This window comes from Anomaloglossus baeobatrachus, chromosome 5, assembly GCF_048569485.1.
Source record: "Anomaloglossus baeobatrachus isolate aAnoBae1 chromosome 5, aAnoBae1.hap1, whole genome shotgun sequence".
NCBI classification, from domain to species: domain Eukaryota; kingdom Metazoa; phylum Chordata; class Amphibia; order Anura; family Aromobatidae; genus Anomaloglossus; species Anomaloglossus baeobatrachus.
Window position 1 is genome coordinate 199,351,018 of NC_134357.1, and position 72,089 is coordinate 199,423,106.

General features: G+C 48.5%; 1 protein-coding gene across 1 annotated transcript; it reads left to right on the forward strand.

Moving 5' to 3' along the window:
* The first annotated feature begins 279 nt into the window (after positions 1 to 279).
* LOC142311051 (ATP-dependent DNA helicase PIF1-like) lies at positions 280 to 1,959 on the forward strand. The gene has a single exon (XM_075349092.1). It carries the CDS (start codon positions 280 to 282, stop codon positions 1,957 to 1,959), a length of 1,680 nt encoding a protein of 559 aa, XP_075205207.1.
* Positions 1,960 to 72,089: the final 70,130 nt, after the last annotated feature.

Consider the following 72,089-nt stretch of genomic DNA (forward strand, 5'->3'; position numbering starts at 1 on the left):
TACAATGTCGTTCCTCTTTCCAGCGGCATCACACATCGCTGTGTGTGAAGCCGCAGGAGCGAGGAACATCTACCTGTGTCCTGCGGCTCACGCCAGCTATGCGGAAGGAAGGAGGTGGGCGGGATGTTTACGTCCCGCTCATCTCCGCCCCTCCGCTTCTATTGGCCGCCTGCTGTGTGACGTCGCTATGATGCCGCACGACCCGCCCCCTTAATAAGGAGGCGGGTCGCCGGCCAGAGCGATGTCGCAGGGCAGGTGAGTGCATGTGAAGCTGGCGTAATGATAATGTTCGCTACGCCAGCTATCACCATGATATCGCAGCTGCGACGGGGGCGGGGACTATCGCGCTCGGCATCGCAAGCATCGGCTTGCGATGTTGTAGTGTGCAAAGTGCCCCTTAGTCTCAAAGATCAAGAAAGATATTGCCTTCGCCTCTTACTACTGCATGTCAGAGGAGCTACAAGTTATAACCATTTAAAAACTGTTAATGGAGTATTGCATGACACATTTAAAGCTGCAGCTTTGGCTTTGGGACTTCTATTTGATGATAATGTGTGGAAACTTACTTTACAAGACGCAGTCACCCTACATATGCCTAAGCAACTTCGTGAATTGTTTGCCTACATCTGCGTGTTTGGCCCCCCTACAAACCCTGATCAACTTTGGACACTTTTCAAGGAAAATCTAGTTGAAGATTACTGCTTACATCTTCACAACCAAACTGGTTATTGTTGCAAATGTGAAGGTTACGCCATGCAAGATGTCCAAAATATTTTACTACTACATGGAAAGACTTTTGCTGACTTTAATTTGCCACACCCTAAAATACAACTTCCACAAGCTCCACAGTATAACGAAGCTTCAGAATTATTGTTAGCAACAGAGCTGAGAATCTCCTTAAATGAACAGCAACAAATTGCATATGACACCATTGTAAGCGCCATTCAAAACCAAGCAAGTGCAAACCCAAAATTCTTCTTTATTGACGGTCCAGGAGGAAGCGGCAAAACATACCTTTATGATGTTTTAATGCATCACGTCAGAGGGTTGGGAAAACAAGTGTTGATGTCCGCTACAACAGGGATTGCAGCAAACCTTTTAAACGAAGGTCGTACTATGCATTCACTATCTGGCATCCCAGTTCCAGTCAATGAAATATCCGTTTCACGAATTAAACAAGACACAGTAGCAGGAAAACTTTTACACAATGCAAGTCTTTTAATACTTGATGAATGCACTATGACCCCCAAATATGCTTTGACCTTAATTGACAGACTTCTGCGTGAAGTAAAGACCACAAAGGTAGCAGAAAAAAATGTAATTCCCTTTGGTGGAAAAGTGTTTGTTATTGGGGGAGATTTTCGACAATGCCTTCCAGTTATACCAAGTGGCTCAAGAACAGATATTATTGAGTCCAGCTTAAAAATGTCAGAACTTTGGAAAAACCTTACCAAACTCCAACTAATTAACAACATTCTATCTACTGATCCAGATTACAGCCAATGGCTTCCGAAACTTGGTAACGGTGAACTTACCAATCAATATAACCTTGGAGAAGACCTTATTGAAATACCTGAAGACATGTTGTGTAAAGACTGCATTGTAACTGAGGTTTTTGGACAACGTTTTAACATTGATGTTAACGACAAAACCAATGTTAACAAAGCCTCTTCCTATGCAATTCTCTGTGCCAAAAACGAAGATGTTGCTCTGCTAAATTCCCGTGTATTGGATTGCATGCCAGGTGAATATAAGTTGTACAAAAGTGATGATTCAATAGATGTAGACAATGAAGATGAATGTGAACATTATCCCGTTGAATTTTTAAACAGTGTAACGCCATCAGGTATGCCATCCCACATACTTAAAATTGGAACCATCATGCTGTTGCTCCGGAATCTAAATACCAAACAAGGACTATGTAATGGAATGCGCCTTATTGTGACTGGAATGTATTAACACCTCATTCAAGCAAGAGTCATCACTGGATCAGCTAAAGACAAGGAAGTGTTAATTCCACGCATTGATATATGTCCTTCAGACACTCGCCTTCTGTTTAAGCTTCGCCGTCGTCAGTTTCCCCTAAAACCCGCATTTGCCATGACAATAAACAAGTCCCAAGGGCAAACTCTATACCGTGTTGGCATATATCTACCTGAACCAGTTTTTGGCCATGGACAACTGTATGCTGCGTTTTCAAGAGTGACAATGAGATCCAACGTCAAAGCGCAAGTTGTTGACTCCCCTTTACAAGGAAAGTTACTTACAGAGAGTGAAAAGGTCTTCACACAAAATGTGGTGTACAAAAATATTTTTACTTAACTTTACACTGTTCATAGCCTTCTTTCATTACAAGCCATGGTCATAATTAAACATTAGACTCATCTATTAAAACTGTTCCTTCTGGACACAATCAGCTTTTCCTGATTTAAAAGCAACCTTTCTCCAATGATATTTTAATCTAAGATTTGAATTTTAATTCCCCCCCTTCCCCTTGCTGATTTCCCTTTCTTTCCTTTTCTTTCCTTTTCTCTATTTTCTGTTTTCTCTTCCGTTCTTTTATAGACCCTATAGAGTTAAGAATTATATTATGTATTTTAAACAATTTGTTTGTTAATATTAATAAGCAATCATAACAATATTTTACATGAACTAAATAAGCAGGAATGTTTCCCCAACCTCTTTCCGTATTACCCACTTACCTCATTCTTCCCCTGGTTTCTCCCCTAATAAAATATTCTTACCCCTCTCATCCCTCCCATCCTTTTCTTTTCCCCTCATATAAAATAAAATTCTAAGCATTTATAGTATATGAAATATATGTATTGAAAGTTTGAAGCCAATTCATTATGTAATAAATTATTGAAAATAAAACTGTTCCTTCTGTTTTGTCATTTTTAAACCAATAAACAATTTATAAGAATACTAAATTAAACCTAACCCAGTCCATTTATTACATTATTATTCAATCTGTTAACCTACATACACATTCTAGACTACTCGATATGTTAGAATCGGGCCACCTTCTAGTATATATTGTGAAGGTGTGGGCCTCGAGTCTATGGGGCCACACGTCCGGTAGCGTCAGCAACACACATACAGTCTCTTTATAACAATTCCAGCAGTTTATTTAAAATACTCCCAACATAAACTGCTCTTGTACATAAACGATCCACGTACCATGGCTTCCAGTCCATTACAAGTCCATAGTGGAAGTTTAACCACTTTCCCCACTCTCTGGCACCTGCCAGCAGACCCCTCTAGCTGAGGTTCCTTCTCAGCCCCCAGGGCCCTCTGCAGACCACTGGGTCTGTGTTTCCTCCAGGAGAGGTTCGGCCCTACAGCCCTAGCCTGGCTGCACTCACCTCAGTCTCGACTCAGACTCAATTTCAGAGCCCTGTGCTCAGCCTCCACACAGGTTGCTCCATCCAGAGCTCTCTGCTCTGCTCTCACTCTCTAGAACACACACTGCCAGTCTCCTAAATCAAGCTGGACAAACCCACAGGTGGAGGTCTGTGATTCTCAGACCTGCACAGCACACTGGGATTATTAAAGGGAACCTGACCCTTATATGCAGCAAGAAGCCTTTGTGGACTACAAGTCCCATAGCAACCTCTTTCGTTTAAATATCGCAGGTACCTTCTCCACTGTGACATATAGCGACCATTTACCACATTGGTGGTCGCTACCTCACATATCCCCCCCCTCTGTTCAAACTTGTAGGGTTGAACACTCGATACCCTACAGGGGCCCCGAGACAGGGCATCAGGGCCACCTTGCCCTACCAGGCAAGAGGGCCCTTTAGGACAACCTTGAGCTTCCGTTCTCGCCAGACCGTCCGTCACCAAACCCTGCACAGGAAACCCACTTCTCAGACACAGTCCCCGGCCAGACCCATCCATCCAAGGCTGTCGCCCATGGTCTATGCAAGAGGGAGACTCTCCCTTAGTTGGCACCATCATCCTGTCAGTCCCTGAGCTAACCTGACCACTAGGGGCCTCACTATCGAGGGGCCTCTGCGGGGAGATGATAGAAGAGGCGCCATAACTAGGACCTCCGCATGATCCGTTCACAGATCTCTCGTGGGCTCTTCTTCCCGGGCATCTTCGTCTGTGTCTCGGATAGCGTACTCTCTTGTCAGTGTCTTTGGCTAACGATGCAGCACTCCTTTCATTCAGTCCTTCGGATTGTGTCTCTCAGGACGGAGACCCTTCAGAGTCTGTACTATAGCCTGACAAATACCCGGATCCTCTGTGACCCCGGCTCATTTTATCAACAGACTTTCTTTTGCCCTCTGAGGCAACCCGTTCATCGAGCGGGCTACCTTTCTCTTCTGGGCCATAGCCCCTATATGGTCGCCATCCCAAACCAACTTGGCGGAGTTGGTTCGCAATTCTCTGTCTTTCTAAATTCAACTGTTTTAAGTCTTCCAAGTATCCCAGGCGGTATTCTAGGAGGACTCCTATATCTGCAACACACTCCGTCATTCCCGCAATGGCACAGGGAACCATACCGACTTCACAGGGTATCCTGGCTTCATTATGAATATCAATACTTACTCTTGTCACGCCGGTCTTATCAACCATCTCCTGCATGGTTCTTCCATGTCGTCCAATAAGCCTCATAACCATCTCTTTGGGCACTTGAATGATCTCTTCAACAAACTCCAATAACCGTCGAGCTATCTTCACCGCTTCTGCAGTTTTCCCATAGATACGGAAGGTTCCGCTGTCTTTTTCTAAGTGTACAGCTGTAACCCCTGGAACCTTCCTGGCTTGCTTAATATTATTTCTTAGTGCTCTCAATGCCAGCCCGATCAATGTTGTCTTCACAACCACCACTGCTTGAAACCCTGTGGTCAGCTGCGCCAAGCGTCTGGCGTCTTCATCCTTCTTGGCAGTGATGAGCCACTTCGTACGAAGACACCGGAGGTGCATGTCACTTAGGATAGCCACTCGCTTCTTTGTGACGTCACTAAAAGAGCACACAACCAACCGATTAGTCTCTGCGGCAAAGTACACTTTACAGGCCCCTACTGCCTTCTGGAATCTCTCATGCACCTTCTCACTGGCACAGGCTTCTCTTAAGTCTTCCGGCACGTCTATCCGGCACTTGAAGACTGGTCTGATTCCTTCACTGTCAAGGACACTAGACTGTTCCTGAGGTCTCTTGTCTTCCTCCATATTCTCCATCAAAGGCTTCACCTGTTGAGTAACACACGCCTCGGGTTTCAGGCTCTTAGCTGAGCCAATCGCCTTGTCTGCGATCTTGGTCTTACCCACTGAGTCAGTCAGGTTCTCAGCTCCTGAAGAGACCTTACGTCCGATCTTCACCTCTTCCTCAGAGGCTCTTTCCACTTTTACAGCACCAGCCATGTCTTGGGACTTCACTGCATTCCCTCCAACTTCCTCTTGGGTCTCTGCAGTGCCACCCTCTGCCTTCTCTTGGGCATTTACAGCATCACCTTCTACCAGGGTGTCACGCCCTTCAGCACGGTACTCTGTTCTTCTTAGAACCTTGGCACCATTTTCAACATTCAGCACCTCAACACTGGGTAGCTTACCGGTCCGCTCACCAGGACCTTTGTGGATTTGTACTCCACCAACACTGTCTAGGATTACTTCTCCTATATTACTCTGTAGGATGTCATCTCCTACAGCGCTTTCATCCGACAGACCACCAGCTTCATGCTTGGAAATTATAGAAGACACCGCCATTACTTCTTTGGTCGGTTCTTTCCCTGCAATTTCACCTTGCTGAATTCTGTTGTTACAATGTGTCAGTTCCAGCACAGACACATCTTTCTTTTGCATGATTTTGCTGTCCGACTCTACATTAGCGGTTGCTATCGGCAATGTGCCTTTCTCAACCTTCTCTGCACACTCAGATTCTGGAAGGGAATCCGCACTGTGGGCAGAAATACACGACACTGTCTCTACCTGGTCCATATTTTCAGAGGCTGTAGCTTGCTCCGCCCCTCTGCGCCTGTTGCGCCTTTGGCGACAGGAGGAGGATTTCCCCTCTTTGCTCATCAGTATGTCACTGTACTCATTTGTCACTTTAGTAACGTCAGTGTCTATTCTGGAGTCATCGTCACTCCCCCTGGTGTTCTGGACTACCACGTCCCCACTTAACCAGGTGTCGGACCCCTTGTCTGGAGCTCTCCCAGTTTTAACTGTCACACTATCATTTGTTACTTTAACGGTCATGTCACTAAGTTGGGCATGTCCCCCATTATCTTTGGTCACCCCTAACTTAGGACTGTCCTTACGTGGAGGTACCTCCTCCTCAGTGTACCTCAATGTCCCACCGGAAACCTGTATAACCTCTTGCTGAAAAGAGGCTTCTGTAGGCGGGAGCCGACTTATTCCTGTGCAATCGGTCCTGGCCTCTGTCTTCCATAAGTCCCGAAAGAACTCAAAGTCCTGTCCTAGGATAACCGGATATAGCAGATCTGGAGCTACACCCACATCAGGGCGCCCCATACGTTTGGCCGTCTGAATCATCACCCTGGCCAGAGGATATTCTTTAGTGGTCCCATGCACACAACGTCCTTCTATTGTCCTACCCACCATAAAATGGAGATCGGACATGGGTCTCACTAAGGTCAACTGGCTACCCGGGTCTAACAGACCAGACACACTTAGCCCATTCAAGTCCACGGAGCACTTCTGTGGCCTCACATCGGATGGATAGCCTATACCGCAGGTAGGACATAGGTAAGGCAAATCCCATTGCCCCTTGCTATAGTCCCTCTGTTCGGATTTTGAATGCTCCACCCCCTTGTGGGTCACCACCGCTTTCTGGGGTCCCGCCCCCTGTTGGGTAACTACCCCGTTCCGGGCCTCCGCCCCCTTTTGGGCAACCACCCCTTTTTGGGACTCTGCCCCCTTTTGGGCAACCACCCCTTTTTGGGACTCCGCCCCCTTTTGGGGTTTCCATGCAATGTCCTTAGCCCCCAGTTCACACCGTTCGCCCTTATCTCCCTGGGCACCCAGTGTCCATACTGGCCCCCGAGGGAACTGGTTGATGGCTGCGACATCGCTACACTCTGACAGCTCCTGCTGTCCCTGGACCAGGAACTGGTACAGCTCCTCCACAATATCCGCAGGGACCATTCCCTCATTTTGGCTTTCAGCTCCCACTGCTGTCGCTTGACCTCCTGGCACATGCTGTTGGTGCTGCTGACTCTGCAGCAGCTGGTTCAGGAGCTCCTCCATGCTGCAACGAGAAGAGGAACAGGAGGGGCGCTCCAATGGGTAATACCCGGTGGTCAAAGGCGGGGGGGGTTAGACAACCACTAACCTTTCCAGGTTGTACCGCCCGTACAACCAGGATCTCCAGCCTGTGGTGTATCACTGCTCACCACACAGGGCCCCACAATTCCGGGTTGGCCTGGAACCTCCAGTCACTGGTCTCTCGCCACTGCAGCACGGAACCCTGCAGACCCGCTGATTCACCGCCTGCTTGAGTGCGCTGACACGATTTTCGTGGACCCGCCGATCCACCGCAAACCACTTGCATCCAGAGGAATACATCCTAGACCGTTACTCTCAGCAACCATGTCGCGTTGCCCCTAGCAACCAGGCCGCATGCCCGCATTCTCCACCATAATGTGACAGTGTGGGCCCCGAGTGTATGGGGCCACAAGTCAGGTAGCGTCAGCAACACACGTACAGTCTCTTTATAACAATTCCAGCAGTTTATTTAAAATACTCCCAACATAAACTGCTCTTGTACATAAACGATCCACGTACCATGGCTTCCAGTCCATTACAAGTTTATAGTGGAAGTTTAACCACTTTCCCCACTCTCTGGCACCTGCCAGCAGACACCTCTAGCTGAGGTTTCTTCTCAGCCCCCAGGGCCCTCTGCAGACCACTGGGTCTGTTTCTCCTCCAGGAGAGGTTCGGCCCTACAGCCCTGGCCTGGCTGCACTCACCTCAGTCTCGACTCAGACTCAATTTCAGAGCCCTGTGCTCAGCCTCCACACAGGTTGCTCCATCCAGAGCTCTCTGCTCTGCTCTCACTCTCTAGAACACACACTGCCAGTCTCCTAAATCAAGTTGGACACACGCACAAGTGGAGGTCTGTGATTCTCAGACCTGCACAGCACACTGGGATTATTAAAGGGAACCTGACCCTTATATACAGCAAGAAGCCTTTGTGGACTACAAGTCCCATAGCAACCTCTTCCGTTTAAATATCGCAGGTACCTTCTCCACTATATAAAAAAATACAAAAATCAGCATCCTAAAAAACAGACCACAGTAAGGCTTTTCAGGTACCAAAAAGAATAGACGATTCCAACCTACATCCCCCTAAAACCACGTGTCAAGAGCAATCAACCCAGGAAGGGCTTAAATGAAACTGCATCGTTTAGTCCTTTTGGCTTCACTGTATCAAGGACAGTGATCTACTTGACCTTCCTTTTTGCTAGTGGCTTCCATATTTTACCCCCTCTCGCACCAACACAGATCTTATTAATACCACGGAATCGCAAAAGTCGCCAATTTGAATTGTGCAATTCCCTAAAATGTTTTGGGATATTTTTTAAGGCCAAAATTTCATCAGGCTCCTTCACCTCAGCTGAGTGGCGAATGTCACGTATGTATTCGAGGGACGAACATGAAACTATCGCAATGTCAACCCTACATATGAGTTTCCATGGGCAGATAGCCCAAAAATTGATTCCTGTAGAACGACAATTTATATTATGGCGGATCTTGAATTTCTTTTTCCCGATGGAATCAAAAAAGGAATCCGCACGATCAATCTGAGAGCAAGCCCCACATGAACCACATGAAGAACTGCCCCATTTTGGACTACGAGAGCCGAACAAAAAAATAGAAGGTGGTGGTACATAGTGATTATGTGTTAAAAGATCTTTTAATGTTTTCGACTGCTTTCGGGTGACTGATGGAGAAGGAGGAATGATTTTATTCAGGTCAGTATCGGACAACAGAATCGGCCAATATCTTGATAGAATATCTCTCATTTCTCGCCATTGAGTGTCATATGGTGTGATAAGTCTCACCTGGGTATCCACTTTTCGATTTGCAGGTTGTAACCCCTGCTCAATTTCTATGGTTCTGTAATGACGAGATTGAAAACGTTGTTTCAACTCACATGATTGTTTCACAACTATTCAGTTCTTATCTATGTTACTGTGTGTTAATTGCATTGGACACCTGACCTTTTACACATATGAATTAGAATTGTGGTGTGCAGGTATTTTGTTTGGTAAAGAATAAAGATTTATATCAGCTTACCACATAGACATCTCCTTACAGTAGCCAACGGGAGTGTGTAGAAACAATGCACGGATCTTGTGGCTGGTATCCACATAGAAGCACAGGAAAAAAGAAGGTTTGAATCCAGCACTGCTAAAATGAACTTCTTGCTTTATTCCAAAACGTTAAAAACATAAAAGTGAAAAAAGATTAAAGTGGGCTTTACACGCTACGATATATCTAACGAGATGTCGGCGGGGTCACGTCATCAGTGACGCACATCCGGCATTGTTAGTGATATCGTAGCGTGGGACAGCTACGTGCGACGGTGAACGAGATGAAATACTTACCTTCTCGTTCATCGTTGACAAGTCGCTCATTTTCTAAAAATCGAACATCCGGTTGTTCATTGTTCCCGAGGCAGCACACATCGCTCCGTGTGACACCCCGGGAACGATGAACTGCAGCTAACCTGCGTCCCGCTGGCAATGCTGAAGGAAGGAGGTGGGCAGGATGTTTACGTCCCGCTCATCTTCGCCCCTCCGCCTCTATTGGCCGGGCGCTGTGTGACGTCACTATGACGCCGACCGTCCCTACCCCTTCAGGAAGTGGATGTTCGCCGCCCATAGCGAGGTCGTTTGGAAGGTAAGTACGTCTGACTGGGGGGTTACAGCATTGTGCGACACGGCAACAAATTGCCCGTGCCGCACAAACGATCGGGGCGGGTGCGATCGCAAATACGATCGCACGAGAAATCGACACATGTAAAGCAGCCTTAAGGCATCTCCAAATGAAAATGTGGCCAAATGATGCGTTTCGAACAACTATATGTTCTTGATCACATTGAACATTATGTTGAAGAAGAGATGTATCCAGGGTTATGGGGTACTCAGTCTCGGACAGTGAATATCTGGGGAATGTCACTTCCATGCCCTGGGCCCTTTTTGTAAAGAGGATATATTTACAATGGATTAGATCAGTGTTCACACATGACGCCACTTGCGGTGTTGCGGCTATGTGGATGGAGCCGCCGCTGCACAATGTCCTCTACTGGGGCTGGTGTTAATGGCAGCTTGGATGTTAGACCCTCCGCAAGCAGGGCCGGGCCCCAGAGGGTAGGTGTAATGACGGGTGTTTGTAAGAAGGTAGTCCACATAATGGTTCACTGCAACTGGGTTTTTACTCACTTTTGCTGGTGGTAATTGGTCACCCAAGGCCAGCTGGTTTCACCTTCAGGTCCCCTTTGTCCCAGTGCCAGTGCAGTAATCAGGTACCTTCTTTCCCTGCATCTGTCTCTGGTTAGTGGGTCCCCGTGGCGTAGAGCAACTGGGGGTCCTTGTCTGGTGGTGTTTCTTTCCACTGCGGTCTGTATGAGGGTAGCGTGAACCCTGTGGGGTTGGAGTCTCTGGTTCTGTCCCAGACTCTCTCCTACTGAGTCTCGGATTTTTAGGGTCAACGAGGTCCTTGATGGTTCCCTCGCTGTGCAGGTGTTAACAGGCCTGCTTGGAGCTTCTGCCTGTTCTAGAGTCCTGTACCCCATTGGTGCGTAGTTCCGGGAGTACTCCACCGGCAACTACCCTCCTGGGCACCAGGTTACTGTCAACTCCGTGTCAGTGCGTCTCCTCCTGTCCACCTTCACTTCTCGACTCCTCAGACTATCTGACTGTCTGTCCTCAGTCCGCTCCTCCCACCTGGGCAACTAGTGGACTGGTCTGGCTCCACCTCTAGGTGGCCATCCATTGGTCCGCCCCTAGCTTTGCACCATTGTATGGGGGATTGCTGGGGAAAACCGGGATTACCTGGCGTGTTTGTGTGTGACCGGCACTGGTCTTCCGGGGACCTAGAGGGTAGGTCCTGCATCCTGGTGGGGATACAGAACCTTGTAGCTTCCTGATGGATTCAGGAGTGCTACAGAGACAACTTAAGAAATCTTAAGAAAATTAGAGGAAACTCCATGAAGTTTGACAATCTCCCGTACAAACACATGGGCTAAAGTCTTGGCATTAAGTGAATACAGTAAAATGTGCCATGTTTGAAAATCTAGCCACCACCATCACAGTGACCATATTACAAGCAGAGGATCATAGGATCGTAAATCCATTATAAAATCCATAGAAATGTCTGTCTATGGTTGGCTAGGAAAACTCAAAAAGGCTGCAAACATCCTGAAGTACGAGAGGGAGATGCCTTCAAGAGCGCACAAGTGGCACGCGCAGACACATAGGTTACCACATCCCTCCGGATTCTGGGCCATCAAAATTGATGCAATATGAGATCAAGAGTATCTTTAACCTCAAGATGACCAGCCAGAAAAGAATCATGATGCTCTCCCAGAACCTTAAGATGTCGATTCAGAGAAACAAATAACTTGTTCAGTGGAACCCCAGATGGCTGATCACCTTGAACCTTAGCTATTTCATGATCAACATCAGTACTGGGTGCCGACACCACAACTCCTTTCTGAAGAATGGGGACAGGTTCCTCACAGGGTTTCCCTCTCTGGAAAACTCCTGGACAAAGCATTGGCTTTAATATTCTTAGACCCATGGCAATAAGTTACGAAAAATTAAACCTCTTGAAAAACAATGACCACCTAGCTTGTCGCATTGTAAGACACTTAGCAGACTCAAGGTAGAGAAGGTTTTTATGGTCAATAATTACTATAACAGGATTGATAGCTCACTCCAGAAAGTGTCGCTGTTGCCAATATCGTAATTACGTTCAGCTAGTTTCTTAGAAAAGAAGGTGCATGGACTTAGCTTACCAAGAGACGGTCCCTGAGACACTATAGCTTCCATCCCACTTTTGACATATCAACCTCTACCATAAAAGGTTGAGATACATCAGGCAGTACCAATACAGGTTCCGACGAGAAGCATTTTTAAGACAGTCAAATGAGTACAAAGCATCCTCAGTCCATCTTGAGAAGTCCGTACAATTTTTAGTCATGTCAGTGAGAGGTCTTGCTATGCCAGAGAAATTCTTAAGAAACTTCCTGTAGAAATTTGCAAAACCAAAGAAAAGTTGCAGAGCTTTAATGTGCTCAGGATGGTCCCAATTTAATATAGCTTATAATTCAGTGGAATCCATCCTAAAACCAGAAGTGGAAATTATGTAACCCAAAGACGGATGTTCCTGAGTGGTGAAAACACACGTTTCCAGCTCAGCGTACAACTTATTTCTCTTTCTGACAATTTGTAATACCTGTTTGACATGTTCCAAATGAGACTGATAATCCTGTGAATATATTAGAATGTCATCTAGGTAAATGATTACATATTTTTTTAAAGCAGGGGTGGGGAACCTTTTTTCACCCGGGGGCCATTTAGAAATTTCTACCAACCTTCGGGGGCTGCACAAAATTATCAATGTGAAAATGACCCTGCTATATTTGGTCAAACAATTAATTAACTTACCCCTACTGTGGCGGCTGGAGCAGCTTCTCTTTGATGCAGCTGTGAAGTTTGGTGATACTAATCATGTTGCTTCTCACAGCTGCTTTTTCATTTTTGTCTGGGTCTGGAGCGCAGTCAACTCTTTGTGATAACATTGGTAAATCATACACATCACATAACAGACGCTGTATATACATCACACAAGGGGCTGGGGACATGTATATGCCCCCAGCCCCTCCTGTGATGTATATGCCCCCAGTCCCTCCTGTGATGTATATACCTCCAGCCTTCCTGTGATGTATGTGCCCTCAGCTCCTCTTGTGATATGTATATGCCCCCAGCCCCTCTTGTGATGTATGTGCCCCCAACCCCTCTTGTGATGTGTATGCCCCCAGCCCCTCTTGTGATGTATATGCCCCCAGCCCCTCCTGTGATGTAAATGACCCCAGCCCCTCATGTGATGTATGTGCCCCCCAGCCCCTCCTGTGATGTATGTACCCCCAGCCCCTCCTGTGATGTATGTGCTCCCAGCACCTCTTGTGATGTATTTGCCCCCCGCCCCTTCTGTGATGTATAAGTCACAGGAGACGCTGAGGACATGCACATCACAAGAGGGGCTGGGGACATGCACATCACAAGAGGGGCTTGGGCGCAGACGCCACACAAGAGGGGCTTGGGCGCAGACGCCACACAAGAGGGGCTGGAATGCAGACACCACACAAGGGGGGTTGGGGCGCAGACACCACACAAGGGGGGCTGGGGCGCAGACACCACACAAGAGGGGCTGGGGCGCAGACACCACACAAGAGGGGCTGGGGCGCAGGTGCCACACAAGAGGGGCTGGGGCGCAGGTGCCACACAAGAGGGGCTGGGGCGCAGGCGCCACACAAGAGGGGCTGGGGCGTAGGCACCACACAAGAGGGGCTGGGGCGCAGGCACCACACAAGAGGGGCTGGGGCGCAGGCACCACACAAGAGGGGCTGGGGCGCAGGCACCACTGGGGGGGTTACAGATATCACTTGCGGAGCCCTGACATCAGTGGGGGGGAGGAGGGACACAAAAACCTGGGGTGATACACAGCATTGGGGGGCACACAGCACTGAGGGGAGGGGGGCCACAAAGCACTGAACAGGGCACACAGCAGCAGAGGGCTGGCGCTGGACACACAGCAGCGCCGGACTCACAGCACCGGAGAGCAGGCACCAGACACGCAGCTCCGATGGCTGGGGGGCAGACTCGCAGCTCCGAGGGCTGGGGGGCGGGAACGCAGCTCAGAGGGCCGGGGGCGGGAACGCAGCTCAGAAGGATGGGGGGCGGGAACGCAGCTCAGGGGGCCAGGGGGCGGGCAACACAGAGCACTAAACCCACCCACAAAGCAAGTCCTCTCTCGCTGGCACTGGCCAGCGGGAGAACGCATTGGTAAGCACAGCAGCACATGTGCGGATTTAAAGGGCCGGCGGCCCACAAGATGGCGGTGGCGGCTCGAGCACTGCCGCCCCCGGGAATCTGCCCAGGGGCCGGATAAAAGGGCATGGCGGGCCGTATACGGCCCATGGGCCGGAGGTTCCCCACCCCTGCTTTAAAGCATGAAAAACACACATTAACAAAATGTGGGAATATAGCAGGTAAGACCGAATGATATCACCAGATTTTCGAAGTGCCCCTCCAGCATATTAAAAGCAATTTTGCAACTTATTCCCCTGTTTGACCCAAATCAGATTATAGGCCCCCACTAAGTTCAAGTTTAGAGAACCATTTAGCACCCGCCAAACTGATTAAATAGATTCTGAATAAGTGGATACAGATCATACACCATTATTTGGTTGAGCTCTCTGACGTCCAGCTATGGCCGTATGCCCCCATCCTTCTTTTTAAAAAACCAGAATCCAGCAGCCACCAGAGACAAAGATGACTGTCACGTCTCCACCGGAATCGACTTTTGCTTCAATCACCAGACGCCGTCGCGTCACCACTGTGGGCGACACTAGGGACGGGGGAGCAGTCAGTGGCTCTGCTGGGCGCAGGCTCTGCTCATCTATTAGGATGGGTTTCACTAGGACCTGCAGTACCACTGGTTAACTGTGGTGGTGTGTGCCTTCCAGCTGAGTAGCTACCTTTCAGCTGGGGCCAATGGGAAGGCACCACACTCCTCTTATGCTTTCTCCCTTCTGCTGGCAGGTGCCAGATATAGTCCTGTAAATCCCTACTAGTCTCTGGTGCCTTGCTGTTTGTTTGTATTCCCGTATATTGACCTTAGCTTGACTAACTGACCACGCTTCTGCCTGCCGTTTCTATACTTCGCTGCTAGTTCCAGTTTTGACCCGTAGCTTGATTTCTGACCACTCTCCTGCCTGACGATTTTTGTTCCTGTTTTACCTTCTGGATTTTGACCCTGCCTGGTTCCTGCTCTTCTCAGGACTGCAATCGTCCGCGGGCAGTGATCACCTGGGATCTATCGTAATTCCAAATCCCTATATGGGGTTAAAGGGTTGTGGGGTTCAGGGTACTGCTTTGTGCGCAGTTGCCTCTATTCACCTGTTTCACCAATCCTGAGTCCGTGGCTCCAGGCAGGCATCACAATAACCTAATGTGCCCTTTACCTAAACTCTCCATAATGTACTCTTTCATCCCTCAGGACCCCACAAGTTGTAAGGTCTGCACTTGGGCAATTTTGCCCCTGGCATCAACCTTATAGTGCAGTCATAAGGCCTATTTGGCAGCAATTCCTGACATCCCTCCTCTGAGAACACATCACTAAAATTTGAGAAAGGACCAGGAAAACGAATGGTAAACATTGAAATACAGATTCCCTGACAGTGGTCAATATGTGCTCCACTTAATTATTTCTTGTGTTTTCCAGTCAACAGTGGGGTTATGTAATGCTAACCAGGGGAACTCCAATACAATTTGTGCAGGACTGCCCTTAAGCACATAACAAGATATGAGCTCCAAATAAGTACCCCTATAAAGAGTTCTAGCTCCATTACACACTCAACAAAACTGAGTAAGAGGTGACAAATTAATAGCAAAAATCTGCATTGGATTTGATAACATTGAGACAACATAGTGGAGGATATACATAGGTTGTTTGGGAGATTCCAACCTAGGTCAAAGTCTAAGAGTGGTCCCACTGCCGTTTTTTGTGGGACACGGAGGGGCGGGCACTGATAATGTGTCCTCTTTTACAACAGAAAAAAACAAATTCCTCCCCTTTTTGGAGAGGATGGAGGTTTTCCCCCCATGGAACATCCCTACGAGCTGCATGGGCGCAGGTGAAGCTTCCAGAGGTAATGCCGATACAGTAAAACCTTCCCAGAAACTTTTTGTTTCATGGGACCTATGCTGAAAATGGCAATCAATATACTTGCAGTTGTACCACCCCCTTTAATTCAACCACCTGAAAAGATATGGTCTACAAGTGTCTCGCTAGGGCAGCAGCTGGGTCTATGCTGGAATGTAAAAAGTAAGGCCAGCTATAATTTCACGATGTGACTGTTGCATAGGGGCCCCTAGGATGTCCCTCACACTAGGGGGCCTTGTTCATGCTATCCCTAACATCAGGGATACACCTAATGATGGAGACGCCTGAGTTCCTGGCCCAGCCCCTGACCAGACCTAATCTGATAACCCCCCTCCCACCAGGAAAGGATAGAGCAGGAGTGTGATGTTAACCACAGAAAAAGACAGACAAGGAAAACCAAAACTCTGACAAACTGCACACACAGGATTAGAGAATCAAGAGGAAAGTTGCAGAGCTTTAATATTCTCAGGATGGTCCCAATTCAATATATCCTATAATTTAGTGGAATCCATCCTAAAACCAGAAGCGGAAATTATGTAACTCAAAGTCGGATGTTCCTGAGCAGTGAAAACACACGTTTCCTGCTCAGTGTACAACCTATTCTCTTTGAGAATTTGTAATACCTGTTTGACATGTTCCAAATGAGACCAATAATCCTGTGAATATATTAGAATATCATCTAGGTACAGTCATATGATAAAGTTTGGGCACCCCTATTAATGTTAACCTTCTTTATAACATTTTGGGTTTTTGCAACAGCTATTTCAGTTTCATATATCTAATAACTGATGGACTCAGTAATATTTCTGGATTGAAATGAGGTTTATTGTACTAACAGAAAATGTACAATCTGCATTTAAACAAAATTTGACCGGTGCAAAAGTATGGGCACCCTCATCAATTTCTTGATTTGAACACTCCTAACTACTTTTTAATGACTTACTAAAGCACTGGTTGGTTTTGTAACCTCATTGAGCTTTGAACTTCATAGGTAGGTGTATCCAATCATGAGAAAAGGTTTTTAAGGTGGCCACTTGCAAGTTGTCCTCCTATTTGAATCTCCTATGAAGAGTGGCATCATGGGCTCTTCAAAACAACTCTCAAATGATCTGAAAACAAAGATTATTCAACATAGTTGTTCAGGGGAAGGATACAAAAAGTTGTCTCAGAGATTTAAACTGTCAGTTTCCACTGTGAGGAACATAGTAAGGAAATGGAAGAACACAGGTACATTTCTTGTTAAGCCCAGAAGTGGCAGGCCAAGAAAAATATCAGAAAGGCAGAGAAGAAGAATGGTGAGAACAGTCAAGGACAATCCACAGACCACCTCCAAAGACCTGCAGCATCATCTTGCTGCAGATGGTGTCAATGTGCATCGGTCAACAATACAGCACACTTTGCACAAGGAGAAGCTGTATGGGAGAGTGATGCGAACAAAGCCGTTTCTGCAAGCACGCCACAAACAGAGTCGCCTGAGGTATGCAAAAGCACATTTGGACAAGCCAGTTACATTTTGGAAGAAGATCCTGTGGACTGATGAAACAAAGATTGAGTTGTTTGGTTATACAAAAAGGCATTATGCATGGAGGCAAAAAAACACAGCATTCCAAGAAAAGCACTTGCTACTCACAGTAAAATTTGGTGGAGGTTCCATCATGCTTTGGGGCTGTGTGGCCAATGCCGGCACCGGGAATCTTGTTAAAGTTGAGGGTCGCATGGATTCAACTTAGTATCAGCAGATTCTTGACAATAATGTGCAAGAATCAGTGACGAAGTTGAAGTTACGCAGGGGACGGATATTTCAGCAAGACAATGATCCAAAACACCGCTCCAAATCTACTCAGGCATTCATGCAGAGGAACAATTACAATGTTCTGGAATGGCCATCCCAGTCCCCAGACCTGAATATCATTGAATATCTGGGGGATGATTTGAAGCGGGCAGTCCATGCTCGGCGACCATCAAACTTAACTGAACTGGAATTGTTTTGTAAACAGGAATGGTCAAATATACCTTCATCCAGGATCCAGGAACTCATTAAAAGCTACAGGAAGCGACTAGAGGCTGTTATTTTTGCAAAAGGAGGATCTACAAAATATTAATGTCACTTTTATGTTGAGGTGCCCATACTTTTGCACCGGTCAAATGCTAACCAGGGGAACCCCAATACAATTTGTGAAAAACAGCACTTAAGCACTGTAAGAGGCCTACGGGTCATATAGTCGATGGGAAGTATGTGTCGCAGAGGTGGTTATCCTCTGTAATGTAAGCCTGGGAGAAAGCTCCAGTACAAGTAGGGCTGGCAGAATAAAAGGGAATAATATGGGCCGGGTTTTGCGAGCAGCCGGAAAGATGGGTGGGTCTAGCTGCTCAAATATCTCCACTCCTGGATGTGGTTCTGGGTATGAAATGAGACCAGAGGTCTCATAGAGGCTCTGCGTGTGAGGAGGTTAGAACCTCCTGTGTAACCCTTTGCAGGCGAACTCTGCAGACTTTGGGAAAAGGACTTATTTTGTTATTGTTTTCTTTGGTGCCAAAAAAGGCTGTTTTATTTTAATTTTTCCCTGAAGGGTTTATGGAAACACAATAAACCCACTGGACTTAAATGAAACTGTTCCTGTTTTTGCTTCAAACTGCAGCCAAGTGGGTAGCATTGTTGCAGTTGGTGCTAGAGTGCGGGCAGCGTTTCCAGGGAACACGTGTGACAGCTGCAAGGATAATACATGACCTGGGTGAAGGCAGCTATAAGTGGCCAGGCTGATTCACACAAGATGGAGAAAGTGATTAAGCACCTGGTGCAGGCCCAGCAGCAGACCCAGCAGGAGACAAACAGGTTGTTGTTACAACAGTTACATCAGCAGCGGGAGCAACAGCAGCAGCAGGAGGAGCAACAGCAGCAGCAGATAAATCTTCTGGCAGAGGCGATACGTGTAACAGTGACAGATCCAACTCAGAGGCCAAGCGATGACTCGTATGTCCGGAAGGCGGTAAGGAGAGCCATGCAGAAAATGATCCCTGGGGATGACATAGAGGCCTTTCTAACCATGTTCAAGAGGGTCGCGGAGAGTGAGAAACTTCCGCAAGAACTGTGGGCGGAGCTGTTGACGCCATACATAACAGGAGAGCCGCAGAAGGCCTAGTATGACTTGGCCCGACAAGACGCGCAAGAATATGATAAATTAAAAACTGAGATTTTGGCACGCCTGGGGTTGACCATGATTATCATGGCGCAACTGGTTCATCGCGGGGCATATCACCATGACAAACCACCCCGCTCCTAGATGTTTGACTTGTTATACCTTGTGCAGAAATGGTTGCTGCTGGAATCTTCTACCCCAGCGCAGATGGTAGAGCGAGTTGTAATGGACCGGTTCGTGCACTCCCTCCCGAGGCCGGTACAGACATGGGTTGCCCTGGGTGATCCCCATAATGCCGTTGACCTGGTTGGATTGGTAGAGCGATACCAGGTGGTAGAAGGGTCCCTGTGGAGGCAACAGAACTTACTCTCTACATACTGGGGTTCCCAACAGTGGGCGGATACCCAAAAGGGGGTGGGACATCCCAGGTCGAAAGAGGCGGCAGAGCTAGTACCAGAGGTCTCGGCTGGGGACACAATTTGCTTTAGATGCCATAGCTTTGGTCATATTGCTGCTCGTTGTCCCCTGACGACAGAACAGATGGACTGTAGCTCGGGTCGGTGGTGTTCCTACTATGCATATCCGGCCTGCAGTGTGGACTGTCAATCCAGTGAAGGGCCACAAACGTGTCCTGTAAAATTAAACGGGGTGCCAATGACTGGTATATCAGACTCTGGGAGTTTGGTGACCCTGTTAAGGGCCACACTCCCACTGAACTTGATCCCCAGAAAGATGATTGGAGACCGTTGTATCCATGGGGATGCTAAAGACTGTCCTATGGCTAGGGTAGTCATTGAGATGACCCAAAGTTCTGATTCCCATGAGGTAGGCATGGTCCAGGACTTGTTGCACCCCATTATACTAGGCCGGGACTTTTCTTTGTTTTGGGATTTGTGGGGCAAGGGCGAGGCGACCGGTTGCTTGGATAAAAGCCGGATCACTCCGAAGGAAGCCCCACCACAGCCGGTTTCTGACTGTTTCCCTCTGTGTGTGCTTGTGGGCGATGAGGAGGAGTTAGCACCCCCTGAGCCAGACATTCCTTAGTTAGGGGTGACGGGTTAAATTTTAGGTCTGCTCAACATAGGGACCTAACTACTCTAAGGAAGGCATTCAATCAGTGGCGTAACTAGAGTTTGATGGGCCCCGGTGCAAAGTTCGGACCTGGGTCCCCCCCACGTACACCGACACTTGGGGTATGGGATAATGATGCTGACACTTGGCTCTTTCCCTCAGCACCCAGCTTCCCTATGTTCTGATATCCATCTTGTCATCGGCACCCAGCTTCCCCATGCTCTGCTATATGCACATCAGAGCACGGGAAAGCTGGGTGCTGAGAGATGTATAGCACAGCATAGGAAAGCTGGATGCTGAGGTAAAGAGCCCTTTTCCCTCAGCACAAAATGTTCCCATCCCATGCTTGTATCTTTGTCCCCTGTTGTATAAAGTTCTCCAAATACTATAATGGCCCCCACATAGCCTTCCATAGAGTATAAAGGGTTCCACATAACCCTTCATATATTAGAATGCAGCTCCATAGTCCTCCATGTATTATAATGCATTATATTATAATTATAATGCATTATAATTATAATTATATACAGCGCCGCAAAATCAGCTCTACCCTCACCTACTGTATCCTCACCTATCCCTTGTAGACTGTGAGCCCTCGCGGGCAGGGACCTCTCTCGTCCTGTACCTGTCTGTGTCTTGTACTGTTTATGATTATTGTACTTGTCCCTATTATGTATACCCCTTTCACATGTAAAGCGCCATGGAATTGATGGCGCTATAATAATAATAATAATAATGCATTTCCCATAGTTCTCCATATATTATACTGCACCACATAGTCCTCAATATATAATACTGCACCACAGTCCTCCATGTATTATAATGCACCACAGTCCTCCATGTATTATAATGCATTTCCCATAGTTCTCCATGTATTATAATTCACCCCATAGTCCTCCATATATTATACTGTGCCCCATAGTCCTCCATATATTATAATTCACCCCAGGCCTCCATGTATGATGCAGCCAGCCCCCCATGTATAATGCAGCCAGCTCCCATGTATAATGCAGCCAGCCCCCTCACGCTCCATGTATACGGCTGGCAGCCTCTCCATGCTCCCTGTATACTGCTGGCAGCTCCCCCATGCTCCCTATATACTGCTGGCAGCCTCCCCCATGCTCCCTAAATACTGCTGGCAGCCTCCCCCATGCTCCCTATATACTGCTGGCAGCCTCCCCCATGCTCCCTTTATACTGCTGGCAGCCTCCCTTATGCTCCCTATATACTGCTGGCAGCCTCCCACATGCTTCCTATATACTGCTGGCAGCCTCCCCCATGCTCAATATATACTGCTGGTGTCACGGGCGGAGGAGGGGACGCTGCGCTCTCCCACTGCTCGGGTCCGGCCGCTGCTGCGGCTGCGGCTGCTCGGTGGTGGCTCGAGCGGTGGGCCGGATCCCGGGGACTCGAGCGGCGCTCCTCGCCCGTGAGTGAAAAGGGGATTTTGATTGTGGGGATTTGATTATTGTCCGTGACGCCACCCACGGTTGTGGTGATATTGGTGACACCACCGTTGCTCTAGACTGGGATCCCGCGAGCGGTGACAGGGAGCAGCTTTGTTGTTCGTTCTCCCCTCTGTGGGTAGGGGGTTGGTTGTCCCGGGGCCCGGTGATGGGGGTAGGGATGGATGACAGGCGGGTTACAGGGCCTGGTGAGGTGCAGGGTCGCGGGGGCAGCGCTGTGCCGCACGGCACGGTGGTATTCACTCAGCCAATGATAAGAACACAGTTCTCGGTAAAACACACGGCTGGATGGACGGGTCCCACAGACGGCTGCGGTGTTGTTTCTCCCGGCAGGTTGATGGTGACTGCCTTTCCCTGCACCTATGTATGGTAGATGGTTCCAATGGGTTCCCACCGGTAACCCGCTCCCCAGCTTGGATATGGGCTGGAGGAGCCCCTTTTGCCCGCAGGCTCTGGCCCTGGGAAACGGTTGCCTTGGCGGTGGCGGTGTCTCCCTCTCTTGGTTGGACTGTTGCCTTCTGTCGGGACTTGGCTGCTGGGAAACCCAGGAGGTTCCCTTCACTAACGAATTCGGCAAATTCACGGCGACTCCTAGCCTTGCCGGGGTCCGTAAGCCCCTGCCAGATGGTGCTGGCTCTCTTTGCATACCGATCTGGTACCGCCGGGCCACCGCCCGTCCACGGTCCTTACGGTAGACTCCGATAGGCCACTCCTGCAGATGGTCACCGTCTGCCAATCTTGCTGTACCGACCGGGCCACACACCCGGACGCTGTCAGTTAGTTGCTCCACTACTACTTTCCTCCCTTCCACTTTCACCTCCAAAACTAAACTGTCTCCTTTTCCCGCCTCCAGGACTGTGAACTCCTCGGTAGGCGGGGCCAACCGCCTGGCCCACCCCCTGGTGTGGACATCAGCCCCTGGAGGAAGACAACAAGGGTTTTGTGTCTGACTTCGGTGTGCCTGACCGGGAGTGTGGGGTGTGTGGGTGTTGTTCTCTGTGGCCCCTGGCTTGTCCAGGGCGCCACATTCCCCCTTAGTTAAATGCAGACCGTCCGCGGGCTGCCCGTCCATCACCAGTTTTATTTTCACAAACTGAAAAATAGAAAAACGGTAACACATTACAATTATAATAACATCTTCCCACATCGGGAGGTACTCTTACTTAAACGTTACGGTTACGGCTTCCGCTCTCTCCCACACAAGCAACCTGGCCCTGATGCTGCCCCTAAGCAAATAGGCAGCACCCCTTGACCCCAGTCCTGCACAAGTTGCCCGAGCGGGTTCTGTCCTTTCCAGGGGACCCACGTCCATGGGGAACCCCTGAAATCCCCAAAGGATCGCCACTGGTTCCGGTGGTGGCTGGGCCCCAGCCTGCTCCACTGCGGGCCCTTCCTCCAATCTGCCTCTCTGGAGGCGGTAACAGTGAAAGCCACAACAACATTATTTACATGCCACAAGTTTGTGGTTGCCCTGCTAGTTCTCGGGCCTGTTCGTAGTAGTTTCTACGCATAAAGGGGGTCCCAACGGGGACCAGTTGCTGGCAACGACCGGTTCTAAGCAAGCTGACATCAGGTAGCAAATCAGATGACATCTCGGTTGATCCTTCACTTATCATTCATAAAACTTTTAAACGGTGCTTTGGTGGTCCCAACGGGGACAACTTTTAGGCGGAGGACCGCCGACTTCACTGCTCGCTTTCATCATCCTCCGCCGGCCCTGGGTGGAAAAACACAGGCACCAGCCCCTCCAGCGCATAACAGGCGCGATGAGGAAGGGCTGCCCGGTATCCGTTATTTCCGCTCCGGGGGATGTAAGTGGCCTCCATGCCATCCAGGGCGATGACTCCTTCATCCTTCACTGAAACAGGCTCTGTATCAGGTCCGGAGTTGCTATCATCTGACCCTACGCCAGGCGGGTTGCCGCCAGCTGCCCCAGTCTCCGGGCTCGCCACTCCTCCAGCTACTGTTACGAGGGGATGTACGCCAGACGGGCCAGCATCAGCGGGCTGCACGGGCGGGAAAGACGGGGGCAATATGGGGGCCAGGGGTAGACCGGGTTCCTCAGCCGCAGTGGCCGGTCCCTCGGGGACACAGGGGCGTGGGTCACTCACCAGCTCCTCCACCATTGTTTCCATTCCGTACACCCGGGCGACCCCAGCTACCTCCTCCACCTCCGCGGTCCACTGCTCCATCAGCCTACATATCTGCCTCCGGTAATGTCGGCAGATCCCCGCCGTTCGGGCCCTCAGCCATGCCGCTGTTCCGGGCACCGGCTCGGTAGCCTCCGCATAGCTGGGTGGAGCGGACATTCTTTGCAGGGGTTAGCGGCTCGTGGGGTCCCGGCGTCCCTGTTTGTATAGCCGCGAGCTACATGCGGCCAGACGCCATCAGTCCCCCTTAGTCTCTTTCCGGCTCCTCCTCTACAGGGGCGGGGTTTTGGCCTTCGCGCCTCCACTACTCGAGGAGACGCTCGAGCGGGAATTTTTCGCGCCCAAGATGGCGGCTTCACAAATTTTTCGGCCAGACACCTCCGGCGGTCACACAAGGCGCACTTCCACCAGTTGGTAGAACGGTAGGATCCTGTTCGTGACGCCAAGTTGTCGCGGGCGGAGGAGGGGACGCTGCGCTCTCCCACTGCTCGGGTCCGGCCGCTGCTGCTGCGGCGGCTGCCGCTGCTCGGTGGTGGCTCGAGTGGTGGGCCGGATCCCGGGGACTCAAGCGGCGCTCCTCGCCCGTGAGTGAAAAGGGGATTTTGATTGTGGGGATTTGATTATTGTCCGTGACGCCACCCACAGTTGTGGTGATATTGGTGACACCACCGCTGCTCTAGACGGGGATCCCGGGAGCGGTGACAGGGAGCAGCTTTGTTGTTAGTTCTCCCCTCCGTGGGTAGGGGGTTGGTTGTCCCGGGGTCCGGTGATGGGCGTAGGGATGGATGACAGGCGGGTTACAGGGCCTGGTGAGGTGCAGGGTCGCGGGGGCAGCGCTGTGCCGCACGGCACGGTGGTACTCACTCAGCCATTGATGAGAACACAGTTCTCGGTAAAACACACGGCTAGATGGACAGGTCCCACAGACGGCTGCGGTGTTGTTTCTCCCGGCAGGTTGATGGTGACTGCCTTTCCCTGCACCTATGTATGGTAGATGGTTCCAATGGGTTCCCACCGGTAACCCGCTCTCCAGCTTGGATATGGGCTGGAGGAGCCCCTTTTGCCCGCAGGCTCTGGCCCTGGGAAACGGTTGCCTTGGCGGTGGCGGTGTCTCCCTCTCTTGGTTGGACTGTTGCCTTCTGTCGGGACTTGGCTGCTGGGAAACCCAGGAGGTTCCCTTCACTAATGAATTCGACAAATTCACGGCGACTCCTAGCCTTGCCGGGGTCCGTAAGCCCCTGCCAGATGGTGCTGGCTTCTCTTTGCGTACCGGTCCGGTACTGCCGGGCCACCGCCCGTCCACGGTCCTTACGGTAGACTCCGATAGGCCACTCGTGCAGACGGTCACCACCGTCTGCCAACCTTGCTGTACCGACCGGGCCACACACCCGGACGCTGTCAGTTAGTTGCTCCACTACTACTTTCCTCCCTTCCACTTTCACCTCCAAAACTAAACTGTCTCCTTTTCCCGCCTCCAGGACTGTGAACTCCTCGGTGGGCGGGGCCAACCGCCTGGCCCACCCCCTGGTGTGGACATCAGCCCCTGGAGGAAGGCAACAAGGGTTTTGTGTCTGACTTCGGTGTGCCTGACCGGGAGTGTGGGGTGTGTGGGTGTTCTCTGTGGCCCCTGGCTTGTCCAGGGCGCCACATTGGCAGCCTCCCCCATGCTCCCTATATACTGCTGGCAGCCTCCCCCATGCTCCCTATTTACTGCTGGCAGCCTCCCCCATGCTCCCTATATACTGCTGGCAGCCTCCCCCATGCTCCCTATTTACTGCTGGCAGCCTCCCCCATGCTCCCTATATACTGCTGGCAGCCTCCCCCATGCTCCCTATATACTGCTGGCAGCCTCCCCCATGCTCCCTATATACTGCTGGCAGCTCCCTCATGCTCCCTATATACTGCTGGCAGCCTCCCCCATGCTCCCTATATACTGCTGGCAGCCTCCCCCATGCTCCCTATATACTGCTGGCAGCCTCCCCCATGCTCCCTGTATACTGCTGGCAGCTCCCCCATGCTACCTGTATACTGCTGTCAGCCTCTCTATGCTCCCTGTTTACTGCTGGCAGCTCCCCCATGCTCCATGTATACTGCTGGCAGCTCCCCTATGCTCCCTGTATACTGCTGGCAGCTCCCCCATGCTCCCTGTATACTGCTGGCAGCTCCCCCATGCTCCCTGTATACTGCTGGCAGCCTCCCCCATGCTCCCTGTATACTGCTGGCAGCCTCCCCTATGCTCCCTATATACTGCTGGCAGCCTCCCCCATGCTCCCTGTATACTGCTGGCAGCCTCCCCCATGCTCCCTGTATACTGCTGGCAGCCTCCCCCATGCTCCCTATATACTGCTGGCAGCCTCCCTTATGCTTCCTATATACTGCTGGCAGCCTCCCCCATGCTCCCTGTATACTGCTGGCAGCTCCCTCATGCTCCCTGTATACTGCTGGCAGCTCCCCCATGCTCCCTGTATACTGCTGGCAGCCTCCCCCATGCTTCCTATATACTGCTGGCAGCCTCCCCCATGCTCCCTATATACTGCTGGAAGCCTCCCCCATGCTCCCTATATACTGCTGGCAGCCTCCCCCATGCTCCCTGTATACTGCTGGCAGCCTCCCCCATGCTCCCTATATACTGCTGGCAGCCTCCCCCATGCTCCCTATATACTGCTGGCAGCCTCCCTTATGCTTCCTATATACTGCTGGCAGCCTCCCCCATGCTCCCTGTATACTGCTGGCAGCCTCCCCCATGCTCCCTATATACTGCTGGCAGCCTCCCTTATGCTTGCTATATACTGCTGGCAGCCTCCCCCATGCTCCCTATATACTGCTGGCAGCCTCCCCCTGCTCCCTATATACTGCTGGCAGCCTCCCCCATGCTCCCTATATACTGCTGGCAGCCTCCCCCATGCTCCCTATATACTGCTGGCAGCCTCCCCCATGCTCCCTATATACTGCTGGCAGCCTCCCCCATGCTCCCTATATACTGCTGGCAGCCTCCCCCATGCTTCCACGGCCATGCACTGATTTAAAAAAAAAAAAAAACAAACAACAAGCCAAACACGTTTTTACCTCTCTCCTCATTCCCCTGCTGCTGTCCTCACGTGTCCTCGTTCCCCGCTGCTCCATCCTCATCTCTCCGTTCCCCTGCAGCTGCGGTCGGCGTCCTCCCGCCCTGCGCTCTGTGCTCTGAGCACAGCGGACGCACAGGAGTGACGTCACCACGCAGGTGTGACGCCCTGGCACAGCCAGGTTGTCACAGAAAGAGTTAATCCTCCTTGGTAATCTGATCTCACACCGGTGCAGCCAGACAAGCCACAGCCCCAGTGTAAGAGAAAAGCAGAGGAGAGGGGAGGGGCTGGAGCAGAGAGTGTGTGGAGGGCAGACAGAACAGAGGTCTGGAGTTTAGCTCCCAGGTTGGGAGTGAAGCGTTCTCCAAAAGGGCCGGGGCAGGCCGTAGTGAGGAAGGGGCCAGAACAGGTAGCCGGAGCTGGGCGGTGGCCCCTCGGTACCTGGGTACCCAGATCACTACAGGGGAGAGGATTCCCCGTTCCCGGCTGAGGAGAAAGAGGAAGAGAGAGGAGAAAAAGGCACTTTGCTGCAGGGAAGGAAACAACAAGGGCTGCTGCACCGTGTGTGGGACACTAACACCCCCGTACCGGAGGCCACGGACACTGGCAATTCTTAGTTCACCAGTGACTCCGTGTGACTTTCTTGTGAGTACACCTGTGCCCTCGGGCACCGCACTGCAGCACTGCGCCCTGCTCCCTGCTTACCCCATCACCGGGCCCCGGGACAACCAACCCCCTACCCACGGAGGGGAGAAATAACATCTAGCTGCTCCATACCATCGCTCCCGGGATCCCCATCCAAAGCAGCAGTGGTGTTCCAACTTCACCACAACCGTGGGTGGCGTCACGGACAATTCCCCTTACCCAAATCCCCTTTTACTGTGGAGCCTGGGATCACAGACCGGGTCACGCCACCGTGATACCCACAGAAGTGACTCTGTGGCCCGGATCTGAGTACCCCTGGTCCCCGGGCGAAACATTTGGCGTCACGAACAGGATCGAACCCATCCAGTTACCTGGAGGAAGTGCGCCTTATTCTGGACTGTCAGCGGTGATCCGCTGCAAAAATCTTAAAGTCGCCATCTTTGCCGCCATTTTTGGCGCGAAAATCTCCCGCCCAGCACCTTCTTCCCCAAGCGTTGGGCGCGAAAAAGAGGCTCCGCCCCCCTGAGAACGCGGGCGGAAGTGAAGCTCCGGAGGACCGGAAGCGAAAGGGAAACTTTAAAAGTTGCTGGAAGGACTGCTCCCGAGTACCAAGGGGGAGCAGAAAGAAGGAACCGCAGCTTATGTGACAAGGACTGTAAAGGCAGGGACGCCAGGACTCTGCCAACATTTGGTTCCTGGAGAGGCCGCCGCAGCGATGCACCGACCCGTTACCCCTGTTACCGGTAGCGGAGCCCGCAGCGCCTGTTGGGGAGGACCCAGACCTGGGGTCCCCAGGCCTCACCTTTGTCACCACCATGCCACCGGCCCCGGCAGTCCGCCCGGCCGCGACGGAGATGACGACGGCTCCGGCAGTCCGCCCGGCCGCAACGGCAGCGAAGTACCGGTCCCGTTGACCAATTTGGGGCTGTTCCTGGACTGGGGTCAAGGGGTGCTGCCTGGGTTTTAGGGGCAGCACCAAGGCTAGGTTGTTTGGGTGGGTGACAAAAGGACTCATTACGTTGCTATTATTGAAAATGCATGTGTGAAAATGTTTAAAATGTTTTATTCTTTTCCAGTTTAATAAAATGTTGGTGCCTCGACAGCCCGAGGACGGGCCGTGTTTTACCAAGGGGGTGTGTGACGCCCTGGCACAGCCAGGTTGTCACAGAAAGAGTTAATCCTCCTTGGTAATCTGATCTCACACCGGTGCAGCCAGACAAGCCACAGCCCCAGTGTAAGAGAAAAGCAGAGGAGAGGGGAGGGGCTGGAGCAGAGAGTGTGTGGAGGGCAGACAGAACAGAGGTCTGGAGTTTAGCTCCCAGGTTGGGAGTGAAGCGTTCTCCAAAAGGGCCGGGGCAGGCCGTAGTGAGGAAGGGGCCAGAACAGGTAGCCGGAGCTGGGCGGTGGCCCCTCGGTACCTGGGTACCCAGATCGCTACAGGGGAGAGGATTCCCCGTTCCCGGCTGAGGAGAAAGAGGAAGAGAGAGGAGAAAAAGGCACTTTGCTGCAGGGAAGGAAACAACAAGGGCTGCTGCACCGTGTGTGGGACACTAACACCCCCGTACCGGAGGCCACGGACACCGGCAATTCTTAGTTCACCAGTGACTCCGTGTGACTTTCTTGTGAGTACACCCGTGCCCTCGGGCACCGCACTGCAGCACTGCGCCCTGCTTCCTGCTTACCCCATCACCGGGCCCCGGGACAACCAACCCCCTACCCACGGAGGGGAGAAATAACATCTAGCTGCTCCATACCATCGCTCCCGGGATCCCCATCCAAAGCAGCGGTGGTGTTCCAACCTCACCACAACCGTGGGTGGCGTCACGGACAATTCCCCTTACCCAAATCCCCTTTTACTGTGGAGCCTGGGATCACAGACTGGGTCACGCCACCGTGATACCCACAGAAGTGACTCTGTGGCCCGGATCTGAGTACCCCTGGTCCCCGGGCGAAACACAGGCACAAAGGGACAATGAAGGAGCGTGGAGCCACTCCATGCTCCTTCATTGTTGCTCTGTGTGATGACGGGGAAGGGGGGGCCCGGTGCTGCCGCTGCTGACAACGGGCAGGGGGGCCCGCTGTCAGCGGCAGAGGCACCAGGTCATACAGCGGCCGCATTGTCTGCGCCAGATCAGCGCAGCTCCTCTCACAGAAAGGAGCTGCTTGCTGATCTGCAGAGCGGGCCCCTAAAAGCTGCCGGGCCCGGTCACACTCGCGACCTCTGCGACCGCGGTAGTTACGCCCCTGCATTCAATAATGTAACAGTCATAAATAGCATAGCTCAGGAGCCAGGGGCTGACACTAGGTTTTCCATATTTTATGATGGGCGGGGACTTGATGTACTGGGTCACGTAGAGTGCTCATGCTAATTCTGACAGTGGAGAGTATGTTTCTGGCCAAATGGCAGGACCCCTATGAAGTAGTAGAAAAACTTGGAGAAATAAACTACAAGGTTCCCAAACCCGGGAGACGGAAACCTTATCAAGTCTACCACATCAACTTTATCAAGCCGTGGCAAGACAGGGAGCCCCTGGAAACCTCATGTTTGATAGTCAAGTCAGAAGCTGACATTGAAGATGTAATCATGGCTGAGTCGCTGTCGAAAGCCCAAAAACAGCAGTGCTGAGAATTGCTCCAGCGGAATAGAGACCTGTTCTCGGATTTACCTGGGTGTACCCAGGTCATAGAACATGAGGTTCTGACGGAACCCCACGTGCGGGTGAACTTAAAACCGTATCGGATTCCCGAGGCTCGGCGAGAGTTGATCTCCAAACAGGTGAAGTGAATACTAAAGCTAGGAGTCAACGAGGAATCCAAGAGTGGCTGGTCAAACCCGATTGTCCTTGTACCAAAGACGGATGGAGAATGGAGGTTCTGTAACGATTATCAGAAACTGAACGAGGTCTCCAAGTTTGATGCATTTCCGATGCCTCGTGTCGATGAGCTGATGGGGAGGCTGGGGTCGGCACGGTATATCATCACCTTGGATCTAACAAAGGGATATTGGCAAATTCCCATGTCACAAGAAGCCAAGGAGAAGACGCCCTCTACACCACGTGCAGAATTATTAGGCAAGTTGTATTTTAGAGGATTTTTTATTATTATTGATCAACAACTATGTTGTCAATCAACCCAAAAGACTCATAAATATGAAAGCTTAATATTTTTGGAAGTTGGAGTGGGGCTTTTTAGATTTGGCTATCTTAGGAGGATATCTGTTTGTGCAGGTAACTATTGCTGTGCAGAATTATTAGGCAACTTAATTAAAAACAAATATATTCCCATCTGACTTGTTTATTTTCACCAGGTAAACCAATATAACTGCACAAAATTTAGAAATAAACATTTCTGACATGCAATACAAAACCCCAAAAAATAGTGACCAATATAGCCACCTTTCTTTATGATGACAATCAACAGCCTAACATCCATAGATTCTGTCAGTTGCTTGATCTGTTTAATATCAACCTTGCATGCAGCAGCCACCACAGCCTCCTAGACACTGTTCTGAGAGGTTTACTGTTTTCCCTCCCTGTAGATCTCACATTTTATGAGGGACCACAGGTTCTCTATGGGGTTCAGATCAGGTGAACAAGGGGGCTGTTACGGTTGCTGCGAGCACTGGAGACTATGTCCAGATTTCTTGCTACTGCACATGTGCGAGCGCTGGAGACTAAGTCCAGATTTCTTGCTACTGCACATGTGCGAGCGCTGGAGACTAAGTCCAGATTTCTTGCTACTGCACATGTGCGAGCGCTGGAGACTAAGTCCAGATTTCTTGCTACTGCACATGTGCGAGCGCCGGAGACTAAGTCCTATCTTGGAGCCATTGCACATGTGCGGGTGACATCATCGCTGACACGAGGTCACAAGTCTCTGACACCTTCTATGCCGATTTGTCGCTGGTCATGTGCTTGTGACGCCTTGCTCGGTGATAGGCCAGCATGACGTCACTCCTGTAGTTCTGGCAGCGGATTGGCTCTGGTGTCCTCCATCTTGGATGAGGCACAGAGTCTATATAAGACCCTGACACACGCCGCATGGCGCTCAGTCCTCTTGGTTCATGCATAAGAGTAGACGCTCTGTGCGCGTTCCTCTAGGCATTCCTCTGTCTATGCGAGATGAGCGCTACCGGCAGGGTAGCGTTCTTATACCTTACAGCTTCGGCTGCTGTCCGTATCCTTACCTCTTAGGGGAGCGGACATAGGCAGGTGCCTGAGGCACATGGTCTGGCTGGGCCTTGTGATTCGACTCGTAGGTGGACGTTGCCACTAGGGTAACGTTCCTTATACTGCGTCTGGCAGTTGTTCGTATCCTCACACACTAGGGGAGCGAACAGAGGTAGGAGCTTTGTGCGGCTTACGCTGCTGTTCGTCTCTTTTGCACCACTAGAAGAGCGGACCTAGGCAGGTGCCATATCTAGTGGTTCGTGTCCTCGCACACTAGTGGAGCGAACGCAGGTAGGAGCTTTGTGCGGCTTACGCTGCTGTTCGTCTGAGTTAACAGAGGTATTGCACTCTGCCATAGTCTGCAGCAAAGTCTTTGCACGGTGGACCCTGACTGTCTGATACTCCTTTAGGTTATTATTAGACAGCCCCCCGTAACAGGGGCCATGTCATTATTTTTTCATCTTTTAGACCTTTACTGGCCAGCCATGCTGTGGAGTAGTTGGATGCATGTGATGGAGCATTGTCCTGCATGAAAATCATGTTTTTCTTGAACGATACCGACTTCTTCCTGTACCACTGCTTGAAGAAGTTGTCTTCCAGAAACTGGCAGTAGGTCTGGGAGTTGAGCTTCACTCCATCCTCAACCCGAAAAGGTCCCACAAGTTCATATTTGATTATATCAGCCCATACCAGTTCCCCACCTCCACCTTGCTGGCGTCTGAGTTGGAATGGAGCTCTCTACCCTTTACTGATGCAGCTTCTGACCCATCCATCTGGCCCATCAAGAGTCACTCTCATTTCATCAGTCCATAAAACCTTTGAAAAGTCAGTCTTAAGATATTTCTTGGCTCAGCCTTGACGTTTTATCTTATGTTTCTTGTTCAAAGGTGGTCATTTTTAAGCCTTCCTTACCTTAGCCATGTTCCTGAGTATGGCACACCTTGTGCTTTTTGAAACTCCAGTAACGTTGCAGTTCTGAAATATCGCCAAACTGGTGGCAAATGGCATTTTGGCAGCTTCACGCTTGATTTTCCTCAATTCATGGGCAGTTATTTTGCGCCTTTTTTGCCCAACACACTTCTTTCGACCCTGTGGGCTATTTGTCATGAAACGCTTGATTGTTCGGTGATCACACTTCAAAAGTTTGGCAATTTCAAGACTGCTGCATCCCTCTGCAAGACATCTCACAATTTTGGACTTTTCAGAGCCCGTCAAATCTCTCTTCTGACCCAATTTGCCAAAGGAAAGGAAGTTGCCTAATAATTAAGCACACCATATATTGGGTGTTGATGTCATTACACCACATCCCTCCTCATTACAGAGATGCACATTACCTGATTTACTGAATTGGTAGTAGGCTCTCAAGCCTATACAGCTTGGAGTAGGACAACATGTATGAAAAGTATCATGTGATCAAAATACTCATTTGCCTAATAATTCTGTACACAGTGTACGCCTGACGGATGTTTCCAATATACCCGGATGATGTTCAGACTGCAGGGAGCTCCAGGCACCTTTCAGAGGGCCATTGACTGGAATTTTACACCCCATAAGATTTACACGGCGACATATCTGAATGGTAATCTTTATCCCTGATTGGGGAAGTCATCTGGGAAAGGTCCAGGCAGTGTTTGATGCTCTAAGGGAGGTGGGATTTTCTATAAATCCAAACAAATGTGCCATGGGAAAAGAAAAGGCCAAGTATTTAGGCTATGTGGTGAGTAGAGGTAAAATTGGACCCCAAATTAATAAAGTGGATGCAATCCAGAATTGGCTGAGACCAGTTTCGAAAAAACAGGTTAGGGCCTTTGTAGGAATTGTGGGGTACTATAAAAGATTTATTCCAAACTTTGCCATGGCGGCCGCACCCCTGACTGACCTCCTTAAGGGGAAAAAATCCGCTATGGCCAAGTGGACCTCGGTGTCAGGTTTCCAGGTTTTCCAGTTCTCTTTTGAATGAGCTTGCCCTCAGTTAACATGGAGTTTAAGGTTCTGTTGCCCTACTTCCTGTCCAGCTGCTTAAAAGGCCGCCTCTCAGCCCAGTCCAGTGCCTGAGTATACTGCTTGCTGTGTGCTCCTGCTTTGCTGTTTCTACTTCCTGATTGCCTTGGATTCTCCTGAAAATCTACCGACCGACTCTGGACCATACCCGGTTTTCGTCAAGCTGTGCCCGGACTCCGTCTGCCGTCTTGATCAGCACTCTGCCCGGTTCGTAACCACTCTGGACAATCATCCCGTACGGACACTCCTGGACTATACCACTTGCCCCTTGTGTACCGGCTGCTGCGCATTTAGGCCTTCCGGGGTTGATTGCCGGACAGTCCCTGTCCAGGGGTTCGCTCTGGTGGTCTCCCTGGGGGAGTCCGGTGCGTGGCCCCGGGAATCCCCTTCGCTCCGTTGCGTAAAGTGTTTTGTGTGTTTGTTTTACTGTGTTTATTCCCGTTGTGTATCTACCGTGTGTACATATTATATAACATCTTGTACCAAGAACTCGTCTCTGTTGTCATTGCCCTACGCTATCGAAATCCTCAGTACATACAATAGTATTACATTATACTCAGGCCATTAGAGGATTTCGCTGGGGCAATGACTGAGACACGAGTAGATCAGCTCTTTTCCATGATCAACTCCTTGCAGCAGGAGATGGAGGCGGTGCAAACTAAACTCAGAGATGTGGAGGCACAGCTGGGCCATGATCACCAGGTACTGGGTCCGGCTATTCAGGATTTGCAAGTCAGAGTGGAGGCTCAGGAAGCCGTCCCCACTACGTCCGTATCAGCTGCCGGTATGCCTAGGTTACCCCCATTCCGTTTCAATGGTGATCGTAGTCAGTTTCGTGGATTTGTGAACCAATGTATACTGTTTTTTGATGTACATGCTGATTATTACCGTTCTGACCGGTCCAAAGTGTTATGTATAATTATGTTATTAACCTCACGAGCACTGGCTTGGGCTAATCCTATGATAGAGAATCGGGACATCCGTTTAAATCACCTGGATGACTTTCTGAACGCAATGGCGCAGATGTTTGATGATCCGAATCGCCGTGCTACCGCTGAATCGGCTCTCCTTTCCTTACGTCAGGGAAAGCGTTCTGTCGTTGAATACGCCACTGAGTTCCAGAGGTTAGTGGTAGACACCGATTGGGGAAACAATGCATTATTGTCTGTTTTCAGAAAAGGTTTGTCCGGTACCATCAAGGACGAGTTAGCTCGTTCCGAATCTCCAGGGGATTTTGAACTGTTTCTCCAGCACTGTGTGCGTATTGATACCCGCTTGACGGAGCGTAGACAGGAAAAATGGGCAGCTGTAAACCGTGTAAACAACTTTGCGTTTCCTTCTAGAGAACCCGCTCTCAGGACACCACGGGAGGCCGAGGACGTTCCTATGCAAGTGGACTCTCTGCAAAAGCGAGAGACCAACGAACGACGCGAACACCGGCTCCGTGAGCGTTTGTGTTTCTATTGCGGTCAATCGGATCATTTCTTGATCGACTGCCCGAAACGTCCGAATCGCCCAAATAAGGTATTGGCAGCCATGGCAGAGTGTGACAACACGGACGCAGAGTCCGATATCTCTGAGGCAAGTGGGCACTTGGATGCGGTATTTCCCTTGACTGTAATGTCAACCTCACCGAAGGACTCAGAAGGGAAATATACCCATTGCTCGCTCCCCATTCAGATCCGGTGGGAGGGGCATCTAATACCTACCTCTGCAATGATAGATTCTGGGGCAGGGGGAAATTTCATGGACTCCTCTTTTGCCAGGAAACACGGTATCCGGACTCAGCAAAGATCCTCACCGGTTACCATGGAGACGGTAGACGGATCTCCGTTAATCTCTGGACCAGTGGATCGGGAAACAGTACCACTAGAATGCGTGATGAAGCCAGGTCAGCAGGAGACCCTTGTTTTCATGATAATTTCCTCTCCTCATTTTCCGATTATTTTAGGTATTCCGTGGCTACGGTCTACGAATCCGGTCATCGATTGGGAAACTAAGGAAATATCCTTCCCACCGCAGAGTGGTCCGACCATTAGTCCAACTGTTCCGGTTCCAGTAACACCGAATGCGGAGGGCACTGTACAGGTACCTGTTCTACCCCCGGTTTATGATGACTTTGCTGACATATGCGACAAAAGAAAAGCCGATCGGCTTCCCCCGCATAGACCGTATGATTGCCCCATAGACTTACTCCCAGGGGCGGAGATTCCGTTTGGCCATGTCTACCCGTTGGCGGCACCTGAGCTAGAAGCACTAAAAGAATACATTGAGGAGAGCCTAGCCAAGGGATTTATTCGCCCGTCTACCTCACCAGCAGGGGCACCCATCTTTTTCGTGAAAAAGAAAGAGGGGACTCTGAGACCCTGTATTGACTACCGGGAACTGAATAAAATAACCATCCGGAACCGGTATCCGTTACCGTTGATTCCTGAGCTATTGGAGAGGGTCCAACAGGCAAAAATATTCACCAAATTGGATCTCCGTGGGGCATATAATCTACTTCGCATACGTCCCGGAGACGAGTGGAAGACCGCGTTCCGATGTCGGTATGGACATTTTGAGTACCTAGTGATGCCTTTTGGACTTTGTAACGCTCCCGCGGCTTTCCAACATCTAGTTAACGATATTTTTAGGGATATCATGGACCTATTCATGGTGATTTATCTGGACGATATCCTAATCTTTTCTGATTCCCTACAGGAACACCAGGAGCACGTCAAGACCGTACTTACCCGGCTGAGGGAAAATCACCTGTACATTAAACTGGAGAAATGCGAATTCCATTGCTCACAGATACAATTCTTAGGGTATGTCATCTCTCCTCAGGGACTGAACATGGAGTCTGGCAAGATACAAGCAATTCTGGACTGGCCGGAACCGGGTAACGTCAAAGAGGTACAACGCTTTGTCGGTTTTGCCAACTTTTACCGACGTTTTATCCGTAATTTTTCAGAGATCGTTCGTCCCATCACTCTGTTAACCAAGAAAGGACAGAAGTTTGTGTGGTCCGCCCAGGCCCAGGAAGCCTTCCATCGTCTCAAGGTTTGTTTTACCTCAGCGCCTATATTGGTACATCCGAATCCCGCACTTCCCTTTATCGTGGAAGTCGACGCTTCCGACTACGCATTAGGGGCCATCCTTTCTCAAAGGACTGGGGACAAGAGTCTCTTACATCCGTGTGCTTTCTTTTCCCGACGGTTGTCCCCTGCAGAAAGGAACTATGACATTGCGGACAAGGAATTATTGGCGATTATTTCCGCTTTCAAGGAATGGAGACACCACTTACAGGGAGCCGCGCAGCAAGTGATAGTACTCACAGATCATCGTAATCTGGAATTCCTTAAGTCTGCCAGGTGCCTGTCTCCACGGCAAGCCCGTTGGAGCCTATTTCTTAACCAATTCAATTTTGTCGTTACATACCGTCCAGGTTCACGTAATGGGAAAGCCGATGCCTTGTCCCGAATCCACGCCGTGGACTCCGTGCCTGGAACCCCGTCTCAGACCGTGTTATCGGATGCCAATTTCGTTGGAGTAATCCAGGACCAGGACTTGTGGAAGGACATCAAGCTGGCCTATGATGGTGACGTATTTCTTGCTGCCCCCCCGAATGATGTAACTCTTGTTCTTCGGAATGGTGTGTGGTTGAGAGAGCGACGCATTTATGTCCCGGAGGCCGTAAGACTTCGGGTTCTCAAGTTGGTCCATGACTCCGTGTTGGCTGGTCATAGGGGGGTACAGAAGACGCAGGAATTTCTGAGCCGTTTTTTCTGGTGGCCTACCTGTCTAAAGGATGTGAAGGACTATGTCCACTCATGCGTGGTTTGTGCCCGGTGCAAGGTCCCTCGTGTGGCTCCTACGGGACTCCTCCAACCGTTACCCGTGCCATCTCGCCCTTGGGGGTCTATCTCCATGGATTTTATTGTGGAGTTGCCAGTCTCAGGCGGGCACAATACCATCTTAGTGGTGGTGGATCGATTGACTAAAGCTGCTCACTTCATTCCGTGTACCGGTCTTCCCTCAGCCGCAGAGACAGTGGATTTGGTTATCCAGAACGTATTCCGATTGCATGGGGTACCAGACGAGATCATCTCTGACCGGGGCGTGCAGTTCACGTCTAGGTTCTGGAAGGGCTTTTGTACGGCACTCCAGATTGATGTCTGTTTGTCTTCTGCATACCATCCTCAGACAAATGGGCAAACCGAACGGACGAATCAAACCCTGGAACAATACCTTCGATGTTATGTCAGCCATCTCCAAGACGATTGGTTGAAGATGCTTCCGTTGGCGGAGTTCTCCTATAACAACACTCAGAGCAGCTCCACTAAGGTAACGCCCTTTTTTGCTAACTTGGGTTATCATCCGAATGTTTTGCCTAGGTCACCGGTTGCGGTTTCGGTGCCGGCGGTGGAGGACAGATTGACAGAGCTTCGACAGAATCTGGAGGTTCTAAAGGACACTGTGGCTACGGCCCAGGAGCGTTACAAGAGGTCGGCAGACACTCACCGGAAACCGGCACCCATGTATAAGGTAGGGGACTCTGTATGGTTATCCACCAAAAACCTGAGATTGGGTGTTCCTTCGCAGAAGCTGGGACAAAAATTCATCGGTCCGTTTAAGATCACCGGGATCGTGAGCTCTGTGGCCTGTCGGCTACGGTTGCCGCACCATCTAAAGGTACACCCGGTCTTTCATGTGTCTCTCCTCAAACCTGTCTCCCCTAATACGTTTCGTGGTCGTGTTGTGCCTCCTCCTCCGCCTGTGATGGTCGACGGCGAGGAGCAGTTCGTGGTTGAGGACATTATTGACTCCCGGCTCCATCGTCGTCGGCTTCAATATCTGGTACGTTGGCAGGGGTACGCCCCCGAGGACGATTCCTGGGAACCGGTGGGTAACATTCGGGCACCCCGGAAGATCGCTCAGTTTCATCGACGGTTCCCGGACAAGCCGGGCCCTGATCCGTCCTGAGGCCGTCTCTGGGGGGGGGAGTCATGTCAGGTTTCCAGGTTTTCCAGTTCTCTTTTGAATGAGCTTGCCCTCAGTTAACATGGAGTTTAAGGTTCTGTTGCCCTACTTCCTGTCCAGCTGCTTAAAAGGCCGCCTCTCAGCCCAGTCCAGTGCCTGAGTATACTGCTTGCTGTGTGCTCCTGCTTTGCTGTTTCTACTTCCTGATTGCCTTGGATTCTCCTGAAAATCTACCGACCGACTCTGGACCATACCCGGTTTTCATCAAGCTGTGCCCGGACTCCGTCTGCCGTCTTGATCAGCACTCTGCCCGGTTCGTAACCACTCTGGACAATCATCCCGTACGGACACTCCTGGACTATACCACTTGCCCCTTGTGTACCGGCTGCTGCGCATTTAGGCCTTCCGGGGTTGATTGCCGGACAGTCCCTGTCCAGGGGTTCGCTCTGGTGGTCTCCCTGGGGGAGTCCGGTGCGTGGCCCCGGGAATCCCCTTCGCTCCGTTGCGTAAAGTGTTTTGTGTGTTTGTTTTACTGTGTTTATTCCCGTTGTGTATCTACCGTGTGTACATATTATATAACATCTTGTACCAAGAACTCGTCTCTGTTGTCATTGCCCTACGCTATCGAAATCCTCAGTACATACAATAGTATTACACTCGGAGGCGGAGACGTCATTTCAGGAATTGAAAGTAGCTTTGTGTAAACAGCCGGTCCTGGTGGCACCCGACTTCAAGAAGGAATTCGTGCTCCTGACAGACGCCTCAGAAGTCGGGTTAGGAGCGGTCCTGTCTCAGGAGATAGATGGAGCAGAACATCCCATTTTAATCTGAGTAAGAAACTCTCAGCTTGTAAAAAAAAGTATTCTATTGTAGAAAAAGAATGTTTGGCCATAAAATGGGCGGTTGACACATTACGATACTACCTGCTAGGTAGAAAGTTTAGACTGGTCTCAGATCATGCCCCCCTTGGATGGATGAGGGAGAAACAGGGGAGAAATGCCAGAGTTACCCATTGGTTTCTAACCCTGCAGGAATATAGCTTCCATGTTGAACACAGAGACGGGAAGCTGCATGGTAAGGCCTAAGACACACGGCATGAAAATCGGACCGAGTGGAATGCGATAAAACCTCGCATTCCACTCGGACCAATATTAGTCTATGTGCCAGCACCCATGAGCGATTATTTTCTCGGCCCCAATTGCATGCTGTGATTGAAATGCGAGTCTCTTTCTCTTGCACCCATTCAAGTCTATGGGGCAACAGAAAGATCGCACTGCACTAGCAGTACACTGGTGTACCACGAGTACAGGGCGAGAATGGCAATCGCTGGCTACGGAGGAAAGAGGGAGATGAATCCCTCCCTCTCCTCCGCAGCGCCGGCCCGCCCCTTCTTAAGCGCCGGCCCGCCCCTCCTCAGTGACGGCCCGCCCCCGCAGCTGAGGTCCGATCGCATGTGAGTCGCCCACCACAGCGCTGCAGCGGTCGCCTGCGGGACACTGCGGGGACTTCTCTGTAGGGACCCCTTCTGGCAACATAGAAAAAAGCAGCAAATTTCCAGCGCCAGGAGAAGCTTAATTAAAAATCCACTTTATTATGAAAAATAAAATAAAAAACAGCAGGTACAGCATATGTCGGATGGCTTACAGAACAACGCGTTTCGACGCTCAGGTCTTAATCATGTTCTGACATTGAATGCGACCATCTTCCTTTTGTCGGATCTCTCCACCATTGATAATCCTAAACACATGTGTGGGTCGTAATAGGCAACTCCCAAAATGGTGGTGGAGAGAGATCCCACAGAATGGAAGAAAAAATTCTATATATATATAGAATTGTTATAAGATAAGCAACATTCTCATATATACTTTTAAAATATGGATATTCACTATGGATTTGATATATACAGTCCTCCATAAATATAATTCATACATATAATTTTTAGTTTAACATGGATTTGCAAAAAAAATTTTTTTTTAAATTATATATATATATATATATATATATGTATGTATAAATCAAAAGACAATAAGCAAACCACATTATAACTGTATGATTAAGTAGAGTGGCAAAAGGTAGAATATAGGTATATTTTTTGCAATAGTCAAGAAGACAAAAAATGGATGTCAATCCTATAAGGAAAATGGGATATAAATCCAGCAGTGCAATGATACACAAAGGGGATATATAGAAACCACGCATGGTCTGAACTAGGTTATAAGGATTTTTTGTTCACTTGTTCATGAATCTTTTGAGCATCACTATTATAATAATTTGATCAGAGAATATATATATATTCTCAAATCAACAAAAAACTGCATTAGTGAATTTGTAGCAAATTTATAATAGATAGATTTTCCCTTATATAGCATTTAGTGATGAGCGAGTACTAAAAAGCTCGGGTGCTCGAAGCTCGGGCCGAGCCTCCCAAGATACTCGTGTACTCGGGCCGAGCAACGAGCCCAATGTTATCCTATGGGAGACCTGAGTATTTTTGTGAAATGACCCCCCGGCAGCATGGAGAAACCCTAAAAATGTCACAAAAGTCTCAGAAGAGTGCTCAAATGACATGGCAACAGCATGGGGAAGACCCCTTGAAGCATTTATCACTGAAAAGTCACAGCTGTGAACAATTTTGTCCGCGTTTTACGCCATTTTTACGGACTCACCAGAAAACCTTCCAAAATGACCCCAAAATGATTTTTCATGGCGGAAATGTTAAGGGCACATACCCAATAGTGAGATAGAGCTGGTGTATGTTACTTTTTGAGATTAATACATGAAAGAGTTTACGTGAAAACATTGTGTGGCACTCCGATGTCCCTGAGAAGAGACGTACATGAAGGCCTCTTGAGTCTAATGTGCCCATTTTGAGGAAGTGAGTCTGTAGTATTTTCCTTTGCCAGGGCAGTCCAAAATTGTGAGGTTCACCAATGCCCCTGCATACAGACGTGCATGAGGGCCTGTAAACCTGAAGTGCCCATTGTAAGGAAGTGGGTCTATTGTAGTATAGCCCTTAGGCAGGGCAGCCAAAAATTGGGAGGCTCCACATTGTCCCTGGGTAGAGACGTGCATGATGGCCTGTAAACCTGAAGTGCCCATTGTCAGGAAGTGGGTGTATTATAGTATAGCCCTTAGGCAGGGCAGCCAAAAATTGGGAGGCTCCACATTGTCCCTGGATAGAGACGTGCATGATGGCCTGTAAACCTGAAGTGCCCATTGGAAGGAAGTGGGTCTATTGTAGTATAGCCCTTAGGCAGGGCAGCCAAAAATTGGGAGGCTCCACGTTGTCCCTGGATAGAGACGTGCATGATGGCCTGTAAACCTGAAGTGCCCATTGTAAGGAAGTGGGTCTATTGTAGTATAGCCCTTAGGCAGGGCAGCCAAAAATTGGGAGGCTCCACGTTGTCCCTGGATAGAGACGTGCATGAGGGCCTGTAAACCTGAAGTGCCCATTGGAAGGAAGTGGGTCTATTGTAGTATAGCCCTTAGGCAGGGCAGCCAAAAATTGGGAGGCTCCACGTTGTCCCTGGATAGAGACCTGTTAGGTTCTTAGTGCCTCCGTGCTTGCATTTAAAAACCGCACGTGTGTGCCTGTTGGTGGCAGCTTTCCGCTGCATTTGTGTGAGTTTTGCAAAAATTTGGATATAACGCACAAGTCTAGTGAATACACATCAGCACAGCATTGCAAAATGTGCAAGGGCGTTGTCAACGAACAAGGAAGTGGACGTGATGGTGGTGCAGGCAGAGACCGAGGTTGTGTGCAAGCTCTAATTTCGCCACAACAAAGGGCCACATCTAGTCGCTCGCACGTCCTGTCCCAAATTCTTGGGGACCGCAGCAGTACACCGCTCTTGAACCAAGACCAGTGTCAACAGGTTGTTAGTTGGATAGCGGATAATGCTTCCAGTCAGATTGGCACCACCACAAACACTCTGTCTTCCACACGGTCAAGTGTCAGTAGCCGTGATACTGCACCGCACATTTCAGAACCTGATCCTCCTTCCTACCACCAGGCCGAGTACACGTCCACGGACATTACTGATCCCACACTTGGACACTCGGAAGAGCTGTTCGTTCACGTTTCCATTCACAAATTCTGGCCTCTCGCCAGCTCCTGTTGAAGTGGGCCATGACGAGATTGTATGTACAGATGCCCAAATATTTGAGCAGCCACGTTCTCACGAAGTTGGCAACGTGTCTCAACAAGGGGTGGACGATGATGAGACACAATTGTCAGGAAGTCAGGAGGAGGAGCAGGGTGCGGAAGAGGAAGACGACGTGGTGGATGATCCAGTAACTGACCCAACCTGGCAGGAGGATATGCAGAGCGAGGACAGCAGTGCACAGGGGGAGGGAGGCGTAGCATCCCAACAGGCAGTAAGAAGCAGAGTGGTGGCCACAGGCAGACGTCAGGCAACTGTTCCCCGGAACAACACGACACAAGGTGCCTGTACAAATGTTAGGTCTTCCCGAGTCTGGCTGTAATACTATTGTATGTATTGAGGATTTCGATTGCGTTAGGGCAATGACAACCAGAGACGAGTTCTTGGTGCAAGACGTTTATAATATGCAACCAGCAAATATGTACATAAACGGAACAAAAACACAGTAGAACATAAATACAGGAAATACCTTCCAGGGACGGAGCGAAAGGGAATTCCCGGGACCGCGCACCGGACTCCCCCAGGGAGACCACCAAGAGCGAACCCCTATACAGGGACTGTCTGGCAATCACCCCAGAAGCCCTAAATGCGCAGCAGCCGGGACACAAAAGGGCAATAGGTAAGTCCAAAAATGTCCGTACGTGATGTGAGTCCAGAGTGGTATTAAACGGAAGGAACCGGGCAGAAGTGCTGACCAAAGACGGCAAACGGAGTCCGGGCACAGCTAGATGATACCAGATGAAGTCCAGAGTCGGTGTCGGTTGTTTTCCAAGAGGATCCGAATAACAATCAGGAACCAAAAGCAGCAGGGCAGGAGCACACAGGAAGCAGTATACTCAGGCACTGGACTAAGCTTTAGGGGCGGCTTTTAAACAGATGGACAGGAAGTAGGGCAACAGAACAGAAAACTCCATGTTAACAAAGGGCAAGCTCTTTCAAAAGAAAACTGGAAAACCCGGAACTCTGACACTGGCAGTTTTTTAAGTTGGCTCCAGATGATTCTAAAAAGGCCATTTGCAACACCTGCCATGTCAGCATCAGCAGGGGTACCAAAACTAGCAGCCTGACCACCACCAGCATGATCAGGCACATGTCAGCCAAGCACCCGACTTTGTGGGAAGTACAACAGAGTCGAGGAGCAGTGCTTGCTGATGTCACTGCTACGTCTTCGCTGGTTGTGCATGCGAGCCAATCCCCTGTCCATGCTGCCTGCGAACAAGCCTCCTCCACTCCTGCACCTGCAGTTGCCTACCCAGAAAGAACACCATCATCAAGCACGTCCTTGTCCCAGCGCAGCGTTCAGTTATCCATTCAGCAAACCTTTGAACGCAGGCGCAAATACACTGCCAACACCCCACATGCCACAGTTCTAAATGCTAACATTTCGCGACTGCTTGCGCTGGAAATGTTGCCTTTTAGGCTGGTTGAGACAGAAGTATTCCGCGACCTGATGGTGGCAGCTGTCCCACGTTACTCGGTCCACAGCCGCCACTATTTCTCCCGGTGTGCCGTCCCCGCATTGCATAACCACGTGTCACAAAACATCACACGTGCCCTGAACAACGCTGTTTCAGCCAAAGTCCACCTAACCACAGACACGTGGACAAGTGCATGTGGGCAAGGCCGCTACATCTCGTTGACGTCACACTGGGTTAATATTGTGCAAGCTGGGACCCAGTCTGAGCGAGGGACGGAACACGTCCTTCACACACCAAGTTTTGCAGGCCCTACCTCAGTCAGGGTTTCACACACACTCTACAGCTCCGGAATGTCATGCTCCTCAGCCTCCTCCTCCTCCTGCGCATCCTGATCCACTTTACCCTCCACACCAGTCCCAAGCTGGAAGTGTCGCGGGCGGAGGAGGGGACGGTGCGCTCTCCCACTGCTCGGGTCCGGCTGACGCTGCTCTACGGCTGCTGCTGCTCGTTGGCTCGAGCGATGGCCGGATCCCGGGGACTCGAGCGGCGCTACTCGCCCGTGAGTGAAAAGGGGTGGTTTGGGTTTTGGGGATATTGTCCGTGACGCCACCCACGGTTGTGGTGATTGTGTGGACACCACCGCTGCTCTGGACGGGGATCCCGGGAGCCTGTGACAGGGAGCAGCTTTGTTGTTATTTCTCCCCTCCGTGGGTAGGGGGGTTGGTTGTCCCGGGGCCTGGTGATGGGGTAGAGATGGATGACAGGCGGGTTGCGGGGCCTGATGAGGTGCAGGGTCGCAGGGGCAGCGCTGTGCCGCACGGCACGGAGGTACTCACTCAGCCCAATGATGATGACACAGTTCACGGTAAAACAAGTGGCTGGATGGACGGGTCACTCGGACGGCTGCGGTTGTTCCTCCCTGCAGGTTAGTGATGACTGTCTCTCCCTGCACCTAAGTTAAGTGTTGGTAGTGATGGTATCCCAACGGTAACCCGCTCCCCGACCTGGATATGGGCCGGAGGAGCCCCTTTTGCCCACAGGCGCTGGCCCTGGGAGACGGTTGCCCTTGGCGGTGGCGGTGTCTCCCCTTCACGGTTGTACGGTTGCCTTCTATCTGGACTTCGCTGTTTGGAAACCCTGAGGTTCCCTTCACTAACGGATTTGGCAAATTCACGGCGACACCAAGCCTTGCCAGGATCCGAAAGTCCTCTGCCAATGGTGCTGGCTTCTCTTTGTATACCGGTCCGGTACGGCCGGGTCACCACCCGTCCACGGTCCTTACGGCAGACTCCAATCGGCCTCCACTGCAGACGGTCACCACATCCTGCCAACCTTGCTGTCCTGTCCGGGCCACACACCCGGACCAACTTCAGGCTCTTTGCTGTCACTTTTCTCCTCTCTACTACTTTCCTCCTTCCACTTCCTTAGCTTAACTCTCACTGCCTGTGTTTTCCCTCCTCCTCGGTGGGTGGAGACCAACCGCCTGGCTCCACACCCTGGTGTGGACAACAGCCCCTGGGGAAGGCAACAAGGATTTTGTGTTTTGACTATGATATGCCTGCAGGGAGTGTGGGGTGTTTAAGTGTTGTGCTCTGTGGCCCCTGGCTTGTCCAGGGCGACACAGAAGCACTGCAGCACTGCCTCGGCGAAGCGGCAACAGGCAGTGCTGAAGCTAATCTGCATAGGTGACAAACCCCACAATGCAGAAGAGGTGTGGACAGCTCTGAAACAGCAGGCAGATCACTGGCTCACAACTCTGAACCTAAAGCCAGGAAAGGTCGTGTGTGACAATGGCCGGAACCTGGTGGCGGCTTTGAGGCGAGGCCAGCTGACACATGTTCCATGCGTGGCCCATGTGCTCAACCTCGTGGTTCAGCGGTTTCTAAAGTCATACTCAGAGCTGTCTGATCTGCTGGTAAAAGTTCGCCGCCTGTCTGCACATTTTCGAAAGTCACCTACTGCTTCAGCCGGCCTTGCCGGCTTAAGACGCCGTTTGCATCTTCCGGCACACAGACTGGTGTGTGATGTCCCCACGCGTTGGAATTCAACTCTGCACAAGTTGGTCAGGATATGTGAGCAGAAGAGGGCAGTTGTTGAGTACCTGCATCACCTAAGCCGTCGGGAAATGGGTCAAACTCCACACATAACACCTGAGGAGTGGAGATGGATGTCCGACCTATGCACCATCCGCCAAAACTTTGAGGACTCCACCAAGATGGTGAGCGGCGATGACGACATTATTAGCGTCACCATACCGCTTCTCTGCCTTCTAAAATGGTCTCTGCTCAAAAAACAACCATGATGCATTGCAGGCGGAGCGCGATGAGTTTGAGCAAGAAACAGTAGTGGGTGTGGGTGATGATAACACACAGCCCAGCCTCGTCTCATCACAACGTGCAGTGGAGGACTATGACGAGGAGGAGGATGAAGACATGGAGCAACTCTCTGGCCAAATTGAGGATATGACATGCAGTCATATCCTCGGTTCAGCGTGGCTGGCCAGAGGACAGGGTAGATGATGAGGAGGAGGAGGAGGAGGACAGCATGTTCAGTCATCGTGTTGGTCAGGATACTGAAGTGATGGCTGTTAAGAGTCTGGCACACATGGCTGACTTTATGGTAAGCTGCCTGTCTCGTGACCCTCGCGTTAAGAACATCTTGGCCGACAATCATTACTGGTTGGTAACACTGTTAGACCCACGCTAAAAGGAGAACTTTATGTCTCTTATTCCCGAGGCGGAGAGATCAGGCAAAATGCAGCAGTTCCAGAAGGCCATAGTCACGGAAGTAGGCAAAGCATTCCCCTCACAAAACGCTAGCGGCATAGGTCAGGAATCAGTGGACAACCAAGGCGTACAGCCGAGAGGGGCACAAGTCCAATCCGCCAGAGGTAGGGGAACAGTCTTTAAGATGTGGGACAGTTTTCTCAGCCCCTCACATACCACAGCCCCTGAGGTGAGGGGTAGTGCCACAAGAAATCCTACGTTTGGCCAGATGCTCAAGGCGTACCTTGCAGATCAAACAACTGTACTCCGACATTCCTCTGTGCCTTACAATTAATGTGTATCCAAGCTGGACACGTGGCATGAATTGGCTCTCTACGCCTTGGAAGTCCTGGCCTGCCCTGCCGCTAGCGTTTTGTCAGAGCGTGTTTTTAGTGCCGCAGGTGGAATCATTACAGATAAACGCACCCGCCTGTCAACTGTAAATGCTGACAGGCTGACTCTGATCAAGATGAACAAGGGTTGGATTTGGCCAGACTTCACCACACACACCAACAGCAAATTACAGCGGAATTTAAAGTTTGTAACGGGAATTTGCCATGTACCTCCACTCACCCATGGTAACACACTTCTGGACTTTGGCTAATCGCTGGACTGCTCCTCCTTCTCCTCATGCGCCATCATGGTGACCGTTACAATAGTTAAGCCGTTGTTTCAGGTATACCCCCAGTGGTAAATTTTTTCGCCCATTCTTTCTGAATGGGCATTACAACGACAGGAGACCCGCTCCTTTGCAATGGGAACAATGTTTTGAGGCCCTCATGCACATCTCTATCCAGGGACAATGTGGAGCCTCCAAATTTTTGGCTGCCCTGCCTAAGGGCTATACTGCAATAGACCCACTTCCTTACAATGGGCACTTCATGTTTACAGGCCATCATGCACGTCTCTATCCAGGGACAATATGGAGCCTGACGCTGCCACCGACTGCCACACACATGCTGTTTTTAAATGCAAGCACGGACGCAATAAGAACCTAACTGGTTTTTAGGAGCGACAATTACTGAGAAGTCTGACACTATCAGACACTGCTGACTGACGTGTATTATACACTAGACTTGTGCGTTATATAATAGTTTGTGCAAAACGCGCACCTGTACGCTGCCACCGACAGACACACACGTGCTGTTTTTAAATGCAAGCACGGACGCAATAAGAACCTAACTGGTTTTTAGGAGCGACAATTACTGAGAAGTCTGACACTATCAGACACTGCTGACTGACGTGTATTATACACTAGACTTGTGCGTTATATAATAGTTTGTGCAAAACGCGCACCTGTACGCTGCCACCGACTGCCACACACATGCTGTTTTTAAATGCAAGCACGGACGCAATAAGAACCTAACTGGTTTTTAGGAGCGACAATTACTGAGAAGTCTGACACTATCAGACACTGCTGACTGACGTGTATTATACACTAGACTTGTGCGTTATATAATAGTTTGTGCAAAACGCGCACCTGTACGCTGCCACCGACAGACACACACGTGCTGTTTTTAAATGCAAGCACGGACGCAATAAGAACCTAACTGGTTTTTAGGAGCGACAATAACTGAGAAGTCTGACACTATCAGACACTGCTGACTGACGTGTATTATACACTAGACTTGTGCGTTATATAATAGTTTGTGCAAAACGCGCACCTGTACGCTGCCACCGACTGCCACACACGTGCTGTTTTTAAATGCAAGCACGGACGCAATAAGAACCTAACTGGTTTTTAGGAGCGACAATTACTGAGAAGTCTGATACTATCAGACACTGCTGACTGACGTGTATTATACACTAGACTTGTGCGTTATATAATAGTTTGTGCAAAACGCGCACCTGTACGCTGCCACCGACAGACACACACGTGCTGTTTTTAAATGCAAGCACGGACGCAATAAGAACCTAACTGGTTTTTAGGAGCGACAATTACTGAGAAGTCTGACACTATCAGACACTGCTGACTGACGTGTATTATACACTAGACTTGTGCGTTATATAATAGTTTGTGCAAAACGCGCACCTGTACGCTGCCACCGACTGCCACACACGTGCTGTTTTTAAATGCAAGCACGGACGCAATAAGAACCTAACTGGTTTTTAGGAGCGACAATTACTGAGAAGTCTGACACTATCAGACACTGCTGACTGACGTGTATTATACACTAGACTTGTGCGTTATATAATAGTTTGTGCAAAACGCGCACCTGTACGCTGCCACCGACAGACACACACGTGCTGTTTTTAAATGCAAGCACGGACGCAATAAGAACCTAACTGGTTTTTAGGAGCGACAATTACTGAGAAGTCTGACACTATCTGGACTGTTTTAGACTGTGTACACCAGCCCCAGATATGATGAAGGCTGGTATACGGTCACCACTAGGAATGGCTATATACCCTGCCTGCCTGCCTGTATACTGCTACAATAGTCCTGACAAGGACTCTTCTGGTCACTAGCCTGTATTCCGACCTGGCTATACCCTGCCTGTATATAGCAACAATAGTCCTGAGAAGGACTCTGCTACTGTACTCCGACCTGGCTATACCCTGCCTGCCTGTATACAACTAGAATAGTCCTGAGAAGGACTTTTGGTCACACTGTTTGCAGCCCTGCAACTGAAAAAGCTATAAAGGGCCGCAAAGCTTTCCCTGAATCAGCGACACTCTCCCTGCACTGACTGTCTGGATAGCTGTGAGCAGAGCACAGCGCGCCGGCCGGTATAAAGGCTCGGTCACGCTGTGCAGGCCGGCCAATCACTGCAATTCCACAACTAACAGGGCTGTGGCATTGCAGTGGTCTGCCAGCCAATCCCTGCATGAGGGCTGGCTCTCAAAAGAGCGCCAACATGCAGAAATGAAGACCACGAGTACAGCACGAGTATAGCGAGATTACTCGGTCCCCGCCGAGCAGCCCGAGTACAGCGATACTCGTGCGAGTACCGAGTAGTTACAAGCATGCTCGCTCATCACTAATAGCATTCAAAATAATTATTTTATATATATAAATTTTCCAAGTTTATTTTTTAGAAAAGTCAGGTTAATTTATTTTGGTACTATTTTAGTTCAATAATGCAGTATTAAATCCTGGCGATTGTTCAGACTGTTCGGGTTTCTTGTATTAAGGGTGAGGATCCAGAAGGATTCTCTATTGAGGAGTTTCCTTCTATGATCTCCACCCCTAATCGGTCTGTAAACCTGTTCAATACCCATAAACTTAAAACCACTAACATCTCCCTTGTGAATAGAGGCAAAGTGTTTGGATACTGCAGAAGTCGCAATTGCGTTTTGTTTGGAGACATCAGAAAGATGCCTTCTGATCCTAACTTTTAATGGACCCATTGTGCAGCCTGTATACTGGATGTTACATATTTTGCAGGTTATTAAATATACTACGTAAGTGGTATTACAATTAATCAGGGAATTAATTTGAAATGTTTTTTGGTTAGAGATGGAATAAAAGGTTTTCCCTTTTTGTACATAGCTGCACGCTTTGCATCTCGTCGCACCACATTTATGAAAGCCTTTTAGGGCAATCCAAGAGGATTGTTTGTCATAACTACTATCACTCAGAAAAAGACTCGGGGAGAGTATAGTACCCAGGGTTTAGCAACACATTTTACGTTGTTTTTTATTACCTGTTTTAATACTGGATCCTCATTTAGGATTGGTAAATATTTTTTCACTATATTAGAGACCAAATTATATTGATTGCTATAGTTAGTGGAAAAGACAATATTGTTATTAATAATTTTTTTTCTTTTTAAATTGTGATTTATTTTTATGCAGTAAATCTGCTCTGTCTATTCCACTAACAATTGTTTTAGCTCGATTGAGAACCCAGGTGGAATACCCTCTGTCAGAGAGTCTATTGCAGATTTGAGCCTCTTCCCTAGAATAATCGCTAGTTAGGGAAAAATTACGTTTTGTTCTAATGAGTTCTCCTACAGGAATATTATTCTTGGTCGACGTGCTATGGCATGAGTCGGCTGTTAGTATAGAATTGGTGGCAGTAGGCTTTCTATAAGGTGTGACTATGACACAGTCAGAATCATTCACAGATAAAGTTATATCCAGGAAATTCATAGTGGTTGGATGAAAATAGGATGTGAACTTCAAATTAAAACCATTACTATTCATATAAGCAAGAAACTCCTCAATATGATCTGTTGGTCCTGACCAAATAATGAGTAAATCATCCAGATATCTCCCATACCACCGCAGATACCTGGAAAAAACATTTTGGTCAGTGTACAGAAAATCTTCCTCCCACCTCGCCATCACTATATTTGCTAGCGAGGGGGAGAAGCGAGCCCCCATACTGACTCCTCTGCACTGTAGGTAGAATTTCTTGTCAAAAGAAAAATAATTATGTCTCAAAAGAAAGTCCACTGAAGAAATTAAAAAATCCTTCAGACAAGTGTCATAGTCACTGAATTTATCTAGATGTTGAGATAGACAACGTAATGCCACATTATGGGGAATAGATGGATATAGTGAAATCACGTCACATGAGAGCCAAGAATAGTAAGATTTCCAACTGTAACCATCCAAAGCCCTAACGACTTCCTTGGTATCCCTGATATAACCTGGTATATCAAGGATCAGGGGTTGAAAAAAATGATCTATCCACCCTCCCAGGTTTTCCCCCAATGACCCAATACCCGAAACTATCGGTCGCATTGGGTGGTGGGGGAAATATTTTTATGAATTTTTGGGAGACAGTGGTATATTGGGACCACAGGATTTTTATTAAACAATAGATCGTTTGTTTTATCATTAATGGCCCCAGTACAGACTCCCTCCTCAAGATTTTTTAACAACAAGTTATTAAAGTGTTTAGTTGGATCTCTATCTAAAGTAATATATGTCTCCACATCATGCAAATCCTGTAAGACCAGTTTTTTATATAAACCTGAGTTCATTAAAACAATGGCACCCCCCTTATCGGCCTCTCTTATAGTAATATCAGAGTTATTTTTTAACTCCTTAAGTGCCAGTCGTTCTTGATAAGACAAATTGTCTTTAGGGGGAGCCATTGTTTCACTCAATTCAGTAAACTCTGTAACTCTGTACCTAGAGGTCTGCGTATAAAGAAATTTCCCACCAGTAAATATAACACAGAGTTCACCAATAAATGTAACACTATATTAAGTGACTGTTCTATCAAACTAATGCAACTTATAGTGACACAGGAGGAATTGGAAATTGCACAGATTAAATCTAACATTTGTAACATCAAGGACTCTCTCAAAAAATTTAATTCCATGGAAAATTACCAAATCTCCTATGAGAAAATTCAAACAAAATTGTCTAAATTGGAGCATAACATCATGGAGATAAAAAAGAAAAAATTTATGAGAGACTCCAATGACTATGCTAAAAATGAAATTTATACTTGGAATTACAAACCTAGATCCATAATCAGAAGGAGACGATATTCTACCTTTAACAGAGTGAACTTTGAGCATTCAGACTCTGCAGGTGATACGTCCCTTCCCTCCACCTCAGATGGAGTAACGGATCTCTCCAATTCCTCGCTGGATTCCACAGGCATTATCACTCGTTCCAAACAATATAAAACAAAGAATTTTACACCATCGTTCCCAAAAAACAAGTCAAAAAACGCACAAGACGAGCGGGCAGGAAACACCAGAAACAACATATTTCCTGCCCATCTCCAACATCAGAGATATTAACTATTCCTGTTTGGAACTTATCCAGTTACATGCTTTCTCAGGAACAGATATCTTTGCTCAGCAGGGGACTTGGATTTGCTCCCAACACTAATTTTGACCTCTTCCAGACAATATTGGACTTGAATAAATTTGCACGGAGCATAACGTTAAAATGCCATTATTTTGATAATAACAAACAGATTTCTCCACATGATTGTAATGATGAGTTTGGGAATATTAATACTGATGTCCTCTCGTTTTCCTTCTGTGAACAAAAAGCTCTTATGGATTTGAGACTCCTCTCAGCTGAAACAAAGCTTTCATCAGTGGAATCTGTTAGAAATATACAACCTCCACTGACAAATCGTGAATACTATCCGATACAATCCCGACCCCAAATCCTGGATTTATTCCAGGAACTTATAGTTACAGAGTTTACTGAATTGAGTGAAACAATGGCTCCCCCTAAAGACAATTTGTCTTATCAAGAACGACTGGCACTTAAGGAGTTAAAAAATAACTCTGATATTACTATAAGAGAGGCCGATAAGGGGGGTGCCATTGTTTTAATGAACTCAGGTTTATATAAAAAACTGGTCTTACAGGATTTGCATGATGTGGAGACATATATTACTTTAGATAGAGATCCAACTAAACACTTTAATAACTTGTTGTTAAAAAATCTTGAGGAGGGAGTCTGTACTGGGGCCATTAATGATAAAACAAAAGATCTATTATTTAATAAAAATCCTGTGGTCCCAATATACCACTGTCTCCCAAAAATTCATAAAAATATTTCCCCCCCCCCCCCAATGCGACCGATAGTTTCGGGTATTGGGTCATTGGGGGAAAACCTGGGAGGGTGGATAGATCATTTTTTTCAACCCCTGATCCTTGATATACCAGGTTATATCAGGGATACCAAGGAAGTCGTTAGGGCTTTGGATGGTTACAGTTGGAAATCTTACTATTCTTGGCTCTCATGTGACGTGATTTCACTATATCCATCTATTCCCCATAATGTGGCATTACCTTGCCTATCTCAACATCTAGATAAATTCAGTGACTATGACACTTGTCTGAAGGATTTTTTAATTTCTTCAGTGGACTTTCTTTTGAGACATAATTATTTTTCTTTTGACAAGAAATTCTACCTACAGTGCAGAGGAGTCAGTATGGGGGCTCGCTTCTCCCCCTCGCTAGCAAATATAGTGATGGCGAGGTGGGAGGAAGATTTTCTGTACACTGACCAAAATGTTTTTTCCAGGTATCTGCGGTGGTATGGGAGATATCTGGATGATTTACTCATTATTTGGTCAGGACCAACAGATCATATTGAGGAGTTTCTTGCTTATATGAATAGTAATGGTTTTAATTTGAAGTTCACATCCTATTTTCATCCAACCACTATGAATTTCCTGGATATAACTTTATCTGTGAATGATTCTGACTGTGTCATAGTCACACCTTATAGAAAGCCTACTGCCACCAATTCTATACTAACAGCAGACTCATGCCATAGCACGTCGACCAAGAATAATATTCCTGTAGGAGAACTCATTAGAACAAAACGTAATTGTTCCCTAACTAGCGATTATTCTAGGGAAGAGGCTCAAATCTGCAATAGACTCTCTGACAGAGGGCATTCCACTTGGGTTCTCAATCGAGCTAAGACAATTGTTAGTGGAATAGACAGAGCAGATTTACTGCATAAAAATAAATCACAATTTAAAAAGAAAAAAATTATTAATAACAATATTGTCTTTTCCACTAACTATAGCAATCAATATAATTTGGTCTCTAATATAGTGAAAAAATATTTACCAATCCTAAATGAGGATCCAGTATTAAAACAGGTAATAAAAAACAACGTAAAATGTGTTGCTAAACGAGCTCCAACCCTGGGTACTATACTCTCCCCGAGTCTTTTTCTGAGTGATAGTAGTTATGACAAACAATCCTCTTGGATTGCCCTAAAAGGCTTTCATAAATGTGGTGCGACGAGATGCAAAGCGTGCAGCTATGTACAAAAAGGGAAAACCTTTTATTCCATCTCTAACCAAAAAACATTTCAAATTAATTCCCTGATTAATTGTAATACCACTTACGTAGTATATTTAATAACCTGCAAAATATGTAACATCCAGTATACAGGCTGCACAATGGGTCCATTAAAAGTTAGGATCAGAAGGCATCTTTCTGATGTCTCCAAACAAAACTCAATTGCGACTTCTGCAGTATCCAAACACTTTGCCTCTATTCACAAGGGAGATGTTAGTGGTTTTCAGTTTATGGGTATTGAACAGGTTTTCAGATCGATTAGGGGTGGAGATCATAGAAGGAAACTCCTCAATAGAGAATCCTTCTGGATCCTCACCCTTAATACAAGAAACCCAAACGGTCTGAACAATCGCCAGGATTTAATACTGCATTATTGAACTAAAATAGTACCAAAATAAATTAACCTGACTTTTCTAAAAAATAAACTTGGAAAATTTATATATATAAAATAATTATTTTGAATGCTATATAAGGGAAAATCTATCTATTATAAATTTGCTACAAATTCACTAATGCAGTTTTTTGTTGATTTGAGAATATATATATATTCTCTGATCAAATTATTATAATAGTGATGATCAAAAGATTCATGAACAAGTGAACAAAAAATCCTTATAACCTAGTTCAGACCATGCGTAGTTTCTATATATCCCCTTTGTGTATCATTGCACTGATGGATTTTATATCCCATTTTCCTTATAGGATTGACATCCATTTTTTGTCTTCTTGACTATTGCAAAAATATACCTATATTCTACCTTTTGCCACTCTACTAAATCATACAGTTATAATGTGGTTTGCTTATTGTCTTTTGATTTATACATATATATATAATTTAAAAAAAAATAAAAAAAAAAAATTTTTGCAAATCCATGTTAAACTAAAAATTATATGTATGAATTATATTTATGGAGGACTGTATATATCAAATCCATAGTGAATATCCATATTTTAAAAGTATATATGAGAATGTTGCTTATCTTATAACAATTCTATATATATCTAGAATTTTTTCTTCCATTCTGTGGGATCTCTCTCCACCACCATTTTGGGAGTTGCCTATTACGACCCACACATGTGTTTAGGATTATCAATGGTGGAGAGATCCGACAAAAGGAAGATGGTCGCATTCAATGTCAGAACATGATTAAGACCTGAGCGTCGAAACGCATTGTTCTGTAAGCCATCCGACATATGCTGTACCTGCTGTTTTTTATTTTATTTTTCAGAATAAAGTGGATTTTTAATTAAGCTTCTCCTGGCGCTGGAAATTTGCTGCTTTTTTCTATAATTGTACGGCTGCCTAGCCATATTCCGTGCGCAGGAATTGGATATTATCAGCAGGACGGTTGGTGAGCTGGACTTTTTCTCTTTCCTTCTGGCAACAGGTATGTCAGGCTCACTTGTATAGGAGTTGTGACGCCACTCTCGGTTTTGCGGTCAGGGTGAGGGGTGACCGCCATTGCAGTTTAACGAGCGTCTGGGGCTGATGGTAATTGAAGTTAGATGGTGTGGCCTCCTGAGAGTGAGGCTGGCCCCAGGGCTCGGGTATATATGGGTGGAACCACAGGTCGCAGAGTAACTCAAACACAGTCCAGAAAGTCTTTTAACTTATTTACTCACTTTTAGTTGGTTGGTGAGATAACCGGGTGATGCTGAGATTATACCAGGTGGAACCAGGAATTCCTGCAGGCCGTCCTGAGGGTAGCTATTAACTCGCCTTCCTTGCACTTCTTTTGTTTTGGATAACCCCTGACTTGCAGTATTGTGGGATTCATCCAGGGAAAGTTGCTACTGCCTCTTCTTCCCTTTCTGGCCCGTTTGCCGGCAGCGTGGACCAGGTGAGATGGCTTCTGGCCCTATCTCCTTATGGGTCCCCCTGTTGCTGCTGAGGCTCGAACTCTGTATCTTTGGTGAGGAACCTCTAGTCCCCTCACCGGCAGGTTTAGCAGATCAGTAGATTGATATCTGGCTCTAGGGACCTGTTCCCTGTGCGTGCGTAGTTACCAGCAATCCCCGTACTCGACTGCCTCTCTGCAGGTGTCTTTCAGGCTGACTTTCTGGTCACTGTACTCCCCTGCTAACAGCTACCACACAAGCAGGGTCTGACTAGCATGGCTGTACGTCTGCTTCCTTCAGCAACTTCTGTACACTGCTCTAGACTGGCTTGCTCCTCCTCCTTTTCCTGTCTGCCACTGCATCTAGCTTCTAGCCTCTCCACTACATCCCTTGCTGAGAATTGAAAGTTAACCTCTTCAGGGCTACCCAAGGGTCCCCTCTCAAGGTGTGGGAGACCTGGTTACTATGTGTTTGTGTGTGCACACCTCATCCTGGCCTTTTGGAATTACCTGGAAGCACTGTCCCAGCATGGGTGCAGTACTCTGTGGTGCCTGACCAGGTCAGTGGTGCCACACATGATCAGACCTCCGTCGCAGTGACACTGGCATCACATTCGGCTCCCGCTGTGCTGATGCCCTATCAAGACTCCTTTGTCTAGTAGTAGAAGGTGCCAAGCCCCATGGCTTTAGGCAGAGGGGGGGGGTATGTAAGAGGGCTACGAGTCATATAGTTGATGGGAGGTATGTATCGCAAAGGTGGTTATCCTCTGTAATGTAAGCCCGGGAGAAAGCTCCAGTACAGGTAGTGCTGGCAGAATAAAAGGGCATAATATGGGCCGGGTTTTACAAGCAGCCGGAGAGATGGGCGGGTCTGGCTGCTCACATACCTCTACTCCTGGGTGTGATTCTGGGTATTAAAGGAGACCTGTAGTCTCATAGAGGGCCTGTGTGTGAGGAGCATGGAATCTCCTGTGTGACTCTATTACTGTGTGACCCTGTGCGGGCGAACCCCGCAGACTTTGGGAAAAGGACTTGTTATTTTGTTATTGTTTTCTTTTGTGCCAAAAAGGCTGTTTTATTTAACTTTTTCCCTGGAGGGTTTATAGAAAGACAATAAACCCACTTGTCTTAAATGAAACTGTTCCTGTTTTTGCCTCAATCCGCAGCCAAGTGAGTAGCATTGTTGAGTAAGAGGTGACAAATTAATGGCAAAAATCTGCACCAGATTTGATAACATTTAGACACTGTGGAGGGTAAACGTAGACCCAGGTGGAATCTCCCTTGCTAGCCTGCCTATGACTCACCACACAGTAGGTCGATGCCAGAGTCTGCCTGAGTTGATTGCAGACACCAGAAAATTTCTAAGGCAGAGTGTCAGAATCTGTAATCTGAACAGAACCGGATGCTGCCATGACAATCAGAGAAGTTTGTGAAAATCTCCGTGTGACAGCTAGTGCCCCAGATATATTGACGACTGCCTCCTCCTCCTCTGCCATGTGCCACTAATGAGCCCCCACTGTAGATGGGAATGCTGTCAGTTGTGCGCGTTCACTTATATTAATGCTCCATTGACGGAAGTAATGATGGCACATTGTCCTTGTAGCAAGGATCCAGCGGTTTAGCCACTCATTAATTAGCACAAGTAACAGTCCAGGCAATTCAGCACTTGTTGTGCAGGCACCGCTGCATATATTCGCTCGCAGGAGTCCGTGTTCAAGTTCGTAATTCATATGCTGAACCAAGTTTGTTGAAATGCTGCAGCGCAGCCAATCAACAAGCTTTTTGGTTGTGGGGACTTCCTCAGCCATCGCAATAATACTGAGTATTGGCATGGCTGCAATTGTCTGGCACACCATCGTCTCACGGGTGGTGCTGCCATTATGCTCTGACTAGCCTAGGGATAGGATGCGGCTCCAGTGAGAGACAGCGTTAGGCTACTCCTCTTTATGCATACTCAGAAAAAATGCTCTATGGGGTTGTAGCGCCCCTAAATACATCAGGGTGCTACAGGGAACTGCATCCTTTTCCCCAGGGTGAAGGACCTGTCCCCCATGTTTCCGAGAAACCGGTGTCACCACCATCAGCACCACAAATCCCAAATAAACACCTCACATCATGACCTGTCAGACACACCAGTGGGTTGGTCTAGCTGGAACAGGGCCACCCATCTAGGGGTCAGGCAGACTGGTAGGAGGGACGAAGTTAGTCTAGTGAGAGCCCTCAAAGTGAGAGGAGCTGGAGTGTTAGCTCCCGGGGAGCTAGAAAGACCGAGGTTGGGTCGCAGACAGTGGTCATGGACCAGAGGAGTCGGGGACCGGTAGCTGTGACATTGGACAAGGATGTGACGGACATATTCTTGGAGGACTGTCGGCACCAGAAAGCCCAAAAGAACTTACCGGTACCGAGCACGACGGGCTACAGGACCCTAGGTCAGGAGCCGATTCAACGTCCTGACAATTAGCCTGCAGAGGAAGGGGACCTTCAGGGACCTTCCCAGAGAGCTCAGAGACCGAGGGCATCAGTACACCACTGGAGACAGGGTTTTCCAGAAAAAGCTACCCACTGAAGTCCCAAGTGCCAGCCCTTAGGAGCAAGACTTCACTTAAAAACTGAAGAACGGGACCTTACAGCTTCAAGCTATAGGGACCCACATGGACACGAAACTGTGCACGGAGGCAGGCTCTGGACTACTATGTGACACCGGTGGGACCGGGTACTTGGATGGGCTCCCCGCAGTGGCAGCGGCACACAGAGACTTTGGTTTACCTACAGCGTGTGTGTCTTCTTTATAAACCTCATCCAGCACCACGACTACCCACAGTGAATACCCTGGTCCCCAGCACCCTGTGCTCCCAAATAGCTACAATTACCCTGAGCCCGGGAACATTCCCTACCTGTGGAGGGACTAACATCTGGCTGCTCAACTCCATCTGCTCTGGTACTCCTTACAGCAGAGGCGGCACTCCCATTACCGCAACCCACAGGTGGCGTCACAAACTTATCCCCTGTAAATACCCCCTTTATATGGATCAAAGTGTCCGCCAAGCTGGGTCCGGACGACCCCCTCGAGCCATGATCCCGGATTCGAGCAGCCCGACTAACACCGGGGCGGCACAGGGTCACACTGCAAACCGGCTCTGTGGGGGTACTCTTTAAATAGCATCTGTTGGGGTAATCTGCACCAGGCTCTGTTGAGTTCTCTGAAAAAAGGCTTTGTGGGGGTACTGGGAAAACATGCTCTGTGTGGGCACTCGGCCTCAGTCTCTGGGGGGGTACACTGCACCGGCTCTGTGTGGATACTCTGCAAACAAGTTACTAGGAAGAACGAGGTACTCTTTAAACAGGCTCAGCTGGGAACTCTCTCTGTATGCTCACTGTGTAATACTCTGTACTTCTTTGGTGTGCAAAGAATGAGGAGAACAACAAATAGGGCATGTGAATAAGGCTGTGGAGCTGCTGGTGGGGGACCTTCTGCAGGGAGAGGACATGGTCGATTTGCCTACTACATGCTCAAATGAAACACTTTCCTCTGATGCACACAGGTGACAGTACATTCTGCATAATTTCGAAGGTCCGAGTATTGCTGCATGAATGGTGGGGCCAAAACAAATAGAAGTAGTTCTAGATTGCATGGCTGAGTGTCTCTAGTTCCTTCACTTTGTCTTCCTCTTGGTCCCCCGTTGGAAGCTCAGAGTTTGCACTGGCGGCCCATGCGCATCTGTTTTCCACTTCACTCTCTTGCAAAGCAACCAAGCAGTATGAGCCACAAGTCACGCATTAATCACTTATGCTTTTTTATGTCTCTGCTGCCTGGGGTTTCGTGGGCCATCCACCTGGCCCTGTCCAAGAAGTGAAAGAGATTGAGTGCACTGATGCCCAACCACTTTTTCTGTTTGAGGATGAGGATATAGGTGGGCTAGTGCACACGGTCAGAGGACTTACACAGCACATCTCTGTTGGTGATGAAACATAGATGCCAACTGCTGTGGCTTTCTGCAGTGTGTGGATTGTCAAGGAGGGTAGGGATGAGGAGTGGGTGAAAGATGATTTAGGGGATGATAAGATCCTGTAACCCACATGGAGTCAGGGCCATGTTAGTAATGTGAGCAGTTCGGAGGAAGAGGTGGTGGTTACGCTGCCCCAGATGAACAGCAAAAGAGGAACCAGGGTGCAAAAGCACAGCGGTCGGCCCCTACCCAGTACATTGGCTACTACTGCCCATCATACCAATGAACTGAGCACACCAAAACAAGCTCGAAGGAGCTCCCTGGGGTGGAATTACTTTAGGCAATGTGCTGATAACAAGACATAGGTGGTATGCACGTTGTGCTGTCACAGTTTGTACTGAGGCTTAAATGTTTTTAATCTGAGCACCACCTGTTGACGAGGCATCTGAATGCAAAGCAGGAGCTGTAGCGAAGTACACGCCAGAAAAACCAGGAAAAATCTGAGGCTCCTCCTGCTCCCTTTTCAACTGTGGTTTCGGTCTCTTCTTTCCTTTCCCAAGCAACAAGGCCACCTGGCATCTCGCAAATAGAGGATGTGAAAGCACCACCTCCAGCAGTGTCATTGAGCATCTTTTCACCATCCCAAGGAAGTGTTCAGCTGTCCATCTCCAAAATACTCGAGACAAAGTGGAAGTAACCCCCTACCCACCCTCGAGGCTTGGTAATGAATGGCAACATGTGCAAAATCCTCTCCTTTGAAATGCTGAGATGGGAACTTTAAAAAAAAACTAATGGTGGTGGCTGTCCCACTGCACAACGCCATTAGTGGCAAGGTCCAAAAACCACTGATACGTGGACCAGTAAGCATTGGCAGGGATGTGATATCTCCCTAATTGCCCTCTGGGTAAATGTAGTGTCAGCTGTGCCTGAGACGGAAAGTATTTTGGCGCATGTCCTACCACCACCGGGGAATGCTGGACGTTTCTCTGTCCGAGTTGCCTCCCCCTTCTACTCTTTTTCGGCCGGTCACCCACCACCTGATGTACCACTTTTAACTGACGCTGATGCTCCTGTGCCCACTCAGATGTAGTCTGAGGGGGATTGGAGGAGGATCTGGCATCTCTAGCTTTTCAATGTCTCGGCCAGGCCTACCGAACATAAGCATGTATGGAGAATAGCTGGTAGTGCTATGTACTCTTATTGTAGGCCCAGAACAACTCAGGGATGTATTCAGGCTAACTGGCTCACTGCTCATCATCCAACATCCTGAACATTTTCAGCAGAGTATGGTTAAAGTGCTTGCAGGTGCAATTACCCTGAGGGTGGAAGGGTATCGTCCTCAACTGCTCGATCTCATAAAACTGGTACAGCTCCTTCATCAGAGTTTCCTCAAAACAGGCCCTCTGATCTGAATGTATCCATTGCGGACACCTGAACACCTGAATGAAGTATCGACACACAGCCCTAACTGCAGACTCTGCCGTCTGATCTTTAGTTGCTACCACCACAGTGAACTTGGTGAAATGGTCAGTCATGACCAGACAATATGAACACTCTGATGTAGAATATCCTATCAGTACATAATCAATCATAAGCATGTCTAGTGGGGTTGAAATCTTGATGGACTGGTCACTGCTCAGAGCTTTTACTCAAGCCACAAGGTCGACACTGCTAACACACCTCTATCACCAACTTCCTTGGTTGAGGCAGTACAGAACCCTTTGTAACCACTGGAGTGTTTTCTCACTCCCAAAATGAGCCCCTTTTTCTTGAATCTCACGAGCCACCACTGAGTCTAGCAACACTGGGATTACTAGCTGGAATAGGTGTTGTAACTCAGACCGCAGGTAAACCTTGAGATACAGCAGCCTCTGTTCCATGCACAACTTATTCCACTGCCTCAAAAGCTTTTTGCTTTCCACTGACAGTTGGGCCCTCTCTTCTGGCTGCCACCAGACCCTGTTTTGTACCCATGTGCGTACATTTTGATGTCAGGACAATCATCCTGATCTTTTGCCCAGTCAGTGGGGATTTTTCCAAGGATACAAGGCATCCCTGAATCTACTGCAGTTGAATGTACCACACTCTGGAAAATGGGTAACTGACCACAGTCAGTGGTTTCAATATCTTCGAGTTCATCATCGCCGTTCCCCTGAGGTCTCCAGAGAGACCCATAACAGCACATCGGCACTTCCATTCTCCCACTTAGATTGGAATTTAATGCAATAGTCAAACTTGGCCAGGCGAGCGACCCTCCTTTTTTCTAAAGACCCAGTTTTGCATTCTTTAAGTGAGCCAGGAGAATATTGTCTGTCATAACCAGCACTTCAGCCCCCTGCAAACTGCTTCGTCATCGCTCACACCAATGCTTAAAACTCCAGGCGAAACGAGCTGTAGTTGTCTGGGTTGCGTTCTGTGTTTCTCAAAGAAGGACTGCCATAGGCTATCACTCGCTCCCGGCCATCTTGTATCTGAGCTAGGACCGCTCCCATCCCATGGAGGCTACCATCTGTGTACAACACGAAAGGGGTGTCAAACCGGGCATACGCCAGCAGCGGGGCACTTGTCTGGCTGACTTTCACTCCCCAAAACCACACCTATTCACTACCTTCTAAAAACAATTCACTTTTATTATCAATTATGCCACATTGCATACAACGTTTAATAAAAATCATTTAAGGATGAAAAAAAGGGAGGAAATAAAGATACTGACCCTCAACTTTCCCTTCCTAACAAACGGAGGTCGGCGTCCTAACAATGATGACGCCCTCGTTCCTCGACGGCTGGTGCCTGCCTGCTCCCTGCTTCCTCTCCAGACTCCAGTGCTCCTAACATACAGTATGAAATGTGTTTGCACCATATAAAGATCCCCAAGAGTATATGTGCACAGTCCAATAAGAATATGTCTGTGAGAATCTATATATTGTCAGGGGAATAGGGGCAAACTCCTTAAATTATGTCGGTCCGTTTGTCCGTGTGACAGACATATTCAAACATAGATAAATAAATTTCAAGAATCTCCCTACGCGTTTCACCCCCTTTCAGAGGTATGAGGGCTCATCAGGGGCGTTCCAAACTGGTTTCTTGAAAACCACCTTCAAATAGTTTTAGGATCGCAGTGGATCAAATGTCTTTGGTCAATAGTGTCCACTTCAGGTAGACTTGCTTCAATACAGAAACTCTACTATATCAGTCTCCATTAATTGGGTTTCATTCCATCTTTGTCTCTTGTGCTTAATGACAGTGATTTCTTTCGTTGTAGTGGGTTCTTGATCCGTAATGCCAGATATCATATAAACTCTGCACAACCCCGCCTCATATTATGGGTGCAGTCTTTTCGTTTTAGTTCCCCCAGCGAAATCACCGCCTCTTAATCTGCACAGCACAATTCTTTGCTTTCTCCTTCAGGTAAAACACGCCATAATATGATTCATCCCCTATCTTATATTACCAAAGAAATGTTCCCAGGGTTTTCTAGTTTAGCCGAGAAATTTGCACGCCAATATTCAATGCTTAACGGTAGCCATCGGGGTTATTCCGTCCCTTCAGTGCTTATAGTAACATACACAGGTTTATAGGGGCGTTTCACTCAGGTGTTTACTAGGTACTGGTGGCCGTTCCTGTCAATCTCCCAAAAAGACCAGACCCTATAGTAAAGTTGACGGTGGCGTGCCTTGACTTCCAAGATAAATGAAAATAAATCACTGGACACACCCGAAGGCACTACCAGGGGCCTTGGCTCTGGCAATGCTAGGGCAGGAGGCTGCACCTGTAGAGGAGAGGTGCCGGCTTGTCAGGATGGTGGGAAAGAGTCAGTAGCCTCTGGAGGTTGCAACGCCTTGATGGCCCGGTCCTTCAAAACGGCAAAGTCCATTGCAGGATGTTCCAGGGCCTACAGCCGTAGCTTCTTGTGGTCTTCCACTGACCCCAGGCCCTGGAGGAACTGCTGAACAAGCATCTTATTCCCCTCCTGCTCACTGATGGTGTTAACCAGTTTCAAAGTCCGCAGTGCCCCTTGCAATCTTAGGGCATAGTCTCTAATGGTGTCCTGGGGGCGCTGTTTACAACTGTAAAATCTCATCCTCGGCTCAGCCTCAGTGCAGGTCTCAAATGCGGCTTTCAGTCTTTCAAAGATGGCGGGTACCGAGGCCCGGACTGATCTCTCCAGGTCTCTATCTCCAGCTCGGCTGTGCCTGTTAACTGACCAAGCACCACAGACGCTCGCTGCCGGACAGTCATTGCATACATATCTAGGACAGTGCACATCTTCCTCTTGAATCCCTGCAGGGAGTCAGGTCGGCCAACATACTGGGGTAACCAGGCGGTACCCGGCACATAAGGTATGCTGATCACCATTATTTGCGCGGCCACTTCAGCCTCGGGCACTACTGCTCCTGCGACCGTAGCGCCCCCCGCTGTGTCCACGTTACCTTGATCTGACAGGGGAAGCGCTACTACGCTCCCATCGTCCGGCGCCGACATCTTCCTGCTCCCCTTTGGTTTTCGTCACCTAGCTCTCTGGGACAGGGGATCTCTGAGAACTTCCGGGACTGGCCACTACCAGTTTCCAGCCGCGCTTTCAGGACGAGGGGCGGGGCTTCAGCTTCGTGACATTTTGCTGGGGATGATAGCGCAGTTGTTGTTTTTGGCGCCAAAGAAGGCGGGCAAGATGGCGGCAAGGCAAATTAACATCCACAATTCAGATTTAGACAGTTCTGCAAGGCGCACTTCACCCGGTTTAATGGGTCCAGTTCTTATCCTGTTCATGACGCCAGAAAGAATTAGAGGTATACCGCCCCGGCACACACCGGGGTGCTCGGATGCGGGGTGGTCGTGGCTCGAGTGTTCCGGACCCGCGCTCGGCTAACACTCCGATCCTTGAAAGGGGATATTTACAGGGGAGAAGTTTGTGACGCCACCTGCCTGTTGCAGTAATGGGAGTGTGCCGCCCCCGTGACAGCCGACTGGCTGCTTGGATCCGGATCCGCAGTGGCTCGAGGGGTCTCCGGACCCGAGGCAGGGTGACGCGGCCTCTCGAAATAAAAAGGTTTTTTTTTTGGATATGGTGGATTAGATAGTGTTCGTGACGCCACCCACGGTGTGTGGTAAGGCAGGATACCACCGCTGCGGCATTTGGAGAGGGAGCGCCCGGGAGCGATGGGCTGGCAGCTTAAGGTGTTAACCCCTCCTTGGGCAGGGGGAAGGTGTCCCGGGGCTCGGTGATAAGAATAGCTGGGGCAAAAGGGGGCAAAAGGGGGCACAACGTACTCACACAGTCCAGATACGCTGACACAGACACGGGTAAACCAAAGTCCTGGAATATCCTGCTGCTGTTGTTAGAGCACGCTGGGTCCGTGCCCTTTTGGCATTGCTGGTTGGTCTGAAGCCTTGTCCCTTGGCACAGTGTTTAACTTTTTGTGGATCCCTTTTGCCTAAGACTACTCGGGTCCCGCTCACCTGTGTGGCTAGCAGGGTGAGCTTGCTCTCAGGGTTCACTATTGGGATTTTCTGGACGGTTTTGGGAAGTCCTAGCCCCCTTGTTGCGCTAGTACCCCGATTCTGGAATGGGTGGAGAACGGCTTGTGAAGACTCCGTCCTCGTCGGGTGAATTACTGGGCTGGGTGAAGCTACTTCCCAGCCTAGGGTCCGCGTACCCCGTCGTGCCCTGGCCCCTGCCCGGTTGTAGCACAAGGCCGCTGAACTGCTCTCCTTGGCAGTACCGTGCCCCTTGCCACTACCCCCTGCGACCGGAGTTCCAGCCCATTCTGGCCAGGCCAACGTCTGGCACCTGAGACGGGTGCAGGAGCCCAGCTCCTCAGCGTGACCACTCACTGTCACCGCTGAACTTCAACTCTCTACTCACTAACTGACACTTCTGGCCCTCCTTCTACCATCCCTCCATCTGGGTAGCACTATTCCCCTCAGGCTGCCCAATGAGTGGTTGATGGGTGTGGTGCAGAGTGTTCCCCAGGATTTGTGCATACCTGTTGTTAGCAACACCAAATGGACAGAACCCGTAACCAAGGAGGAGCGGGTACCATGCAGAAGGGCAGGTTGCACGGCACCCTTGTGACGACCTGATAGGCCAGGGCGTCACAGGAGTACCGCCGCTGCTGGAATGAGTACCGGGGCAGATGGTGTGGGGCAGCAAGGTGTCAGTCCCTCCACAGGTAGGGAAGGCCCTGGCCTCTGGGGTTTTTGGTGGATGCTGGGGAGCGCAGGGTGCAGGGGAACAGAGTACTCACTGTGGGTAGTCGTGGTGCAGGATGAGGATTGTAAAGCAGACACTCACACTGAAGATAAACCAAAGTCTCTGTGCATCCAGTCGCTACAAGGGAGCCCGTCCAGGTGTCTGCTTCCAATAGTGTCACTTGATAGTCCGGACCCTGCTTCCATGCACAATGTTAGTTGTCTGTTGTGGCCCCTTGACATGAAGCTGTTGTGGCCCTACTACCTGTGTGTAGGGCAGCTGTGCTCTTGATGGCTGGCACTTGGGATTTCAGTTGGGCTGTTTTATATGGGAAACCCTATCCCCCGCGTTGTGCTGATGCCTTTAATCTCTGAGCTATTAGGGAAGTTCATGAAGATACTCTCCCTCCCAGGTTAATTATAAAGACGGATGAACCTGCTCCTGACCTAGGGTCCTGTACCCCGTCGTACTCGGTACCAGTCTGTTCTTTTGGGGTTCTGATGCCTACTGTCCTCCTAGGCTATGGCCGTCGCACCCTTTCCAATGTCGCTGCCACCAGTCCCCAACTCCTGTGGTCCTGGACCACCGTCTGCAACCCAAGCTTGGTCTCACTCCCCGGGAGCTACAACTCCCAGCTCCTCACTCTTTGAGGACTCTCACTGCTCTGCTCTCCACTTCCTATTCCTTGTTATAATCCATCATTACTGAGAAGGCTTATTTTTACCTTGTGTTTTTTTTTTTATTCATTTTTCACACATTGTGCTTTCCATAACGTCATAAAAGACCTTTGGGGGCATTTCAATAGTTGCAATTATTTTTCCTGATTTCCCCTGTAAATGAGGCTAGTTTGTTAGCCCCAATTACAGCAGAAATTCAGCATCCTGGCTGCGTTACAGATCGCATGAAAGTGGTCTGAAGGAGGAAGCACAGTCAGTACATCTTATACAGCAATCAGGAAGGTACATGCAGTAATAAACTTTTTCTGCCTTTTCTATGGGGAGTCTGGCTGTGTCTGAAAGCTGGATCCTGCTACAGCATGATTGTGTGAAACTGCACTATTACGGTATACAGTGAAAATTCAGAAAGTCAATGCAGACTAAGACATATAGCAGCATACAAGAAGAAAAATCCAGCTCCAAAATCTCAGTTAAAAATCTAATGGTTTTATTAAAAATAATATTCTATTTAAAATCCAGTAGGCAAAATTGTAAAGGTAAAAAATACATGACCCCAGAGGGCAAATGACCATGAATTAAACGGCAACACGTTTCAGACTCTTATTTTTGTAATAAAGCCATTAGATTTTTAACCGAGATTTTGGAGTTGGATTTTTCTTCTTGTATGCTGCTTATCTACTCCAGACAGGTTGTTTCCATGCTCCATGGAGGCGAAGCCCAAGCACAGGTGAGCTGGCTATACATATACTGGTTTAGGCCCCCTTCACACGTCAGTGATTCTGGTACGTATGTGCTTTTTTTATACGTACCAGAATCACTGGCATACGCAGACCCATGATAATCAATGGGTCTGCTCACACATCAGTGATTTTTCACTGAACGTGTCTCTGTGCAGCGTACACCCGTGGCCGTGATTCTGCACGGAGACAAGTCAGTTTTTTTCTGGCATTACTGATGACCCACGGTGACCCACGGACCACACTATGGTGTGATCCATGAAACATGTACCAGAAAATCACGGACATATTAAATATTAAATATTTTCAACTTACCTTGCCTGCGATTTTGCTCTGCAGCCTCCGCTCTCGGCAGCTCCTGCCTGGCTCATGAATATGCATGAGAGCAGGAATAGCCGACCAGGTAGTAGCTCCTGAGAGCGGTGGGCGGATGCTGCAGAGCCGAGGAGTTCAGCACCATGGACAGCAGTTGTGAAGGCAGGTGAGTTAATGTCCATATGCAATCACAGATCACGGATTGCACATGGACAACCCATGTGTGCCGTGAATCACGGAACACGGAGGGACATGTGTGTGTTTTACACGTCAGTGAAGAACGTCAGTGTTTTTCACTGACGTGTGAAACGGGCCTAAAACATATAGCACCATTGCTTATTGGGATCCGTAACTGGTTAACTTCAATGTAAAACCTTTCAGAATGAAGGGGGTATATATGTAGTGTAAAGGTCAATAGTTTGAGTACACCAGTTCATACAATCGTTTTCTTTGGTCTTTTTGGAGTGTGCACGTTATAGATTTAGACAGAAGGCAACAAAGCCATGAATAAACACAAAAAGTATTTTGAGAAATTAAAGGTTTAACACATAATTTTGGTTTGTTTCACAAGTGTTTCTTTAGTCTTGTTTCAATATAAATTCCTTCATTATTTTGCTGCCTTCAGTCTGAGTCTACAATGTGTTACTTCCAATAAGAACATGTAATATCATTGTCAAAACGTTTAACCAGTTTTGCGTCTTACGGTTAAACGTTTTAAGGTACAAGAACAGCAGTGCAACACATAGCAAAGACTCAGATTACCGTAAGTATTTTTTGGAACAAGGTTGGAAAGGTCATAAAATGCTTTATTGTGGGTATGGGCATCTCTGTTATAAATTACAGTCATTTATGTCTCCTTATAATGCATATGCAGAAAAATCTATTTTAACTATAGCCAAATCTGCTGACGATGTTATTTTCACAATTGACAACCAGTACTAGTAACTTTAATTCAAAGGAAAATGGAAAACTGCTCCTGTCTGTATATTTTCTTTTTAAAATTGAAACCTAGCTTTTATAAGAGTGGCTATGTTGTACCCTCAGTTTGAATGAGAGACTAAAGAAGTGTTCTAGGGCATTGGAGGCTCAATGTCTCCCAGGCACTTTTGTACTATTGTCTTAACATTTTTAATTAGCTGCAATTAATTTCAAGTGACAGCGTCCTGAAATATCAAATTAATAGGCGTAGATAAACTTGGGCTGTATGCTTCAAACTCGTTAAGAGATGCAATTAATTAATGATTTCATCTTGCATGATGCATTTCCTACTCTCCCTAATCATGGTATCCTTTCTCCTTCCAGCTGCTTTGCAAAAAATCCTTTAAAAACGTGAAGATGCAGAAAGAGAATATCGAGTATGAACATGAACTACAAGTGGGCAACAAAGATCCCCTTCAAAAATAGAAAAAGCTGCTATGCATTCTTGCTGGATATGGACACACGAACATGCTAAAGTTTAAAGGGAACCTATCAGGTGCAATATGTACCGAGAACCACAAGCAGTTCTGGGAGTAGATTGGTAATCCCTGCCTAATCGTCCCTGTATACACTAGCATAGAAAAATAGATCTTTAGAAAACGTATTTCTAAAGATCTTTTATCATATGCTAATGAGGCCAGGGACTAGTTGTAAGGGTGTTACTTCCCCTGCTGTACTAACATGCAACTTAACATGCATTACTTCCCTTGCTGTACTAACATGCAACTGTTACTTCCCTTGCTGTACTAACATGTACTAACATGCCCTTAGCATGTTAGTACACTCACAGGGCATGCTAACTTGCTATTCAATGCAGCGTCACCAGCGGTGATGCACGTACTTGTGTCTGCAGTGAACGTTGAAGCTGAATGCCCCACACTTCCAGTCATGCGCACTAGACCTGTCTGAAGCTGGGATGCATACACCCGGCTTCATACTTCGCATGACCAGATGTGCGGGATTTCAGCTTCAGCGTTCACTGCTGAAACATGTACATGCATCACCGCTGGTGACGCTGCATTGAATAGCATGTTAGTCCACCCCTGTGGGTATACTAACATGCTAAGAGGCGGACTAGTTTGGGGATATAACGCCCTCGCGACTAATTCCCGGCTTCATTACCATATGATAAAAGATCTTTAGAAATACTTTTTCTAAAGATCCCTTCATCTACAGTTAGGTCCAGAAATATTTGGACAGTGACACAATTTTCGCGAGTTGGGCTCTGCATGCCACCACTTTGGATTTGAAATGAAACCTCTACAACAGAATTCAAGTGCAGATTGTAACGTTTAATTTGAAGGTTTGAACAAAAATATCTGATAGAAATTGTAGGAATTGTACACATTTCTTTACAAACACTCCACATTTTAGGAGGTCAAAAGTAATTGGACAAATAAACCAAACCCAAACAAAATATTTTTATTTTCAATATTTTGTTGCGAATCCTTTTGGAGGCAATCACTGCCTTAAGTCTGGAACCCATGGACATCACCAAACGCTGGGTTTCCTCCTTCTTAATGCTTTGCCAGGCCTTTACAGCCGCAGCCTTCAGGTCTTGCTTGTTTGTGGGTTTTTCCGTCTTAAGTCTGGATTTGAGCAAGTGAAATGCATGCTCAATTGGGTTAAGATCTGGTGATTGACTTGGCCATTGCAGAATGTTCCACTTTTTTGCACTCATGAACTCCTGGGTAGCTTTGGCTGTATGCTTGGGGTGATTGTCCATCTGTACTATGAAGCGCCGTCCGATCAACTTTGCGGCATTTGGCTGAATTTGGGCTGAAAGTATATCCCGGTACACGTCAGAATTCATCCGGCTACTCTTGTCTGCTGTTATGTCATCAATAAACACAAGTGACCCAGTGCCATTGAAAGCCATGCATGCCCATGCCATCACGTTGCCTCCACCATGTTTTACAGAGGATGTGGTGTGCCTTGGATCATGTGCCGTTCCCTTTCTTCTCCAAACTTTTTTCTTCCCATCATTCTGGTACAGGTTGATCTTTGTCTCATCTGTCCATAGAATACTTTTCCAGAACTGAGCTGGCTTCATGAGGTGTTTTTCAGCAAATTTAACTCTGGCCTGTCTATTTTTGGAATTGATGAATGGTTTGCATCTAGATGTGAACCCTTTGTATTTACTTTCATGGAGTCTTCTCTTTACTGTTGACTTAGAGACAGATACACCTACTTCACTGAGAGTGTTCTGGACTTCAGTTGATGTTGTGAACGGGTTCTTCTTCACTAAAGAAAGTATGCGGCGATCATCCACCACTGTTGTCATCCGTGGACGCCCAGGCCTTTTTGAGTTCCCAAGCTCACCAGTCAATTCGTTTTTTCTCAGAATGTACCCGACTGTTGATTTTGCTACTCCAAGCATGTCTGCTATCTCTCTGATGGATTTTTTCTTTTTTTTCAGCCTCAGGATGTTCTGCTTCACCTCAATTGAGAGTTCCTTAGACCGCATGTTGTCTGGTCACAGCAACAGCGTCCAAATGCAAAACCACACACCTGTAATCAACCCCAGACCTTTTAACTACTTCATTGACTACAGGTTAACGAGGGAGACGCCTTCAGAGTTAATTGCAGTCCTTAGAGTCCCTTGTCCAATTACTTTTGGTCCCTTGAAAAAGAGGAGGCTATGCATTACAGAGCTATGATTCCTAAACCCTTTCTCCGATTTGGATGTGAAAACTCTCATATTGCAGTTGGGAG

What these genes read in the sequence shown, in the direction of transcription:
- LOC142311051 (XM_075349092.1), top strand. Translation starts at nt 280, where the DNA reads ATGATAATGTTCGCTACGCCAGCTATCACCATGATATCGCAGCTGCGA.